A 72089-nucleotide genomic window follows, 5' to 3' on the forward strand; every position below is an offset into this window, starting at 1 on the left:
GATAAAACACCAAAAATCCTCCCATCATGTTTCCTTGACGCAGTCTGCATGTGCAATCCAGACGTCAGTCGACTTTAGTGCTAGTTGTTTTCTCTTCAGTCCTTCATTTAAAACATTCTGTAATTAGTCTGTTAATAAGTGGCCTCCTATAAATCTCAATAAGGTCCCCGAGAGAAGGCGAGGTTTTTCAGAAGAAGATAAGCGTCGGGAATCCTCAACCTGCAGCCAAGCTATTCAAAACGCTGCAGAGACGATCTCTGATCATTCCTGTCAAACCATCTGAATCCATGATGATTAACAACATTTGTATGTTTCTGTGCAGATATTCATTCTGTATCATAGGGTGTTGTTGAAAATGTTTAATTAAAACAGAATGGTAACATTGTCACATGACTGATTGTGTGTTCTTATTTGCCAGTCTGAGAAGTGTGTGGAAAGAAGCCACTGCAGTCTTCTGAGGAGTCATTATGAGAAATAGAATGTTTAATTTATTGATTATTCAACAAACAAATCTGTTGTCTAGTATTCAACTGGTGTGTAGAAAATATGGACAAATTCAGACTTAAGTCAATAAATGCTATTCTAGACTTAAATAAAGACAGAAAAGGATCCAGTAAAATGGTTCTGGAAGATTCTCCAACCATCAGATTGGTATAAAGGCATTAAAGGTCTCATCTTTCCAACAAGGGTGGGTTGTGTCTCATCACTCTGGGACAAACTCCAGCAAATAATCACCAATTAATTCAACAAATATTTTTGCAGATTGTAAAAAACTTTGGTCTCTCAGCTTCTACAGATCTGAATGTTGAGAAAAGATTCTGGACGAGCACAGAAACCATGTTGAATGGTCATGACACCCCAATCCTCATCCTCAATACAGACATATGGACTCGGGAGGTCCAGAAGAAACATTTTTAGCCAACACAGTCCAACCCTGACCCAGAACCAGTCCCTGAACCTGGATATATCTGACCCAGAACCAGTCCCTGAACCTGGATATATCTGACCCAGAACCAGTCCCTGAACCTGGATATGTCTGACCCAGAACCAGTCCCTGAACCTGGATATATCTGACCCAGAACCAGTCCCTGAACCTGGATATATAAGACCCAGAACCAGTCCCTAAACCTGGATATATCAGAACCAGTCCCTGAACCTGGATATATAAGACCCAGAACCAGTCCCTGAACCTGGATATATAAGACCCAGAACCAGTCCCTAAACCTGGATATATCAGAACCAGTCCCTGAGCCTGGATATATCTGACCCAGAACCAGTCCCTGAACCTGGATATATCAGACCCAGAACCAGTCCCTGAACCTGGATATATCTGACCCAGAACCAGTCCCTGAACCTGGATATGTCTGACCCAGAACCAGTCCCTGAACCTGGATATATAAGACCCAGAACCAGTCCCTAAACCTGGATATATCAGAACCAGTCCCTGAACCTGGATATATAAGACCCAGAACCAGTCCCTGAACCTGGATATATAAGACCCAGAACCAGTCCCTAAACCTGGATATATCAGAACCAGTCCCTGAACCTGGATATATAAGACCCAGAACCAGTCCCTGAACCTGGATATATAAGACCCAGAACCAGTCCCTGAACCTGGATATATAAGACCCAGAACCAGTCCCTGAACCTGGATATATAAGACCCAGAACCAGTCCCTGAACCTGGATATATCAGGATTTAAGATGAGAAAGATCATCCAGGTGTTATCAGAGAAAGTTGTAATTGCATGGAAGACATGAATGTCCCTGGAGGACATTAGTATCCATGGAAGACTTTATCTGTGTTCATGGTGGACATCATCAGCATGAAGGTTGTTGTCAGACCCGCTGATGTAGGAGCCTTGAGTTCCCCCATGATGAGATGGTGAATGTGGCTGGGGAGAAGACTGGGTGTCCCCGCTTTGGCAACCCAAACCCCGATACGGAGCAGAAAATGGATGGATGGATGGATGGATGGATGGATGGATGGATGGATGGATGGGTGGGTGGATGGATGGATGGATGGGTGGGTGGATGGATGGATGCAATTTTGTGTGAAATCTGCTCATCTAACTGTATTTACAGTCCTTGTTTCGGCGTTGTTCATAAAGTGTTTCCTTTGTATATATTTTTGTGCCAATTTTATCCATACAACACATGATTAGACTACCCCTCCCATATAATAAATTAGGCTGTGTCATTGTGTCCTTAATCAATCAACAACTGCACTCCCAATACTATTCCACCAGACAAACAGACACTTAAAAAACTAATGTGTTTTCCTTGTTGTAATCAAAAGGAGAAAAAAATTAATAGATATTTCATATTTCATTATTTAACCAAAAAATATTTTAAAATGGTTCATGATCCATATCGCCCAGTTTTAATATCAACCCACCAGGGGTATGTCTCAGCAGTCTAACTTTGTTCTTACATTTTACTTATCACCTCTCATTCATTCATTCATTCATTCATTCACTATCCGAAGCGCTTAGTCAGATTAAGGGTCAAGAAGAGCTGGAGTCTACCCCAGCAGTCTTTGGGTAAGAGGCGAGGTACACCCTGGACAGGTCATCAGTCTATCGCAGGGCATCACCTGCCATATAGACCTAAAGTACACGTCTACCTGCAACAAGCACAGAACAGCTAGCAGGAAATGATTAACTTGCAGAGGTAGGGCTGTTGTAAATGCTGACACATCCACACCTGATGCGGCAGTCAGCTGACCTGCTGGAGGGACAAAGAGACTTCGAAAACATTTAAGAAAATCTCCAAAATCTTCTGATAAATCCCGTATTTGCATCCAATTTAGTTGTACGTATCAAACCAAAGTTTATGAATCTGAATGTGAGCACCATTTCTCCCCATCTCATTGTGTTAACATCAAACGCTGTAAGGTTTTTCACACACTAACCTCTGCTGCTCGTCCCACAAAAGCATTTATTTACAAACGTGGCTCCATTTACAAGGGATAAAACCAGAGCTTCCAGTAGCTAAGCAGGAAGCAGCGTAACAATAAAGAAGCTACCCACCAAACAAACGACGACTTGTGCTGACTTTGCCAATGGAAATTCAATATTAATATAAAATAATATCATATAAATAAATAAGCAATAAATAAATAAATAAATAATATAAAATAAAATAAAACAGCTGGTTTTGGCAGTGGAAATTTTCAACCCTCTGCACTCTCCTGATATGTGTGTGGGTGGGCTCCGTGGAACCAGGGGCCACGGCACGTCGCCGAGCCCCCGTTCTGGCCCCTCCCCGTCCGCGCTGCGCCTGCCATTCAGCTGCGCCGTGTGGATGTCGTTCATCCCATTCTCCGCCCGATAAAACAAATTCCAAACAACTTTATTTCCGTGAAAGCGCTTCCAGCATGGCTTACACGGCTGCAGGTGGAACCAAGAAGAAGGTCTGCTACTACTACGACGGTACGTGACGGATTCATGTGAAGGAGGAGCTGCATCTGGATAAACGGCTAATGCTAGCCGCTATGCTAGTGTTAGCCGCGTTGCTAAGGTTTAGCCGAACAGCTAATGTTAGCCGCGTTGCTAAGGTTTAGCTGCACGGCTAATGTTAGCGGCGTTTGCTAATGTTGCTGATTGAAGTGATGAATGAAAGCAAGCTAACTAGCTAGCTCGCCGCTACCTTTATTAATTCATGTCTTAATGGGCTTAACCGTGCTACTTGTTTTTAACCGAATTATTAGCATTTAAAAACCGTGAAGTTATTAAAAAAAAAGTTTACATAGAGCGATGATGTTTATGTGAAAGAGAAAAACTCATAAATATTGAGGACAATTAGCTAGCTGTATTATATTTATTATCATCCGTGTGGGAGCCATAATTGCTCTCATGCATCTGGGTCTTTGCTTTCACATATGCACACACACACACACACACACACACACACACACACACACATACATATATATATATATATATATATATATATATATATATATATATATATATATATATATATATAATAATTTTTTTTAAAAAACCAATGCACAAAACAGACAAAAGAAGAATGCATGTTTATACTGCAGGTGTATATTTGAGAATCTGTGCAGAGGGAGACATTAGTATTTAATTGACAATGTGCTCAGGCCTGCTTGTTCTCTGGAAAATGACCACAAAATGCATCCATGTCCACATCTCAACTGCTGCTTCATAAGAATGTTTTAACATCTGCGGAAGCAATTGCTTTCCTTCCTTCACTTCTACCTTTTCACATTTCCAACAACTCCTGAAAATTTCATGAAAATCTATTCAGAACTTTTTGAGTTATCTTGAACAAATGGATAAACGCCGGTAAAACCATAAGCCAGGGCTACTCAGTTAGATATTCAGGTGGGCCAGATTCAGAGCCAGTAAATAAAGGTAAAATAAATCAGTCAAAATGAATAAATAAAAAAGACACATTTACATTTTGAAAAGTAAGTAGTTTTTAATTTTTATCTAAGTCCCACATGACAAGGGCAAAATCACAAAATAAAAATAATGAAAATTCCAGTCAGAGCCTGTTTTTCTCCTAACTTTTAACATAAAAAGGTCCAATATACAATATAATCTTTAAACACCGCCACACACTCATTGCATATTAAACACATCGGTTTGGTGCTCCAATGTGATGGCAAAATAAACAAATACTTATCAGTCCAGGCAGGGTTAAATCTGCTGTTTTTGTTGACTATTTAGCATTTTGGGACAGAAAGCGACATGCTTGCTAGCGCTACTCTTACAACTTCAAAACACAACAACATGCTGGGGTTAATGTTGCTAGGCAACCAAGTGTTGTATTCATGATCTGCACAACTGTAGGATTGTAGGCTACTTAATCAGCGTAGGAATGACTGAAGGTTCTTGAATAATATCTTTATTCTTTTACATAAGCTGGGCCGCATACAAGTTGGTTCTGGGCCGCATTTGGCCCGCGGGCCGCCATTTGAAGAGGCCTGCCATAAGCTCCTTGGCAGAGGTAACAACAGCACATCGCTACTCGCTAATGCTAACTTTGCCATCTGGAACGCTGGAAACCATGACTTCAGGGTGCTTTCCTTCCAGACGCTCCACATTTCACCTGTTTGACACTTTGTTTAGCGTGAAACATCCCCAAACTTTGGAAACAAGTTTTGCCGCCGTCAGTTTCTTCTTCGTTGTTTAAACAAAGACAAAATGACAATACTGCCCACAGCACTTCATGTGGTGCTTTGCGTCGTTTGCTTGGTGTTTAGAGTTCTTATACTGTCTGAAAAGCCGTAGTTGGTAAATGGTGTTAAGTTGCCTGGCACAGCGTTTTATTAGCAAAGCCGTTATGGCGTTATAACGCGACGCGTCGACAATAAAAGTTTGCGTTTATGAATTTTCATAGACGACTTTGTCGACGAATTGTTTCACCCTTATTACAAAGTAAATTCTCAATTGTAATACATGCATTTCTTCCATTAATTCCACTCAAATAACTTAAATTAAGTTGAAACAAAACAAATAACAAATAATAAATTATATGTTGTTAAATTCTGCTTATGTCTCTTTTCATATTTCCGGTGGTGTAATGATTTCTCGGGCAAGAGCAGGTCCTCATTTGCATTTGCTGTTTCTATAGTATTGTACATTATTTTTTCATCTTTAACAAAGTACTTTGAATAATCTGGCTTTTTAATTCTGTTTTTAAGTACGCTATTTAAAACTTTCCATGTGCCTTGAATGTTATCACTGTTCTTCTAACAATTTATTGTCAAATTCTTTTTCCCTTAATTAGGGCTGGGCGATTAATCGATTAATTTGAATTTGCTGTTTACGACTATTTATTTTTATAAAAATTGGGATTTTTTTTTTTTTTTTTGCCCCGCCAGCACCTTGTGGGCATCCGTACCTTACAGTGACGTCGGTGCGCTCCCGCTGGTTTCCCACAGAAACGCATAAACAGCAAGAATGTGATAATATATGTATGTTAGAAATATAGCTTTAATAATATTCAGGGATTTTTTAAAAATGGTATTTTGTTTCAAAGAGGTTCATTTTCTTGAAACACATGTTAAGTGTAAAGAAACATTCATTTTTATTACCTTATTGCCAATGTGGGAAATTGTTTTGGTTATTTAATGTCAAAATACTCTAAAAGGAATCACTATTTTTCTTCCAAGAGGAGGTACTTTTATTCATTTATTTATCAGTTTTTTATTTTAGAATAAAATTACACAAGTGAAGTGAGGCCTATTCCTAAATGTATGATCAAAACTTAAAAACTATCTCACAGTGGAAATGCACTAAGTACAAACATGTTGTTATTTATAATGTTTACAGCGGCAGCGCCTGCATCTCTTTTTACAATCTTGTTTAACAGCTTGTTTAGTTGCACTTTAAATTTAGGTAAACTTTTAGGCTTATCGCAATAAAAGCATTTTTGAAAAATAATTTTTGACATCTGTAATTTTTTTTCTTTTTCTTTACAGTAAAGGGAAAAAATCGCTTAAAATCGGATTTAGTTTAAAAAAAATCAGAGATTTTATTTTTTGGCCATATCGCCCAGCCCTACCCTTGATCTTATTATATTAACTTATTTATTAAGTTTTGTATCTTAGTTCTGCTTCTTCGGATTGTGATTGTAGAAATAAGTTGTAGAGGTTTTTTCTTTTCACGTCTTAGCTATACCTTTAGTAATCCAAGGTTTCTGTTGGTGTTTAAGTTCTTTATTAACACCTTTTTATGGTGGGAAATGTTACAAAACTAGATTTGCTGGTTTGCATTGAAGTGTAAATCAGGAACAACATCTGCATCATGTTGCCCATCATAAGGCCTGTAAGCGTGACGCTGTTGGGCTTCAGCAGCATCTTAACAAACAGATGGAGCTGGGATTAAACCAGTACAGGCAGTGGTGGTCTGACAGTTGCATCTGAACACATTTTACATCAACATGAAACCAAGATTTAATCTAATAACCTGATTAATGTGCAGTCTGATGCTTATGTGATCATTGTGACTGATTCAATTCACATGGTTGGAAATTATTCAACAGTTATCATTAATTTTAATAGATTTATTTAAAAATCTTGTTTTGTTCTTGTATCATCAGCTGTGATTAGATATTTGTTAACTCGTCCCACTTTACTTTTCAGGAGACGTTGGAAATTATTATTATGGACAAGGACATCCCATGAAACCTCATCGTATCCGGATGACTCACAACCTGCTCCTGAACTACGGACTTTACAGAAAAATGGAGATTTATGTAAGTCTCAAATCTCATTAAAACCATTTCTGTCAGCAGCAAAAACACAGTGAAGAAAAGCAACGAAAAGATCTGGAAGACATGAAAAATAATCATTTAAACTAATAATTCCCAATGAAAGTGACTGAAAATTCTGATTTAAACTTAATGAAGTAAGTAACTGGTTTATTCTTATATTAAATCCAAACTGATTAATTCGCCGTCATGTAAACATTCATTCAATGTAAAGTTAATTCAGGTCGTTCTGCACATACTCGCTACTGTCCCATCCCGATGACCAATATGCGTCTTCTACCTGCCCTTTCTGGTATATCTTCCTTCTCCTCCTCCGCTGCTTGTGTTGAACTGGTGCTTCAGAAATATAATCAAGATCAAAACGAAAATTATCCGTATTATGTTGGTTTCCATGTTCTGGCCGAACAGAAGGGAAGCCGGAAGTGGAGTTTATTTATTTTCTGTAGATGTAAATACACCATGTCCAACCAAACCCCCATCCCAACCCACCGATCTGAAGCACAGTCAAGTAAAAGTGGATAAACGTGTTTTAGATTTAAACCTGAATTTGGAATGACTATATCCATGTAAACCCGAAGAAGAAAACTATCATTTGGAAATTTTTAATTCCAAATTAAAAAGCTTCTTGTAACCACAGCCATTGTGTGCAGCTCTGCTCGCTACATCCACCCGGCTTGCTTCTACCCGGCTTGCTTCCACCCGGCTTGCTTCTACCCGGCTTGCTTCCACCCGGCTTGCTTCTATCTGGCTTGCTTCCACTTCCACCCGGCTTGCTTCCACCCGGCTTGCTTCCACCCGGCTTGCTTCCACCCGGCTTGCTTCCACTTCCACTCGGCTTGCTTCCACTCGGCTTGCTTCCACCCGGCTTGCTTCCACTCGGCTTGCTTCTATCTGGCTTGCTTCCACTTCCACTCGGCTTGCTTCCACTCGGCTTGCTTCCACCCGGCTTGCTTCCACCCGGCTTGCTTCCACCCGGCTTGCTTCTATCTGGCTTGCTTCCACTTCCACCCGGCTTGCTTCCACCCGGCTTGCTTCCACCCGGCTTGCTTCTATCTGGCTTGCTTCCACTTCCACCCGGCTTGCTTCCACCCGGCTTGCTTCCACCCGGCTTGCTTCCACCCGGCTTGCTTCTATCTGGCTTGCTTCCACTTCCACCCGGCTTGCTTCCACCCGGCTTGCTTCCACCCGGCTTGCTTCCACTCGGCTTGCTTCTATCTGGCTTGCTTCTATCTGGCTTGCTTCCACTTCCACTCGGCTTGCTTCCACCCGGCTTGCTTCCACTCGGCTTGCTTCCACCCGGCTTGCTTCCACCCGGCTTGCTTCGAATTTTGACTATTCCACACATGGCTTTGTGATCTTTGTTTCTTGGACACATCTGGCTCCTCATTCTCTTCTGTTGAGCCTGTTTGCTTCTCTGCTGCACCCGTGTTGCAGCTTTTGTCACTCCACACCTCCCTCATGCTCCAGTGACGTACGTGTGTTGGAAAAACCTCCTTTTAATCTGAGGAGTGACGAGGTGCTTTGAGAGCTCTGTGAGCTGTTCCGTGCATCGGTGTCAAATTTATGGTACTTACACTCCTTGGTGGACAATAGTCTGGGTCCTCTACATCTGAGATGTTAGATCCAGAGTCAATCCTCTTCATTCCATCCATCCAGGACCATTCATTTTGCAAGGTCCACAGGGATCCTTTCTGGGTTTCTAGCTGCCATGATACTTGAGATGAGAAAACAAAGAAGAGATTAAACTCCTTTTTATCACTCCTACAATTGTGTAAAACCTCAATATTGCAAAAATAAGAGCTGGTAATAGAAACAACTACATTTCCAAGAGCGTCTCGATTGTCACTAAAAAGTTTTTATGCTTTAATGATGGTATTTTTCAGATGTTTTGATATAAAAATACTTTACAAAAGTGTAATGGAAACACATTTTTCCCCCAGGTGTGAAGTAGGGGGTCCTGTGACCAGTTTGTTTCATGTAAAGATGGCGCTGTATGGAGGCAATGGAAATCTTTTTGGACTTGATTAAAGGGAAAAATATAACCTCCATCCTTGATAACAAACAACAGTAAAATGCAGAGTTTTATAAGGAATTAGAAAGATATGTCAGCGCATTTATGAGTTAGGTAGCCATTAATGGCTACCTAACGAGTTAGCTTTTATTACAAGCGGATGTTTTAGATAATTAGAGCATCACACCACACAACAAATCAGTAATACCAGCTAACATTCGAGTACTACATTACTTGTTGCACTCCTTGGCATCAATAAAAGGAGAAGAGAGCTTCTGGTGGGTTCAGCATTTTCTTGTTCACATCTGTGAATGTAAGAATGTTCTGGACACCACCAGCATCATATCACAAATAGTGGAAACTATCAAATAAAACGAAGGAAACACATTTGTTTACTGTTTGCAAAATAAAATTGTAAGCAGAGTTGAGGTAAGAAGTTACACTCCCAGCGCATCAACAGTAAAATGTATAAACTTCTCTTTAGCAATGCAAGTTTTCCAGACATAAACCAGTTCTTCACTGACTTCATGTGCAACATCCAAAACTTACACCAACATATTTTAAGAGATTATATGAACAAGCTTAATGCTTCAATACACAATTTTATAATTACATACGCATTTACAGCATACCTCAGTCCGCTTGCCAACGGGCGCAAGTTGAGACTTAACTTACCTCCCCTTGGTACGAGGCACTGCTTGCTTGTTTGGCACATGTCAGCTACACTAACAGAGAGGAAACGGCATGAGACGAACTGAAACACAGGCAGGTTAGAAAACTTCTCGATTCAACCTTACAGTCTCAACATGCGTGTTCAGAAAGAAGAAGAAGAAGTCGTCTTCTTTCTGCCGCCGAGACACACAGGTGGATGGTTATGCCCGTATACCAGTTCAGGGGCTCGCAATGTCAATGGCGTCAGCAGCACACAAATCAGTAAACAGGCGGTCATTTATATAACTAGTCCCAACTGGTTAGTTAACACTAACGTTACACTCTATCACAGAAAAGTCATGGATGTGGAAGGTAAGGTGTGAAATGAAGGTAATCTTCACACATATGTTATTTGTAGGAATGCTGATGTCAGATGTGTTTGTGGGACAGGAAATGTAACTTTAAAGAGTTGATATGAGCCAACGGTTTCTAGGGATTAACTTTGACATGCTTGACCCCGCTAAGGGTTAAGAGAAGCTGTTAGCGCTGAGGTGAGTGGAAGGAAGCGCCTGCTTGAGACCTGGGGGTTGAGGTAGTTCCAAAAACAGCTTTATGATGTTTTTATTGTCCCACTTTCAGTCCAACTCGATGTTTTGTATTTTAGAGACCACATAAAGCCACAGCGGAGGAGATGACCAAATACCACAGCGACGACTACATCAAGTTCCTGAGATCCATCCGGCCAGACAACATGTCGGAGTTCAGCAAGCAGATGCAGCGATGTGAGTGTCTCTTTGAGACATCACGTAGCACTTCTACGTTTTCTGTGTTTGTGCATAAATATTACCGTAAACATGAAAACCAAAGTACGAGTCAGGTAAATATTGAAACACTCATCTAGAAACAGACAAATATTGCACCCGTCTATACATTGTCTGCATTTGGGAACAAACTGCAGAATAACCTCAATCTGGAGTCTTGTAGTTTGTGAAAACTAACTGGTCCTAAAAAGGACTTAAATGTTTTGCAGTCAGAAGGTGCATTCCCATCAGGACAGTCCGCTAGAGTGGGTCCAATTGTGGACTCGGTCCAGCTGTAGGGGGGTGTATCCATGCAGACTGTGATCGTGTTCACGCTACACTTTGGTCAAACCAGCCTAACCATTAGAATAATATATCCCCATTCCCACCAGAGGCGGCGCTGCACTGGTATTTAGTAAAAGAGGACAAGACCTGCATGAAGAAGAAAACCAGTTAAACATGGAGACCAAACTATGGCTGTTTTGGGTTTTTATTGTGTCTTATGTAAGTATACTGCAGAAATCCACTGCAACAATGGACGCAGTATGAACACCAGACGAGGCAGAGGATCCTTAACGCCATCTCTATGGATTTACCCACAATGCAACGCCACGCCACATGCAGGAAGTGGCTTGTTTTGTAGTCCGCTTCCTGTATTTGGTCCGCTGGGAACGGGCCGAGACCTGCGTTTGTGGGTGGGCCGAGTTCACTTCTTTGGTCCGAACCAGGGTTCATTTGGTGCGTTCACATTTCCCCAAACGAAGCGACTTTCTGAGCAAACGGACTCAGATCAAAAAGACTGATGTGAACGTTCCCTTAAAAGCTTCAGTTCATGGTCCAGTCAAAGGAACTAAAATAAATAAATACTTGTTTGTTTGTTTTTTACTTGACAGTTAATGTTGGGGAGGACTGTCCTGTGTTCGACGGTCTGTTTGAGTTCTGCCAGCTGTCTGCTGGAGGCTCGGCCGGTAAGTAAAACACACACAACGCTCAGAGACTTTTAACCAGAAACCTGAATGCAGAATGAACTCAAACATTATTCAGTTTTTAGACAAATACTTCTTAGTTGTTTCCCTCCACTTCTCACCATGCAGAACTAAACATACTCAGAGACAAACCAGCTCCATGTTTGAACGGACAGAAGACACGTGGATCATGCTGGCTTTGTCTGTTTGTTTGTTTAGAACCCCATTATCTCCTGACGTAGCAGCTGTTAGTTGGGTGCTACGTTATCAGGATAGAAGTGCATAACACTTCTAAACAAACAGAAGTAAATAAAACATTCAGCCTGATGATAAAATACAAGGAAGAAATAATAATCAGCTAAATCAAATCATGTGAGACAAAAACAACAGAAATACACATTTACAGGTAAAAAATAAATTTAAATACACAAAAAAGGTAAAGTTAACCTAATCCCAGATGTAAAAATAGTTCCAGTATGGATGCATTTCACATTAGTCCTCGTTCCGTTTGTGTTTCTGCTCAGCTGGAGCCGTGAAACTGAACCGGCAGCAGACGGACATCGCTGTCAACTGGGCCGGAGGACTCCACCATGCCAAGAAGTCTGAAGCCTCGGGCTTCTGCTATGTCAACGACATCGTGCTGGCCATCCTGGAGCTGCTCAAGTGAGAGGCGTTGTCATGACGACAAAACCTGAATCCTGAAATGTTTCACATGTACTGATCCCAGTTCTGTCCGTGTCCAGGTACCACCAGAGGGTCCTGTACATCGACATAGACATCCACCATGGAGACGGCGTGGAGGAGGCTTTTTACACCACAGACAGGGTCATGACCGTGTCCTTTCATAAATATGGAGAGTATTTCCCCGGAACTGGAGACCTCAGGGTGAGAATTATTCACAACCAAACATCCAGACATGCAGTTGCAGTGGAGTTGTAATTTTACTTTTCCCTTTTTTTTTTTTTTTTTTTTTTTTTTTCATATGTATATTTTTTGTTTTAATTTAATTTTTTATTTTATTATGTTTTATATTTATTTTACTTGATGGTTGTTTTATTTTTTATTTTATTATTATTTTTTTTTAAATTTTTTAGTTTATTATGTTTTTATTTTACTTGATGATTGTTTTATTTTTATTTTATTATATTTAAATTTTTTATTATGTTTTTATTTTACTTGATGGTTGTTTTATCTTTTTTATTTTATTAAAAGGATTTTTTTTTTTTTTTTTAAATTTATTTTCCCGCTTTAGCGCTGATTAACTAGTCACATGTCTGTGTTGTACGTTAGGATATCGGAGCTGGTAAAGGCAAATATTACGCTGTTAACTTCCCACTGAGGGACGGAATTGATGACGAGTCCTACGAGCAAATCTTCAAACCTGTAAGTTGGACCCAGAACCGTCTTTTCACAGAAGAGTCTAGTTTTAACTAAATGATGCTGACTGTGTGTTTAATTAAGGGTTAAATGTTCATACAGGTTATTTATTGGGTTTAATGCATGAGTGATGTAACATATATTATTTTACTTATTTGGATTTTTTTTTTTTATAAAATATTTCTGTTGAACCAGGATTTGAAAATAATGTAGATTTTCATAAAATTTGTATTTATTTTTACTTTTGTTAATTTCAGCTAATTTTAAAGACAACTGGTTTTCTCCTTCTTTAATGGGGTGGGGGGGGTATGAAAGCATTTGAGGACAGCTGTACGTGTTCCTTCAGACTTCAACACAATAAGTCATGTATGACGGAACAATACAAAGTAAACAGTGATGGCAGATTTAAAAAAAAAAACATTAAACTTTATAAAGAACAAAACTTATTTGACATATTTTTGAGTTTCTATAGTTTTTATGTTTCTCCCAACTTCTGCTTTCATCTGTAATTAAACACCAAGAAATTTTATTTCAGACGTTCTTTCAAATTCTGTTTAGTTTATCACAAGTTTCTTTCTGACACGAGTGACAGGATCAACATTAAAATGATGAATATCTGGACAGAAAAGCAGCATAAACATTGTGGTGCCGTCAGTCTAATCCATCGTATTGCTGGTTTTATGTGGTCTCAACACTTTGGGTGAAGATGGCGGCAGCGCTGCAGGTCACTTCGTTTTGTTCCTGTTACAGCGGTTTAACAACATGACACCATCACGTCGTTGTAAGGGTTAAAACCAACATGAGACTGTTCTTCCTGTCGCGGTGCTACAGATGGACCTCTGAGGAAACGGCAATAAGAAGGTGAAAACATGTTCTGCTTGGTCCTGCAGGTGATGGCCAAGGTGATGGAGATGTACCAGCCCAGTGCAGTGGTCCTGCAGTGTGGCTCAGACTCTCTCTCAGGAGACCGCCTCGGCTGCTTTAACCTGACCATCCGCGGTACAGATACCGGCCCAGAGAACCATGAGAACCGTGTCTCATTAGCCGTGCAGGAAGTTCTTCACCATGCTTCTCTTTGTACCAGGACACGCCAAGTGTGTGGAGTACATAAAGTCGTTCAACCTGCCGCTGCTGATGCTGGGTGGAGGAGGATACACCATCCGGAACGTGGCCCGCTGCTGGACCTACGAGACCGCCGTGGCGCTGGACACAGAAATCCCAGACGGTTTGTCTCCTGTTTGTTTTGAGCAGAACGCTAAACTCTGCAGCAAGTCGGCTGCAGGTTCTGCCTCCTCTTCATTACAAACCTTCTCCAGCCGTCTTCATCTTCTCTGTGGGACGTTTGTGTTGCAGAGCTGCCGTACAACGACTACTTTGAATACTTTGGGCCTGACTTCAAGTTGCACATGAGCCCGTCCAACATGACCAACCAGAACACGCAGGAGTACATGGACAAGATCAAGTACGTAGCGGAACCTCCTGTTTCACCAGAGCAGTAATCAGGAGTTCTAGCCACCCTGCACGAAGACGGGACCTCAGTCTGAATCTAGGAGAAAACTCACATCCTGCAGGTCTTTGTGTCCCACAAAGCGGTTATTTTCACCAGGCTTCATGGAGAAGAATATCTGAGTATCATCTGCATAGAAATAAACATTTATAGCATCATGTCTGATAATATCACCTGAAAGCAGCAGGAACACTGACGAGTTGGCCAATCAGTAAAAATATAATCAATACAGGAATTAATCAATAAATTAGAGGATAATCGTCATAGTTAATCAATAAAATAAACAATGAAATAAAGGATTTTAAAGTAAAAAAAATAAAAATACAAACTTTTTTTTTTACCTTTGAATAATAATTAATTTTACATGAAGTTTGTAAATTTTCATCTTCAGTTTATCTGAAGGGTCTAATTCCAGCTTTTAGGTGGGGGAGGAGGTGCTCAGGAGGAGGTCCAGACAGGTGGGAGGAGGTGCTCAGGAGGAGGTCCAGACAGGTGGGAGGAGGTGTTCAGGAGGAGGTCCAGACAGGTGGGAGGAGGTGTCTCAGGAGGAGGTCCAGACAGGTGGGAGGAGGTGTTCAGGTGGAGGTCCAGACAGGTGGGAGGAGGTGCTCAGGAGGAGGTCCAGACAGGTGGGAGGAGGTGTCTCAGGAGGAGGTCCAGACAGGTGGGAGGAGGTGTCTCAGGAGGAGGTCCAGACAGGTGGGAGGAGGTGCTCAGGAGGAGGTCCAGACAGGTGGGAGGAGGTGCTCAGGAGGAGGTCCAGACAGGTGGGAGGAGGTGCTCAGGAGGAGGTCCAGACAGGTGAGAGGAGGTGTTCAGGAGGAGGTCCAGACAGGTGGGAGGAGGTGCTCAGGAGGAGGTCCAGACAGGTGAGAGGAGGTGTTCAGGAGGAGGTCCAGACAGGTGGGAGGAGGTGCTCAGGAGGAGGTCTAGACAGGTGGGAGGAGGTGTTCAGGAGGAGGTCCAGACAGGTGGGAGGAGGTGCTCAGGAGGAGGTCCAGACAGGTGGGAGGAGGTGCTCAGGAGGAGGTCCAGACAGGTGGGAGGAGGTGCTCAGGAGGAGGTCCAGACAGGTGGGAGGAGGTGTTCAGGAGGAGGTCTAGACAGGTGGGAGGAGGTGTTCAGGTGGAGGTCCAGACAGGTGGGAGGAGGTGCTCAGGAGGAGGTCCAGACAGGTGGGAGGAGGTGCTCAGGAGGAGGTCCAGACAGGTGGGAGGAGGTGTTCAGGAGGAGGTCCAGACAGGTGGGAGGAGGTGTCTCAGGAGGAGGTCCAGACAGGTGGGAGGAGGTGTTCAGGTGGAGGTCCAGACAGGTGGGAGGAGGTGCTCAGGAGGAGGTCCAGACAGGTGGGAGGAGGTGTCTCAGGAGGAGGTCCAGACAGGTGGGAGGAGGTGTCTCAGGAGGAGGTCCAGACAGGTGGGAGGAGGTGCTCAGGAGGAGGTCCAGACAGGTGGGAGGAGGTGCTCAGGAGGAGGTCCAGACAGGTGGGAGGAGGTGCTCAGGAGGAGGTCCAGACAGGTGAGAGGAGGTGTTCAGGAGGAGGTCCAGACAGGTGAGAGGAGGTGTTCAGGAGGAGGTCCAGACAGGTGGGAGGAGGTGCTCAGGAGGAGGTCCAGACAGGTGAGAGGAGGTGTTCAGGAGGAGGTCCAGACAGGTGGGAGGAGGTGCTCAGGAGGAGGTCTAGACAGGTGGGAGGAGGTGTTCAGGAGGAGGTCCAGACAGGTGGGAGGAGGTGCTCAGGAGGAGGTCCAGACAGGTGGGAGGAGGTGCTCAGGAGGAGGTCCAGACAGGTGGGAGGAGGTGCTCAGGAGGAGGTCCAGACAGGTGGGAGGAGGTGTTCAGGAGGAGGTCTAGACAGGTGGGAGGAGGTGTTCAGGTGGAGGTCCAGACAGGTGGGAGGAGGTGTTCAGGAGGAGGTCCAGACAGGTGGGAGGAGGTGTCTCAGGAGGAGGTCCAGACAGGTGGGAGGAGGTGCTCAGGAGGAGGTCCAGACAGGTGGGAGGAGGTGTTCAGGTGGAGGTCCAGACAGGTGGGAGGAGGTGTTCAGGTGGAGGTCCAGACAGGTGGGAGGAGGTGTTCAGGTGGAGGTCCAGACAGGTGGGAGGAGGTGCTCAGGAGGAGGTCCAGACAGGTGGGAGGAGGTGTCTCAGGAGGAGGTCCAGACAGGTGAGAGGAGGTGTTCAGGAGGAGGTCCAGATAGGTGGGAGGAGGTGCTCAGGAGGAGGTCCAGACAGGTGGGAGGAGGTGTTCAGGAGGAGGTCCAGACAGGCGGGAGGAGGTGTTCAGGAGGAGGTCCAGACAGGCGGGAGGAGGTGCTCAGGAGGAGGTCCAGACAGGTGGGAGGAGGTGTTCAGGTGGAGGTCCAGACAGGTGGGAGGAGGTGCTCAGGAGGAGGTCCAGACAGGTGGGAGGAGGTGTTCAGGTGGAGGTCCAGACAGGCGGGAGGAGGTGCTGATGAGGAGGTCCCACCGTGTCGTCTCTCCTCCAGGCAGCGGCTGTTTGAGAACCTGCGGATGCTTCCTCACGCTCCGGGTGTCCAGATGCAGGCGATCCCTGAAGACGCCGTCCGCGACGACACGGTGGACGAGGACACGGAGGATCCTGACAAACGCTTGTCCAGTAAGTCCGTCCCGTCTGGCCGGTCTGGACCCGTCTGGCCGGTCTGGACCGAGGCTGCGGGCGTTGCCGATGCTGATGGAGACGTGTTGTTGTTGTTTCCAGTTCGCGCTACAGACAAGAGAATCGCCTGCGATGAAGAGTTCTCAGACTCTGAGGATGAAGGTGAGGGAGGCAGGAGGAACGTGGCCAGTCACAAGAAGGGAACCAAAAGGCCCAGAGTGGACGAAGACAAGAAGGAAGGGGAGGAGAAGAAAGCTGGTGGGTAACGCTGAACTGGAAACCAGTTGACTGGCTACTGGATCTAGTTTAACTGGTTCTGTTGGTTCCAGATGTAAAAGAAGAAGAAAAGACGAAGGACAGCAGCTCCGAGAAGACGGACTCAAAGAGGTGAGTTCTGGTTTTCTCCTCAAGCTGCATCTCTTTGCTAGTTTTACTGGTGTGTGACGTTGTGTAAACCAGTGGTGTGGTGGTCTCATGAAGTGGGTATGCTCTTCATTTTTCCCCTTTTTTTAAAAACAGAAAAAGTCGCCCAGGAAAACGACATTTCAGAAAGTGACATGTAAAAGTCCTGTTTAGTTTACCCCAAAAATCCATCAGTATATCTGTCCACAGTCACATCATTTCTGCTCTTTGGTTTCAGGGAAGAAGGGTTGTGAAATGACTAAACCAGTAGCCTACTGGCACACAGACTGGTTAGAGACTGGCTCATAGACATACTACATATATCTGTATGTCTAGAGCTAACGCAGCTGATGGCTAACTGCACCCGTGTAGCATAGCTAACCTTAGCTGAGCTGCAGGACCACGTAAGTACAGTATCTGTACTGGGATGTTAGCATCACAGGGGGTTTAGAGGTGGGTATACTCACAACTGACTGGAAAAGAAGTGGGAATACTAGGTATACCCTGGACTACACCACTGCGCACACGCACACACAGACACACACACACACACAACAGCTTTGTACCGCTCATGCTGCACTTCCTGTGTCCTCTGGTGTACCTCAAGGCTCACTGCTTGGACCCTTCTTGTTTATATCCCCCCCCCCCCCCCCCCCCCCCCCCCTCCTTGGCAATATTTCCCATAAAACAAAGCTCTAACTGTCTGCCAAGCCCACCCCTCCCTCTTAGGCTGCTTACAGGAATAAAACATCATCATCGACAGTCTCATATTAACAGTGTGACTTGTCCTACGTCACATCTCCCATTTACATCCAGGTGACCTTGAGTGTTCTGACCTCTACCCGGACCTTTACATGGTCCTTTACCTGGACCTCAACCTGGTCCTCTACCTTGTCCTCTAAATGGACCTCTACATTGTCCTCTACCTGAACCTTTAACTGGTCCTCTACCTAGAATTCTAGTTTGTCCTTTATGCGGACCTCGACATGTACCTAAACATGGTCCTCTATCTGGACCTTTACCTGGACCGTTACATGATCCTGTACATGGTCCTCTACCTGGACATCTTCCTAGTCTTCTACTTGGAGCTCCTATCTGGACCTTAACATGGTCCTCTACCTTGTCCTCTAACTGGACCTCTACATTGTCCTCTACCTGAATCTTTAACTGGTCCTCGACATGGACCTTAACATGGTCCTCTATCTGGACCTCTACTTTGTCCTTTACCTGGACCCTGACATGGTCCTCTACCTAGAATTCTACTTTTGTCCTTTATGTGGACCTCGACATGGACCTTAACATGGTCCTCTATCTGGATATCTACCTAGTCCTCTACTTGAACCTCCTGTATGGACCTCAACCTTGTCCTCTATCTGGACATCTATTTGGTCCTCTACTTGGACCTCTACCCGGTCCTTTACCTGGACCTCTACCCGGACTTCTATCTGGTCCTCTACGCCGTCCTCTACCTGGTCCTCTACGCCGTCCTCTACTCGGTCCTCTACTTGGACCTCTACCCGGTCCTTTACCTGGTCCACTACCCGGTCCTCTACGCTGACCTCTACGCGGTCCTCTACCTGGTCCTCTACCCGGTCCTCTACCTGGTCCTCTACCCGGTCCTCTACGCTGACCTCTACCCGGTCCTCTACGCTGACCTCTACGCGGTCCTCTACCTGGTCCTCTACCTGGTCCTCTACCCGGTCCTCTACGCTGACCTCTACCCGGTCCTCTACGCTGACCTCTACGCGGTCCTCTACGCTGACCTCTACGCCGTCCTCTACCTGGTCCTCTACGCCGTCCTCTACTCGGTCCTCTACTTGGACCTCTACCCGGTCCTTTACCTGGTCCACTACCCGGTCCTCTACACTGACCTCTACGCGGTCCTCTACCTGGTCCTCTACCCGGTCCTCTACCCGGTCCTCTACGCTGACCTCTACGCGGTCCTCTACGCTGACCTCTACGCGGTCCTCTACCTGGTCCTCTACCCGGTCCTCTACGCTGACCTCTACGCGGTCCTCTACCTGGTCCTCTACCCGGTCCTCTACGCTGACCTCTACGCGGTCCTCTACCTGGTCCTCTACCCGGTCCTCTACGCTGACCTCTACCCGGTCCACTACCCGTTCCTCTACGCTGACCTCTACGCGGTCCTCTACCTGGTCCTCTACCTGGTCCTCTACCCGGTCCTCTACACTGACCTCTACCTGGTCCTCTACCCGGTCCTCTACACTGACCTCTACCTGGTCCTCTACCCGGTCCTCTACGCTGACCTCTACCCGGTCCTCTACGCTGACCTCTACGCGGTCCTCTACCTGGTCCTCTACCTGGTCCTCTACCCGGTCCTCTACGCTGACCTCTACGCGGTCCTCTACCTGGTCCTCTACCCGGTCCTCTACGCTGACCTCTACGCGGTCCTCTACCTGGTCCTCTACCTGGTCCTCTACCTGGTCCTCTACGCTGACCTCTACCCGGTCCTCTACCCAGTCCTCTACCCGGTCCTCTACGCGGTCCTCTACCTGGTCCTCTACCCGGTCCTCTACACTGACCTCTACCTGGTCCTCTACCCGGTCCTCTACGCTGACCTCTACCCGGTCCTCTACGCTGACCTCTACCCGGTCCTCTACGCTGACCTCTACGCGGTCCTCTACCTGGTCCTCTACCTGGTCCTCTACCCGGTCCTCTACGCTGACCTCTACCCGGTCCTCTACCCGGTCCTCTACCTGGTCCTCTACCTGGTCCTCTACCCGGTCCTCTACCCGGTCCTCTACCTGGTCCTCTACCCGGTCCTCTACACTGACCTCTACGCGGTCCTCTACCTGGTCCTCTACCCGGTCCTCTACGCTGACCTCTACCCGGTCCTCTACCTGGTCCTCTACCTGGTCCTCTACCTGGTCCTCTACCCGGTCCTCTACACTGACCTCTACCTGGTCCTCTACCCGGTCCTCTACGCTGACCTCTACCCGGTCCTCTACGCTGACCTCTACCCGGTCCTCTACACTGACCTCTACCTGGTCCTCTACCCGGTCCTCTACGCTGACCTCTACCCGGTCCTCTACGCTGACCTCTACGCTGACCTCTACCCGGTCCTCTACCCGGTCCTCTACCTGGTCCTCTACCCGGTCCTCTACCTGGTCCTCTACCCGGTCCTCTACCTGGTCCTCTACCCGGTCCTCTACACTGACCTCTACGCGGTCCTCTACCTGGTCCTCTACCCGGTCCTCTACGCTGACCTCTACCCGGTCCTCTACGCTGACCTCTACGCGGTCCTCTACCTGGTCCTCTACCCGGTCCTCTACGCTGACCTCTACCCGGTCCTCTACGCTGACCTCTACCCGGTCCTCTACGCTGACCTCTACGCGGTCCTCTACCTGGTCCTCTACCCGGTCCTCTACGCTGACCTCTACCCGGTCCTCTACGCTGACCTCTACCCGGTCCTCTACGCTGACCTCTACGCGGTCCTCTACCTGGTCCTCTACCCGGTCCTCTACACTGACCTCTACGCGGTCCTCTACCTGGTCCTCTACGCTGACCTCTACCCGGTCCTCTACGCTGACCTCTACCCGGTCCTCTACGCTGACCTCTACGCGGTCCTCTACCTGGTCCTCTACCTGGTCCTCTACACTGACCTCTACGCGGTCCTCTACCTGGTCCTCTACCCGGTCCTCTACCCGGTCCTCTACGCTGACCTCTACGCGGTCCTCTACCTGGTCCTCTACCCGGTCCTCTACACTGACCTCTACGCTGTCCTCTACCTGGTCCTCTACGCGGTCCTCTACCTGGTCCTCTACCTGGTCCTCTACCCGGTCCTCTACGCTGACCTCTACCCGGTCCTCTACGCTGACCTCTACCCGGTCCTCTACGCTGACCTCTACCCGGTCCTCTACGCTGACCTCTACCCGGTCCTCTACGCTGACCTCTACCCGGTCCTCTACCCGGTCCTCTACGCTGACCTCTACCCGGTCCTCTACGCTGACCTCTACCCGGTCCTCTACGCTGACCTCTACGCGGTCCTCTACCTGGTCCTCTACCCGGTCCTCTACGCTGACCTCTACCCGGTCCTCTACGCTGACCTCTACCCGGTCCTCTACGCTGACCTCTACCCGGTCCTCTACCCGGTCCTCTACGCTGACCTCTACGCGGTCCTCTACCTGGTCCTCTACCCGGTCCTCTACGCTGACCTCTACCCGGTCCACTACGCGGACCTCTACCCGGTCCTCTATCTGGTCCACTACCTGGCTTTTGAACATTTCCTCAAAACATGTGGATGCTTCGACTTCCAGCTGCCGTTTGACACATAAATGATCCTGGAACAGTGGAAATAAAGAAAGAACATATATGTGGAATCAAACACGCTTGCTGCTTCAGACCATCAGACGCTGAGCAGTGAAAGTCTTCGACCTCTCGCCCAGCCGCTTTAATTGTTAAGCTTTGCTGCTACAAAGTGCAGAATTAACCATTTGAAACGTTTTCTTGTCCCTCGGCAGTGTGAAGACGGAGCAGACCAGCAGTGCCTGAAGTCTTCTGAACCACATACACGACTTGAACCGATCCAGCCTCCCCCGTGTCCCCAGCGTTGTATTTATTGTGATTGTCTATTTTCTACCTGTAAATCTCGTGTCTGTGTAGTTTGTCGGCGCCTGCCGTGTGTTTTCACTTTGAGCCATGTGTCTCCAAAGTGCTCGTTCTTCTGAGAGAAACGTGAGATGATTTGCTTTAGGAAGCTGTGGTCGAATCCGTCGATGATCCTGCAGCATTAATTGATTTCATTTTTTTTTTATATCCTGTATTTGTCAATAAAACTTTTTATACCATTTCCATGAGATGTGTTCTTCATGCTGTAATGCAGCAGTTTGACCACATGAGGGCGCACCAGCCTAAGATATACTGTCCAAGGTGAATTAAAGACATTTTAACACACTTGCAGCCTCCATCAGTGGTTGGCTGTCCAACACAGATTAGTTTATTTCTTTAACAGGATAAGTAAACCAACCTGTTCTTAAGCCGTTATTACTGAAGTCGTGTTTGGCAGCATGTGTCCGGCAGTATATTAAACTTTGGGCTCAGTGGTGCGTTCAGGGGCCGCTTTGTCACTTTATCCCCCCATCTGTAGTCAGTAAAGACAAATGTCCACTTCCACATGTCCATGAACCAAACAACTTTCGTCCTGCTCAAAATGTCCAAATATTGAAAGATTTCGAGGATTTTAACCCTTAAAGTGAAGTTTGATGCCTTCACTGTTTTTTTTTCATTGTAAATGTCATTAGGGTGGTATTTAAAGAATTAGTCCCATTAATTTATATTTGTTTTGATCAGAACTGAAGTTGATCAAAATATTTGACCCAAAAAAGCAGAAAAATGTGAACCTGATGAGCTTTTATAAGTCTTTTTTTGTTCTGACTTAAATTTTATGCAAAATGTTGGAAGCATCAGTCAATATTCTGACCGAAACTTTACATATCTGAGACCTTTAAAAAAAACAGTTCACCAGCTACATGAAGTCAGTTAATGGAATTTCTTGTGAGAAACATTGGCATCAGGTAAACATGAGGGTTGAAATCCTCAACATGTTTGCAGATCTTAAGCAGAGCGTACGCTGAAGACATTTATGAAAATGTCTTCAATGTTTGAGAAATGTAGTTTTTATGTAGTAAATTTTATGTTTTGATGCTTCAAAGTTTATATTCTGGCTGAATCTGGACTGATATCTGGACAAATATTAGACAGCAATTCACCAAACTGGCCTTTAAAGTGTAAAAATCCCCAAAATTGAAATAACTCTGCTTTGAGCAGCAGCAGACTGTGAGCAGATTAAAGAGAAATGTTTGCAGCGATGCGCCAGGAGCGTCGCTTCCTGTTTGCTGTGACGATTCAGCAACGTGAAACTCCCGCCAACAACCGTCTGATCTGATCTCTGAAGTCCAGCTGGCGTCAGAACAGCGTGGTTTCAACTTCTGCTTCACACCTTCTGGTCTCCTTCCTCTCGTGTCTGCGTGAAAACGGCACATCCTGCAGCCGCCTCCACGCTGAAATAAACACCAACACACGCAGCTCAGATTTTATTCACATTTATTTTTGCTTTAGTGTGTTGACAGAAAGGCCGAACACCCCGAAGCAGAGTTTCATAGCAAAGTCCCGTCTCCAGTCCATCAAAGCTTCTCCAGTATTTACAAAAGAAAGAAACGAGATGCTGCAGAACATCTGCATCTGAGTCCAGTCTGGGCATGGAGAGAGAACACGCACCGCAGGACAAACCGTGTTACAGAACCACCAAGCTGCAGGTTTTATGTGCTTTTTCAGATCCAGGTTTCCTTTTTTTGTACAATAATCACAGTTAAAAACACCCCGCCTATACATACTTACACTTTATTAACCAACAATAAACAATAAAGCCTATACAACGCTCTCCTACGGACAGCCAGCGAGAAGCCGAGTCCCTAAACGTCTATCTGGGTCGTAGTGTTGCAAACCGCCAGGATTCCTTTCCTCTCTACGCTCTTCTGGTCGTCATGGCGGCACTCCCCCGCCTCCTCGCCGCGGACACCTCCATCCTGTTCTGTTTACATTTTGTATAAAAACCAACTAATAAAAAGGATAATACTGATGTAAAAATATATGGCAGAGTGGCTGTTTGGGGGTGCTGGTACACGTGGAAGCCACCCGCCTCCCGAGCCCGTGGGAACGCCGGGGCCGAGGCGGGTTTTGTGGAAAAAGGGGATTTGACCAAAAGAAAAAAGAAAGAAAAGCTTTAAAATGTTCCCGTTGTGGACAAGTTCACTCCGACGTACAGACAGGAAAAGTTTGGATTATCTTCCAACGCCGGCTTTAGTCAGCAGCTGGGGGGGCCGCGGCCGGGGCCTCCGCCGCGGCCGGGGCCTCCGCCGCTGCGGCTCCCTGCGAAGCCTCCTCTGTTTTGGGCGCCTCCTCGGCCGGTTTCTCCTCCACCTTTGGCTCCTCGGCGGCTGCGACGTCCTCAGCCGGCTTCTCCTCCTCCTTGGCCTGGTCTGCAGCAGGCGCCGCCTCCTCCTGCTTTACCTCCTCTGGCTTCGCCTCCTCTGGCTTCGCCTCCTCTGGCTTCGCCTCCTCCTGTTTCGCCTCCTCTGGCTTCGCCTCCTCTGGCTTCGCCTCCTCCTGTTTCGCCTCCTCTGGCTTCGCCTCCTCCTGCTTTACCTCCTGCTTGGTCTGGTCTGCAGCAGGCGCCGCCTCCCCCTCGGTGGGCTTGGTCTCCTCCCCGGCGGCTGCAGCCTCCTCTTTGGCCTCAGCCTTGGCCTCCTCTGCAGGAGCCGCCGCTGCCGCCGGCTCCTCCTTCTCAGCTCCATCACCCGTCTCCTTTTTGGCCTTCCTGAAAGAAAAGCCGCTGAGCTTGAAGGACTTCTTGAAGGAGAACTTCTTCTTCTTCTTCTTGGGGGTCTCGTTGCTGGTAGAAGGAGTAGCTCCCTCCTCCTTGGCTGCAGCCTCTCCTTCAGCAGGAGCAGGAGACGCTTCTACATTCTCCCCACCTGCAGCCTCCTTCTCAGCAGACTCAGCTGCCACCGCCTCCTCTGCTGGCGCCTCCTCTTTGGGGGTCTCCTCGGCGGTGGCGCTGCCGTTGGCCTGCACCTCCTCTTTGCCGTTCTCAGCAGGAGAGGCGTCTCCGTTGGCCTTCACGTGTCCGTTTTCCTGAAACAAAAGAAGACAAACAGGCGCTCAGTCAGAGCTGGAGGCGGACAGTCCCACCGGTGGACACCGGGGGCAGCAGACACCATCAGGGCAGCAGCAGGACCCCCCCCCCCCCGGTCTGAGCCTGCATGGAAATCTTCCCATAAAAACACTTAAACCAAACTAAAAACACGTTTTCTCCTTTTTCTGCAGAAACAAACCGGTTCATCTGGACTTCACAGTTTTCCAACTTAAACATGAACAAAGTTCCGAAATGTTTTCAACAAGAGAACAGGGTCCAGAAAGGACACCCCCCCCCCCCCCCCCCCCACCGGGACAACCAGCTGAAACCTCCACTTTCTAGTCAGGCATGTGGAGCAAAACGCGCTCCTCCACCTCCTCCTGAAGCTCCTCCAGAAAAACACCAATCTTTTATTTCACTTCAGCAGCAGAAGATCCAACAAACCGGCAGAAAAGTCCGCGTGAAGCTCCAACAGCAAACCCGCAGCTGCTGCGCGTCCCCGTGCGGGAAAAGGAGAAAACCCGCAACTTTCCAGCATCCTCCCAGTGTCCACGCAAAGCCACGCCGTGGAAGCGGTAGTTACCTGTCCGTTGGTCTTGGCGGGGGAAGCAGCGGCTTCTCCGGGCTTCTCGGACACCGTGTCCGTCTTGGACAACTGCGCTCCCATGCTGCTGCGTCCCGGAGCGCGGAGGAGGAGAAAGGGGGAAAGAAACGAGAAAGAAGGAGAACAAAGACCCGCGAGGCTCTCCAGCTGCTGCTCCTCTTCCTCCCCGCACTCCGCTGCTGCTCCTCTTCCTCCCCGCACAAAGAAAAGTTGCAGGAGAACACGCGGAGTCCACGCGGAGGCTTTAGTGGCGCGCGGAGGGAAGCTGGACTCTGGAGAGGTGCGAAAATCCCGGGCTGGTGGCCGCGTCGCTGCAGACAGCCTGCAAAATGGAGAAATCCGCCTTGCTGGTGATGAGATGCGGAGTCCAACGCCCAGCTGGCGACGTGAATGGACGCTCCGAGCGATGACGGCACCGCACGCACATCCAGCCAATCACAGCGGCCGCTGCGGGCAGGGGGCGGGGCTTGAATAATCACGCTGAGTGGAAAACAACGTGGAAAATATTTTGAAATAAAGTTTCCAGATTTCAGTGTTGAAAATCGTGGATATGGGTTATTATCTTTTATTTCTTACTCTGATCTTTCAGAACATTAAATATATATTTCATTCATCTAATTATGCTAATCGATATATGCTTTAATAAAAGCCCAAAAAATATGATTTAATTCTAAAAACTCACAATTTCCAAGATTTTAAACTGGAAACTAGGATTTTTAAAAAATATTTTCTGATCATAGCAAAACATATTTATGTATAAATATAAAACCAATAAAAAAAACAAACTTATTTTCTGCTTCCTGCATGATGTCAGAATGAAGCTAAAATCCACTAAAACTGTCAGGAGATTTTATTTTAACTTTTTCTGAACGAACGTAAACAGTCGTTCAGTGTGTATTTATTGTTTACCATGTTGCTCTCTAACAAGATGATTAACCACAAAAAAAGAGAAGCATCTGAACCATGTAACGAACATCTATATGTAAACATATTTATGTTTCTAAAGCTTGTTTCTGAGTCAGAGGTGACAGAGTCCGTCCTGGAGATCTACTACTCCACAACGTTTCGATGTGTCCCTTCTGTCCCGTTTGAGGCTTCTACACGGCTGAATGACATGCAGAATCCTGGTAATGGCACATCCATTTGATTCAGATACCAATAGCAATACATTAGACACTGTGGTGTAACTATCTAGCTTTTAATGTACATTTTGTTTCATGTCAAAACTGCTGGTGTTTGCCCCACATGGGCCCCAGGGCCTGTGCCCAAAATGCCCATTGGACAATCCAGCCTTACATGGATCCATCCATCTTCTTGTCCAACTCTGGTTCTCTTAGTACCAACATGACCTGGTTTAACCTCCACAGCCTGCCTGAGTCCTGCTGCTGACCATGTCCATCCCTTTCTGAGCACAGTGTAGCATCTTCTGATGGAAACTTCCAGCAGGATGATGCACCATGTCACAAAGCTCACATCATCTCCACCATGACGATGAGTTCACTGTCCTCCAACGGCCTCCACAGTCACCAGATCTCAGTCCAGCAGAGCAGCTTTGGGACGTGGTGGAACGGGAGATTCTCATGGTGATGAGGTGGAACGGGAGATTCTCATGGTGATGAGGTGGAACGGGAGATTCTCATGGTGATGAGGTGGAACGGGAGATTCTCATGGTGATGAGGTGGAACGGGAGATTCTCATGGTGATGAGGTGGAACGGGAGATTCTCATGGTGATGAGGTGGAACGGGAGATTCTCATGCTGATGAGGTGGAACGGGAGATTCTCATGGTGATGAGGTGGAACGGGAGATTCTCATGGTGATGAGGTGGAACGGGAGATTCTCATGGTGATGAGGTGGAACGGGAGATTCTCATGCTGATGAGGTGGAACGGGAGATTCTCATGCTGATGAGGTGGAACGGGAGATTCTCATGGTGATGAGGTGGAACGGGAGATTATCATCATGATGAGGTGGAACGGGAGATTCTCATGGTGATGTGGTGGAACGGGAGATTCTCATGGTGATGAGGTGGAACGGGAGATTATCATCATGATGAGGTGGAACGGGAGATTCTCATGGTGATGTGGTGGAACGGGAGATTCTCATGGTGATGAGGTGGAACGGGAGATTCTCATCATGATGTGGTGGAACAGGAGATTCTCATCATGATGTGGTGGAACAGGAGATTTTCATGGTGATGAGGTGGAACGGGAGATTCTCATGGTGATGAGGTGAAACGGGAGGTTGTCATGGTGATGAGGTGGAACGGGAGATTCTCATGGTGATGAGGTGAAACGGGAGGTTGTCATGGTGATGAGGTGGAACGGGAGATTCTCATGGTGATGAGGTGGAACGGGAGATTCTCATGGTGATGTGGTGGAACGGGAGATTCTCATGGTGATGTGGTGGAACGGGAGATTCTCATGGTGATGAGGTGGAACGGGAGATTCTCATGGTGATGAGGTGGAACGGGAGATTCTCATGGTGATGTGGTGGAACGGGAGATTCTCATGGTGATGAGGTGGAACGGGAGATTCTCATCATGATGAGGTGGAACGGGAGATTCTCATCATGATGAGGTGGAACGGGAGATTCTCATCATGATGAGGTGGAACGGGAGATTCTCATGGTGATGAGGTGGAACGGGAGATTCTCATGGTGATGAGGTGGAACGGGAGATTCTCATGGTGATGAGGTGGAACGGGAGATTCTCATGGTGATGAGGTGGAACGGGAGATTCTCATGGTGATGAGGTGGAACGGGAGATTCTCATGGTGATGAGGTGGAATGGGAGATTCTCATCATGATGAGGTGGAACGGGAGATTCTCATGGTGATGAGGTGGAACGGGAGATTCTCATGGTGATGAGGTGGAACGGGAGATTCTCATGGTGATGAGGTGAAACGGGAGGTTGTCATGGTGATGAGGTGGAACGGGAGATTCTCATGGTGATGAGGTGAAACGGGAGGTTGTCATGGTGATGAGGTGGAACGGGAGATTCTCATGGTGATGAGGTGGAACGGGAGATTCTCATGGTGATGAGGTGGAACGGGAGATTCTCATGGTGATGAGGTGGAACGGGAGATTCTCATCATGATGAGGTGGAACGGGAGATTCTCATGGTGATGAGGTGGAACGGGAGGTTCTCATCATGACGAGATGGAACGGGAGATTCTCATGGTGATGAGGTGGAACGGGAGATTCTCATGATGATGAGGTGGAACGGGAGATTCTCATCATGATGAGGTGGAACGGGAGATTCTCACGGTGATGAGGTGGAACGGGAGATTCTCATGGTGATGTGGTGGAACGGGAGATTCTCATGGTGATGAGGTGGAACGGGAGATTCTCATCATGATGTGGTGGAACAGGAGATTCTCATCATGATGTGGTGGAACAGGAGATTCTCATGGTGATGAGGTGGAACGGGAGATTCTCATCATTATGAGGTGGAACAGGAGATTTTCATGGTGATGAGGTGGAACGGGAGATTCTCATGGTGATGAGGTGAAACGGGAGGTTGTCATGGTGATGAGGTGGAACGGGAGATTCTCATGGTGATGAGGTGAAACGGGAGGTTGTCATGGTGATGAGGTGGAACGGGAGATTCTCATGGTGATGAGGTGGAACGGGAGATTCTCATGGTGATGTGGTGGAACGGGAGATTCTCATGGTGATGTGGTGGAACGGGAGATTCTCATGGTGATGAGGTGGAACGGGAGATTCTCATGGTGATGAGGTGGAACGGGAGATTCTCATGGTGATGAGGTGGAACGGGAGATTCTCATCATGATGAGGTGGAACAGGAGATTCTCATCATGATGAGGTGGAACTGGACATTCTCATGGTGATGAGGTGGAACGGGAGATTCTCATGGTGATGAGGTGGAACGGGAGATTCTCATGGTGATGAGGTGGAACGGGAGATTCTCATGGTGATGAGGTGGAACGGGAGATTCTCATGGTGATGAGGTGGAACGGGAGATTCTCATGGTGATGAGGTGGAACGGGAGATTCTCATGGTGATGAGGTGGAACGGGAGATTCTCATGGTGATGAGGTGGAACGGGAGATTCTCATCATGATGAGGTGGAACGGGAGATTCTCATGGTGATGAGGTGGAACGGGAGATTCTCATGGTGATGAGGTGGAACGGGAGATTCTCATGGTGATGAGGTGAAACGGGAGGTTGTCATGGTGATGAGGTGGAACGGGAGATTCTCATGGTGATGAGGTGAAACGGGAGGTTGTCATGGTGATGAGGTGGAACGGGAGATTCTCATGGTGATGAGGTGGAACGGGAGATTCTCATGGTGATGAGGTGGAACGGGAGATTCTCATGGTGATGAGGTGGAACGGGAGATTCTCATCATGATGAGGTGGAACGGGAGATTCTCATGGTGATGAGGTGGAACGGGAGGTTCTCATCATGACGAGATGGAACGGGAGATTCTCATGGTGATGAGGTGGAACGGGAGATTCTCATCATGATGAGATGGAACGGGAGATTCTCATGGTGATGAGGTGGAACGGGAGATTCTCATCATGATGAGATGGAACGGGAGATTCTCATGGTGATGAGGTGGAACGGGAGATTCTCATGGTGATGAGGTGGAACGGGAGGTTCTCATCATGACGAGATGGAACGGGAGATTCTCATGGTGATGAGGTGGAACGGGAGATTCTCATGGTGATGAGGTGGAACGGGAGATTCTCATCATGATGAGATGGAACGGGAGATTCTCATGGTGATGAGGTGGAACGGGAGATTCTCATGGTGATGAGGTGGAACGGGAGATTCTCATGGTGATGAGGTGGAACGGGAGATTCTCATGGTGATGAGGTGGAACGGGAGATTCTCATCATGATGAGATGGAACGGGAGATTCTCATGGTGATGAGGTGGAACGGGAGGTTCTCATCATGACGAGATGGAACGGGAGATTCTCATGGTGATTTGCAACAACTGTGTGATGCTTCATGTCGGTATGGAGCAATAAATCAGAGACATGCTCTCAACACCTCTTGAAATTACATGAAGAATGACTGTAGTTCTGGTGGAAAAAAGGGCCATATGTGGTACTAGACTAGTTAAAGTGTACGGTGAGTGAATGGTACATAATAACAGTTCATACAGTTGCTTTTATGTCGGATAAGCAGAAGTGTAAACATGGTGTTTACATGTGACAAACAAAGCTGATGTGATAAAACTTGACCTGGACATATTTTCCATGACGTGACCTGAGTAAAATCAGTTTACCGGTTTGTCTCTACTTTGCTAAACATTATTTGTGTTCATGTTTGAACTCTAAGGAGAGACTGAGGCGTGAGATGAGTCAGAGCAGAAGGAGATGTTTATCAGCTCTGGGTGGTTCCAGTTGCTTTCCCAACAAAACCACCACTGTTGGATTCTGGGTGTGTAACGGTTGAAGGGACAGGGGAGGTGGGGGGGCTCGGGTTTAGTTTTGTTGATGACCATGAGATGTGCCCCAGAGGGAGGTTGCTAGCGTTCAGACAGGTTCCACATTTACAATGCAAATCTCTGCAGGGCAGGGTCAGCTGTCCTCATCTGCCTTCAGACTGCAGCAGAAACAGCTCCGCTCAGCACAGGTGGGCTTCCCGGAGACGTTTCACATCGCCTCTCTTCAATGTTATCAGGAGCCATGCAAAGCAGCGAGGCCTATCTCACCTGGATGCAAAGCGCAGCATTCAGTGAGCCCCGCCGAGGCCTGGCGGTTGCCATGACGGCTGCTTGACTGTCATCTTTTTACTGTCAAAGTGGAAAATTTACATGAAGCTTTAATAACAGTCTTTATCTAAAGACTCAATCATTTATCATTGTTTGCTATTTAAAGATGACTAAACAGAAACAGAAACTCCCCAACACACACACACACACACACACACACACCTACACACACCTACGCACACTTTTATTCCGATTTACATCAACATAAAATGCTGCTCCACATCCTGGAAACTTGATGCTCTGCATCTTTTCTTCTTTTTAAGATCAAGATATTATAATTTAATTCAAATCAACTTTATCAACACATCACCAAAATCACAATGAAGTCACAAACCAAGTCCAATTCAGTCCAACGCGTTATAATCCAATTAATCCATCAAATGACCCATATCCGTCCGGTAACTAGGCTCATATTACCCAGTTTATAAACTAACCTGGCTAAGGAAAACCTCCATCAGAACCAGAACCAGGAAAGAAAACCTCCATCAGGACCAGAACCATGAAGGAAAACCTCCATCAGGACCAGAACCAGGATGAAATTGTATCGGCATGCTTTTTTATTGGTTATCGGCTGCCATATCTGAAACTTAAAAGAAAGATATACATACATACATACGTACATACATACGTACATATATATATATATATATATATATATATATATATATATATATATATATATATATATATATATATGTATATATATGTATATATATATATATATATATATATATATATATATATATATATATATATATATATATATATATATATATATGTATATATATATTTCTTTAATCTGCTGATGTACGCCCAACATGGGCCCAACATGAGGCCCAGGAGGGCGTGGTCTCTTGGACCCTTGCCCATAATGTCCATTGGATAATCCAGCCTTGCTAAGAGCCGGGGAGATCTGCTGGAGTTTAAGGGTTAAATTAAATAGAATTAATCATCCAACCATGTATTTATTATTATTATTATAATAACTTTTTTTCTTTTCTCACTCATGATATCTTGACATGGGGTTCCCTTGGGGGGCGTCCGTCCAGAACTGTTGCCGGCAGCTCGACATGTTGGTGTGAAGAGCTCATGTTGAGTCGTTGTGGTTACATGAACAAAGGAACTCCAGTAAGCTGGAGATACAGGAACTGGTTCCAGTAACTTTCTCCCAGACAGTTTCAGTCTCGTCCAAACTCAGCTGATCGTTGTGGAGCTTCGCAGCAATGAAAAGACCAACGAGGCGGAGTAGTTTCAGAGGGGCTGTGTGGATGATGATGACAGGATCCGGTTTCAGCTGCTGAGGAACATCCCAACCCAAATATTCAGAAAACTTGTTTCGTTTACCACATGTTTATTTAGCTTCATCTCATTTAGTTACACACTGGAGCTTTTTTAACCTTTAACCTTTTTTCTTTGTGTGATTTGGTGAAAATCTGGAAACAATCCTGGAAACTTATAAAACCCTCATCAGAGCAGTTTTATCTAATGACACTAATCTGATAAATACAGTTTTTTTTTCCCAGTCAAGACGTTTTAGTGACTCTGCGAGGCGCTCAGGCCAGTTCATACGGGTTCACCATGTGGAGTCCTGCATGTGAAGCTGCAGTTTTCCACCTGCTGGTGCTGGAAATGTCAGTCCAAACAAGATTTCCAGATCATAAAGTGAGTTTTCCTCGTTGATTGGAAGGACAGGTTGATTTGAGAGAAGTGGAACCAGACAATTTCCCTCATGCATGCAGGGAGATGTCCGTCTCTGCAGCAGCACAGGACATAAAGACTCCACAGCAACGTCGTTCCAATGAAGGACAAAACAAGGCGAATAAGACTACATTTCTAAATTTGCTTTGTGCTGGAAAACTGATGGAACCCCCCCTCCCTCCAATATGAGCTGCACTGGAGGGAAACATGAGACCAAACTGCAGCCAGATGACATAAATTTACATATATTTAACTTTGTATCCTGGTGCCAGACTTGTGTTTAATATCCTGCTCTTACGTGATGCTTTTCATCTTCATCAGGGCTGCACAGAGATCTGCATCATGTGTTCCTGCAGAAAATATTTTTAAAAAATATAAGAAAAACTTTTATTTTCTTTCCAGGAGGTTGACTCTACAATGAAACCATTGAATCTGAGAAACCACAAGAATTAAAGCGGCTCTATGATCCTATTTCTAGTTTTCTGAGCTTTCTACAGTGTTATGGTGTTGAATGCTCATCAGGCATATGAGTGGCGCCGTTTTTCATCACCTAAACTCATGTTTGAGTTTTCTGGCATACTCTACGTTTGGTTTCCAGGGCGACGGAAAGGCGTGGTTTTAGAGAATTTTTTCTACTTCAAAATTTTAGTGACATCCTGAGGGAGGGACTCAGTGCTTGGTCATCTTCTCCAGGTTGTATATATTCATGAGAAGAAAGCCACGCCCACTTTCACTGCTTAATATAACTAGTCCTAGCAGTTGCCCAATCAGACGCAGCCTGCAGGACAGGGGGCGGAGCTTTGTTTCAGGCTGATCTGAGAGGGTCAATACAAAATAAATGATGGGGCTTGTGTAAAATGCTTGATTATTTCTTGCCCTTGTGAACTTACATATTAAAATAGATTAGACTGAAATGTGCATCATCACTTTTCAACTTGGTCTCATTTCCTTGCGTTCACCCATTTCATCCCCATTTTCACCCATTTTTTATCAGTTCAATTTATTTAGCAGATTGTATGAAAGATTGTAACCAAACAGCACATCAGATAATCCTTGGACCAAATGTTGGAGACCAGTCCTCATTGGGTCTACCTTGTTCTGCTGGGGGGCTTCAGTACTCATGTGGGCGATGACTGAGAAGAAACTTCATTATAGTCGATGTTTGTCAGATAGTGTTGTTAACAAATTTAAGAAGTCTATTTCAGCAGTATTTCCTCCAATACCATGTGTTAACTTGACAGGAAACACCCATCCGAGCTTTACTCCAACACAGGTCGATGAATGTGTTGCTAGAATGACAGCTTTAATGTGTATAACACTAGATAATGTTGCTCCTCTAAAGAAGAAGAGAACCAGTCAGAAGAAGCAGGTCCCATGGTTTAATTCCCAGCTTCAAGCTTTAAAACAGACATCAAGGCGTTTGGAAAGAAAATGTCGTTCATCTGGCTTGAAGAGTGTTGCATAGTCTGGAAAGAAAGTTTAATAGTGTATAAAAAAGCCTTGCATGTGGCTAGAACAGCTTATTATTCATCATTGATAGAAGAGAACAAGAACAACCCCAGGTTTCTCTTCAGCACTGGAACCAGACTGACTAAGAGCCATAGTGCCGTTGAGCCATCTATTCCTTTCAACCTCAGCTGTGACGACTTTATGAGTTTCTTTGTGAACAAAATAGTTTCTATCAGGAAGGAAATCAGTAATAACCTTAACACTACTAATGTTATTTCATCTGCAGCAGCCTTAGAAACGTCTTTAGAAGCTGATTTTCATTTGGACCGTTTCTTGCCTGTACAGCTCTCCGAGTTAACCAACATAATAGCTTCATCTAAACCTTCAACCTGTGTTTTAGACCCCATCCCAACCAGATTATTCAAGGAAATATGTTTCTTAATCAATACATTTATACTGAACCTGATCAATTCATCTCTATTAATAGGATATGTACCTCAATATTTTAAGACAGCTGTAATTAAACCGTTGCTTAAAGAAACAACTCTGGATCCAGAAGTTTTAGCTAAATATAGACCAATATCTAATCTCCCCTTCTGGTCTAAAGTTCTTGAGAAAACAGTTTCAACCCAACTATGTTCCTATCTGAGCAGAAACAATCTGAAGAGTTTCAGTCAGGATTTAGAGCTCATCATAGCACAGAGACAGCACTGGTGAAAGTCACTAATGATCTTCTCATGGCCTCAGATAAAGGACTTCTGTCTGGACTCATTCTTTTAGATCTCAGTTCTGCATTCGACACTATTGATCACAATATTCTGCTACAGAGGCTGGAACATGTTATTGGGGTTAAAGGGACTGTATTAAACTGGTTCCAGTCATATTTATCTGATAGATTTCAGTTTGTAAATGTAAATGATGAGTCTTCCTCACACACCAGGGTAAGTCATGGAGTTCCTCATGGTTCTGTACTTGGACCAATACTTTTCACATTATGCATGCTTCCCTTAGGAAATATCATCAGGCAGCATGGTATAAATTTTCATTGCTATGCAGATGACACTCAGATCTACCTTTCCATGAAACCAGATGAAACCAATCAGTTTCTTAGATTACAAAGATGTCTTACAGACATCAAGACCTGGATGAGTCTGAATTTTCTCCTTTTAAACTCAGACAAGACAGAGGTCATTATCTTCAAGCCTGAAAAACTTAGAACAAAATTATCCAGTTATGTAATTAATCTGGATGGCATTAATCTGGCCTCCAGTACCACTGTGAGAAATCTTGGAGTCATTATTGACCAGGACTTGGTTTCTAGAACTGCCTTCTTCCACCTGCGTAATATTGCAAAAATTAGGGGCATCTTGTCTCAGAAAGATGCAGAAAAATGAGTCCATGCCTTTATTACTTCCAGACTGGATTACTGCAATTCCTTATTTATGGGTTGTCCCAAATATGCCCTGAAAAGTCTCCAGCTGATCCAAAATGCTGCAGCGAGGGTTCTGATGAGGACTAGCAGGAGAGATCATATTTCACCAGTTTTAGCCTCTCTACACTGGCTCCCTGTTAAATCCAGGATAAAATTTAAAATTCTTCTCCTCACATATAAAGCTCTCCATGACCAAGCTCCAATGTACATAAAAGATCTTATAGTTCCATATATTCCAAATAGAGCACTTCGCTCTCAGACTGCAGGTTTACTGGTGGTTCCCAGAGTCTCAAAGAGTACTATGGGAGGAAGGGCCTTTAGCTATCAGGCTCCTCTCTTATGGAACCAGCTCCCACCGTGGGTTCGGGAGGCAGACTCCCTCCAGACCTTTAAGATCGAGCTGAAAACCTTCCTTTTCCATGATTCTTATGGTTAGGATATGAGCATCTCCTGAGTTGGAGTCTGCATGTACGGGACCCAACTGTCCAGGTTCTGCTCATTGCTCTTATAGTTATGGGTAGTCTAGCCATCCATTACTTATGTAGCAATGGGGATGTTACCTGATGCACTGAGAAGTACCTCGCTCTATTTCTCTAATATATTAATGTATAAATATATGACAATATTGCCGTCTCTAACTTATTTCTCCTTTTTTTCCGCAGGTCTTCCTGAATAAGTGCAGTTGTACATGTTGATCTGTCTTTCCTGTCCTCTCCACCCCAACCAGTCGAGGCAGATGGCTGCCCTCCCTGAGTCGGGTTCTGCCGGAGGGTTTCTTCCTGTTAAAGGGGAGTTTTTTCCTTCCCACTGTCGCCGCGTGCAGCTCAGGATGGGGGATTGGATCGAAGTCATGACTCGATGCAATCAGTTGGTTTCTATTATAGGATATGTATGAATTGGCTCGAAATGATGTGGATGTTGATTCGTGTATGTGAAGTGCCCTGTGAAAACATTGTTGTGAAGTGGCGCTATACAAATAAAGTTGAATTGAATTGAATTGACAGTGAGACCTGGAGGGGGGGTGACTGGGAGGAACAGCCTCTCTGATCTGAATCGAAGTATTTGTGCTTGTCACAGATTGTCCGTAACAAACACCCTGTTCAGGCATCCGAGTGTCTTTGTAGTCATATCATCAGACTTATGGACACTTATGGAGACCTCCAGGATCACCTCCTGGAAGTGACTTGGCCCAGATGGGGGTGAGGATGCTGGTCAGGCCTGGCAGGACCAAACCCCTCCCTGTCAGACAGATCTTCAGCGAGTAAGGTGGGAACACCGAGTCTGAGTGGGCTATGTTCCACACCTCTATCGTTGAGGTAGCCAACTGGAGCTGTGGCCGTTGGGTGGTTGTGCCTGTAATCCTGGAGCAGTTGGCGACATTGGCAGTGAAGGATGCTGTCAAATGAGAAAGGAGTCCTACCGCGCCTTTTGTGCATGTGGCACTCTGGAGGCAGCTGATCGGTAGGCGAAGCAGAAAGAAGCGTTGGGGGTCGCAGAGGTAGAAAGTCGGGCATGGGAGAACTTTGGCCACAGAGAGATCAATTTTGAGGAGATTCCGGTCCATCATCTGGCAGGTCAGATCAACACTGCATATAGCAGTGATGACTCGACTCGAGATGTTGTGGATTGGAGAAGGAATACTTCAAAGATCTCCTGAATCCCACCGACATGTATCCTGACGAGGATGTGGCACTGGAGGACTCGGAGGCAGGGCTCCGGGGTGGATGAGCTCCGCCTGGAGAGGCATCAGATCCTCTGGACTGGAAGACTAAGGTGGTGGTCCATTCCTCGAGAAAGGAGAGCTGTGGGTGTGCTCCAACAACAGGCAGACTCTTCAGCTGCCTGGGAAGGTCTATTCAGGGGTCCTGTCAAGGAGGGAAGTCTGGACTTCCCTGATAAGGCAGCTGCTCCTGAAGCCGGACCCAAATAAGCAGAAGAGAATGGATGGACATAAAACGGTACTTAAGAAATGCAATAACAAAATAACATAATAACAATATAGTTAATGTAAAGGTAAAGGTTAGGTAACTGCAAGATCTTGGCACATGCCTCGGCTACGTAATGGCACGATGCTAGCGCAGCATGACGCCTTTGTCACACTGGAACAGATGTGTCCAGCTCCGGTCCTTGAGGGCCACGGTCCTGAAGGTTTTCCATGTATTCCTGCTCCAACACACACTGACTCAAACTGATCATTCATTGTGCAGAACGTCATTGGTTGTTGGATCCATTTGATTGAAACCAGTTTTGTTGGGACAGGTATGCATCGAAAACCTGGAGGACCAACTTTGGACACCCCTCCAGTAGAACTAAAACTTGGCCCAGAAACAAAGGCCGTCATCCAACAGTTTGAGCTCTTTCTACTTGTTGTTCTGTTTATCACTAGAAGAAGTCGGACCTTGTTAAAAAGGAGACTCCCAGGTGCCAGGTCGCGCAGGAAGTCCTTTGATCAGAACGACTGCAGTTTTTCCACCCTTTGGATTGGATTTATCAGACTGGTGCCATATTTTTGTAGCTAATTTCATGATGTTAATTTTTCCGTTACATTTCATCCAATCCCTTATTAGTGTTTCTGTTTATCACTCAACTGCATCTGAATCAGAGAAGAAGAGTCTGCTCGTTGCATTTCTGATGTTATGTTGACGGGGGCAACTTCAGCTCGTTTGACCTGTTGCATTGTCTGAGCCTGAACTTGACCCTGAAGCTGAGGAATGCTGAGTGCCTTTGTCTGGCCTCGGCGCTGCCCGGCTCAGCGAGCAGAGGACGGGGATGGAGGTTGCGATCGGCTGTGGGCTGATGGAGCAGGATGAAAAGCTGAACATAAAACCTCAGGGAGGAGCCCAGAGACCGGCACCGGGCAGAAAAGAGGCTCCTTAAAACTCAATCCTTCCAAACAGAGATGTTTGTCCACAGCTTTTCTGCTGTCGTCAGAGGAATGCCATTAGCTTGATCCATTGTGCCTTGTGGGAATGGTCTGACTCAACCTGGCTGCTAAGACTGGAGATTTGTCTACATGCCCCCTATACAAAAGCTATGGGAACAGAATACGTCGGTCTGCACAAAAGCTGCGGAAATCTGATCGTCTTTTCATGAGGATGAGTTTTTGTAAGTGGGGAGAGGAAGCAGCTTCTGCTGGCTTGTGTAATTGCAGGTCTCCACTCCCCACTGTGGACCTGGCCCCTGTTCCCGCTCCCGCCGCTTTGTTTCTTCCTTAGCTCAGGTCCCCCGCCCTGGCTGGGAGCATTCAGGGAATATCTCCTTCTGTTTTGGGTGTGCCTCTGTACCCACACAGATGGCCACTCCAGCACCCTGCATGCCTCTCCAGCCTCACGGTGACTTCATGTTCAGCATTGTTTGTTGTCTTTTTTTGTTTTTTTTAAAAATTTATTTGCATATACTTCATGTTTGAACAAAGGAGGGATTGTTTTACCAGAGGGGTTGGGGGGGGGGGGGGGGGGGGGGGGGATGTGATAGGAAACCAGAGAGTTTATCTCCTGATCTTCCCCCCTTGGCTGAAAGCAGGTTCGTCAAACCTGTTCTGAGCAGATCTGGCTGTAAGTAGCAGAAAATATCCCTTTTATTATCAGGTGTCTGTTGGTTCTTATAAGAAGTATTATTGGTCTGGTATACGGTGACCAGCATCACACCTGCAGCACTGGTCTGCTTCTGTACTTCCGTGTCCTGGATCGTCATATTTTACTTCGTCCTGATCAGATCAATGTTTCATTTCCACATTAAATTGAATTATTTATTATGGATGTGGAATTATTTCAGCATGATCAATAAAATATTCCTGTTTTTAAAGAGAAAAACTCTGATGATGAAGAATAGAACTACGAGAACAATGGGCTTAATGGCAATGTCCCAGTCTGGGTCAGCTAGTCCCAGTCTGGGTCAACTAGTCCCAGTCTGGATCAGCTAGTCCCAGTCTGGGTCAACTAGTCCCAGTATGGATCAGGTGTTCCCAGTCTGGATCAGCTAGTCCCAGTCTGGGTCAGCTAGTCCCAGTCTGGGTCAACTAGTCCCAGTATGGATCAGGTGTTCCCAGTATGGATCAGCTAGTCCCAGTCTGGGTCAGCTAGTCCCAGTCTGGGTCAGCTAGTCCCAGTCTGGATCAGCTAGTCCCAGTCTGGATCAACTAGACCCAGTATGGATCAGGTGTTCCCAGTATGGATCAGCTAGTCCCAGTCTGGGTCAGCTAGTCCCAGTATGGATCAGCTAGTCCCAGTCTGGGTCAACTAGTCCCAGTATGGATCAGGTGTTCCCAGTATGGATCAGCTAGTCCCAGTCTGGGTCAACTAGTCCCAGTATGGATCAGCTAGTCCCAGTCTGGGTCAGCTAGTCCCAGTCTGGATCAGCTAGTCCCAGTATGGATCAGCTAGTCCCAGTCTGCGTCAGCTAGTCCCAGTATGGATCAGCTAGTCCCAGTCTGGGTCAGCTAGTCCCAGTCTGGATCAGCTAGTCCCAGTCTGGGTCAACTAGTCCCAGTCTGCGTCAGATAGTCCCAGTCTGGATCTGCTAGTCCCAGTCTGCATCAGCTAGTCCCAGTCTGCGTCAGATAGTCCCAGTCTGGATCCGCTAGTCCCAGTCTGGGTCAGCTAGTCCCAGTATGGATCAGGTGTTCCCAGTATGGATCAGCTAGTCCCAGTCTGGGTCAGCTAGTCCCAGTCTGGATCAGCTAGTCCCAGTCTGGGTCAGCTAGTCCCAGTCTGGGTCAACTAGTCCCAGTATGGATCAGGTGTTCCCAGTATGGATCAGCTAGTCCCAGTCTGGGTCAGCTAGTCCCAGTATGGATCAGCTAGTCCCAGTCTGGGTCAACTAGACCCAGTATGGATCAGGTAGTCCCAGTATGGATCAGCTAGTCCCAGTCTGGGTCAGCTAGTCCCAGTCTGGGTCAACTAGTCCCAGTATGGATCAGGTGTTCCCAGTATGGATCAGCTAGTCCCAGTCTGGGTCAGCTAGTCCCAGTATGGATCAGCTAGTCCCAGTCTGGGTCAACTAGACCCAGTATGGATCAGGTAGTCCCAGTCTGGGTCAGCTAGTCCCAGTATGGATCAGCTAGTCCCAGTCTGGGTCAGCTAGTCCCAGTATGGATCAGCTAGTCCCAGTCTGGGTCAACTAGTCCCAGTATGGATCAGGTGTTCCCAGTATGGATCAGCTAGTCCCAGTCTGGGTCAGCTAGTCCCAGTCTGGATCACCTAGTCCCAGTCTGCGTCAGATAGTCCCAGTCTGGATCAGCTAGTCCCAGTCTGGGTCAACTAGTCCCAGTATGGATCAGGTGTTCCCAGTATGGATCAGCTAGTCCCAGTCTGGGTCAACTAGTCCCAGTATGGATCAGCTAGTCCCAGTCTGGGTCAGCTAGTCCCAGTCTGGATCAGCTAGTCCCAGTCTGGATCAGCTAGTCCCAGTCTGCGTCAGCTAGTCCCAGTCTGGATCAGCTAGTCCCAGTCTGGGTCAGCTAGTCCCAGTCTGGATCAGCTAGTCCCAGTCTGGGTCAACTAGTCCCAGTCTGCGTCAGATAGTCCCAGTCTGGATCAGCTAGTCCCAGTCTGCATCAGCTAGTCCCAGTCTGCGTCAGATAGTCCCAGTCTGGATCCGCTAGTCCCAGTCTGGGTCAGCTAGTCCCAGTATGGATCAGGTGTTCCCAGTATGGATCAGCTAGTCCCAGTCTGGGTCAGCTAGTCCCAGTCTGGATCAGCTAGTCCCAGTCTGGATCAGGTGTTCCCAGTATGGATCAGCTAGTCCCAGTCTGGGTCAGCTAGTCCCAGTCTGGATCAGCTAGTCCCAGTATGGATCAGGTGTTCCCAGTATGGATCAGCTAGTCCCAGTCTGGGTCAGCTAGTCCCAGTCTGGATCAGCTAGTCCCAGTCTGCGTCAGATAGTCCCAGTCTGGATCAGCTAGTCCCAGTCTGGGTCAGCTAGTCCCAGTCTGCGTCAGATAGTCCCAGTATGGATCAGCTAGTCCCAGTCTGGATCAGCTAGTCCCAGTATGGATCAGCTAGTCCCAGTCTGGGTCAGCTAGTCCCAGTATGGATCAGCTAGTCCCAGTCTGGGTCAGCTAGTCCCAGTCTGCGTCAGATAGTCCCAGTCTGGATCAGCTAGTCCCAGTCTGGATCAGCTAGTCCCAGTCTGGGTCAGCTAGTCCCAGTATGGATCAGGTGTTCCCAGTATGGATCAGTTAGTCCCAGTCTGGGTCAGCTAGTCCCAGTCTGGGTCAGCTAGTCCCAGTCTGGATCAGCTAGTCCCAGTCTGGGTCAGCTAGTCCCAGTCTGGATCAGCTAGTCCCAGTCTGGGTCAGCTAGTCCCAGTATGGATCAGGTGCTCCCAGTATGGGTCAGGTGTTCATGTGTGGATGAGGCGTTGCTATGGAAACCGGAGGCGTCTGAGTGGGTGGAGCAGACAGAACCGGGATGTGTGTTCAGCATTTGCAGCCATAATGAGACGAGCAGTGTACGAACATCAAACAACAGGAAGTTTTCCTGCGTGTGTGTGTGTGTGTGTGTGTGTGTGTGTGTGTGTGTGTGTGTGTGTGGGAGTGACCACATCTGGAGGAAACGCTGCACACGCTGAAGCTCCTGAATCTTCTCCTCCAACGGATCAGCTGGAAGCGATCCCTGCATTCCAGGGGGGGGAGGGGGGGGGGGCATTCCTTCAGCGCCTCCTCAGGCCAAACACCTCCAACACAGCAGGTCGCGGCATGATCCGCGTCGGGCTCTGATGGAACGGCGAGGGGGGAAACTCCTGGCAGGTCTGAGAAATGCCGACATCATCACATACTCTGAAATGTTCGCAACGAAACTCCATCAGTCCAACTTTTTAGGACGGAGCAGGAAGCGGCTGGCATGAGGCAGAATGGAGGCGTCTGTCTGGCCTGTGCTGCTGGTTTTAGGGGGGTTTGGTGGGTCAGACTGTTGTTTGTCTGTGTTGATAAGACTTTTGTTTGGGCAGATTGCTGCCTCAGCTGCCCGCCAGATGCAGCCGGAGCAGCGGGGCTCCAACCCAGACAGAATAAAGCCCCGATCCGTCACACGGCCATGTCCGGGACTGCACACAACGACCTTTCCCAGGACAAGACTCCGTCCTGGAGGACCACAGTCCTGCAGGTTTTCAATGTGTCCCTGCTCCAACACAGCTGGCCCAAAATAAATGGATCTAAAGACCTATTGAACAAAACTACTCATTAATTTGAGTCAGATGTGTTGGAGCAGGGAAACATGGCTTGTTGCCCTCAAGGACCAGAGTATTTCTACTGATACTCCCCACACATGCAGAGTAATCAGAGTATTTCTACGGATACTCCCCTGATACTGATACCTTCAAAGTGCTTCCTGATTGGTCATCTGGACCAATCAGGTGATGACGATCACCAAGCTGTGGCGGAGCCAGATGTTTATTCCTCCGCAGCAGTTGCTCATCAGATGAGCTGAACCAGCGCAGCGACCAGGTGTTCTCTGCAACCTGGTCAAACTGGAGAAACTGTTTAAGTCCTCGGTCCTCGGCGTGTTGCCGTAGGATCCCAGCGTCCCCAGCCTGGACAGAGATTAAACTGGGAAATCTCAGCGTCCCCAGCCTGGACAGGGTTTAAACTGGGAAATCTCAGCTTCCCCAGCCTGGACAGGGTTTAAACTGGGAAATCTCAGCGTCCCCAGCCTGGACAGAGTTTAAACTGGGAAATCTCAGCATCCCCAGCCTGGACAGAGTTTAAACTGGGAAATCTCAGCGTCCCCAGCCTGGACAGAGTTTAAACTGGGAAATCTCAGCATCCCCAGCCTGGACAGAGTTTAAACTGGGAAATCTCAGCGTCCCCAGCCTGGACAGGGTTTAAACTGGGAAATCTCAGCATCCCCAGCCTGGACAGGGTTTAAACTGGGAAATCTCAGCATCCCCAGCCTGGACAGGGTTTAAACTGGGAAATCTCAGCATCCCCAGCCTGGATTGGGTTTAAACTGGGAAATCCCAGCGTCCCCAGCCTGGACAGGGTTTAAACTGGGAAATCTCAGCGTCCCCAGCCTGGACAGGGTTTAAACTGGGAAATCTCAGCATCCCCAGCCTGGATTGGGTTTAAACTGGGAAATCCCAGCGTCCCCAGCCTGGACAGGGTTTAAACTGGGAAATCTCAGCATCCCCAGCCTGGACAGGGTTTAAACTGGGAAATCTCAGCATCCCCAGCCTGGACAGGGTTTAAACTGGGATCCCAGCGTCCCCAGCCTGGACAGGGTTTAAACTGGGAAATCCCAGCGTCCCCAGCCTGGACAGGGTTTAAACTGGGAAATCTCAGCATCCCCAGCCTGGACAGGGTTTAAACTGGGAAATCTCAGCATCCCCAGCCTGGACAGAGTTTAAACTGGGAAATCCCAGCATCCCCAGCCTGGACAGAGTTTAAACTGGGAAATCTCAGCGTCCCCAGCCTGGACAGGGTTTAAACTGGGATCCCAGCGTCCCCAGCCTGGACAGGGTTTAAACTGGGAAATCTCAGCATCCCCAGCCTGGACAGAGTTTAAACTGGGAAATCTCAGCGTCCCCAGTCTGGACAGAGTTTAAACTGGGAAATCTCAGCGTCCCCAGTCTGGACAGAGTTTAAACTGGGAAATCTCAGCGTCCCCAGTCTGGACAGAGTTTAAACTGGGAAATCCCAGCGTCCCCAGCCTGGACAGGGTTTAAACTGGGAAATCTCAGCGTCCCCAGCCTGGACAGGGTTTAAACTGGGAAATCTCAGCGTCCCCAGCCTGGACAGGGTTTAAACTGGGAAATCTCAGCATCCCCAGCCTGGACAGGGTTTAAACTGGGAAATCTCAGCATCCCCAGCCTGGACAGAGTTTAAACTGGGAAATCTCAGCATCCCCAGCCTGGACAGAGTTTAAACTGGGAAATCTCAGCGTCCCCAGCCTGGACAGGGTTTAAACTGGGAAATCTCAGCATCCCCAGCCTGGACAGGGTTTAAACTGGGAAATCTCAGCATCCCCAGCCTGGACAGAGTTTAAACTGGGAAATCTCAGCATCCCCAGCCTGGACAGGGTTTAAACTGGGATCCCAGCGTCCCCAGCCTGGACAGGGTTTAAACTGGGATCCCAGCGTCCCCAGCCTGGACAGGGTTTAAACTGGGATCTCAGCGTCCCCAGCCTGGACAGGGTTTAAACTGGGATCCCAGCATCCCCAGCCTGGACAGGGTTTAAACTGGGATCCCAGTGTCCCCAGCCTGGACAGGGTTTAAACTGGGAAATCTCAGCGTCCCCAGCCTGGACAGGGTTTAAACTGGGAAATCTCAGCGTCCCCAGCCTGGACAGGGTTTAAACTGGGAAATCTCAGCATCCCCAGCCTGGACAGGGTTTAAACTGGGATCCCAGCGTCCCCAGCCTGGACAGGGTTTAAACTGGGAAATCTCAGCATCCCCAGCCTGGACAGGGTTTAAACTGGGATCCCAGCGTCCCCAGCCTGGACAGGGTTTAAACTGGGAAATCTCAGCATCCCCAGCCTGGACTGGGTTTAAACTGGGATCCCAGCGTCCCCAGCCTGGACAGGGTTTAAACTGGGATCCCAGCGTCCCCAGTCTGGACAGGGTTTAAACTGGGAAATCTCAGCATCCCCAGCCTGGACAGGGTTTAAACTGGGAAATCTCAGCATCCCCAGCCTGGACAGGGTTTAAACTGGGATCCCAGCGTCCCCAGCCTGGACAGGGTTTAAACTGGGATCCCAGCGTCCCCAGCCTGGACAGGGTTTAAACTGGGATCCCAGCGTCCCCAGCCTGGACAGGGTTTAAACTGGGAAATCTCAGCATCCCCAGCCTGGATTGGGTTTAAACTGGGAAATCCCAGCGTCCCCAGCCTGGACAGGGTTTAAACTGGGAAATCTCAGCGTCCCCAGCCTGGACAGGGTTTAAACTGGGAAATCTCAGCATCCCCAGCCTGGACAGGGTTTAAACTGGGAAATCTCAGCATCCCCAGCCTGGACAGGGTTTAAACTGGGAAATCTCAGCGTCCCCAGCCTGGACAGGGTTTAAACTGGGAAATCTCAGCATCCCCAGCCTGGACAGGGTTTAAACTGGGAAATCTCAGCATCCCCAGCCTGGACAGGGTTTAAACTGGGAAATCTCAGCATCCCCAGCCTGGACAGAGTTTAAACTGGGAAATCTCAGCATCCCCAGCCTGGACAGGGTTTAAACTGGGAAATCTCAGCATCCCCAGCCTGGACAGGGTTTAAACTGGGAAATCCCAGCGTCCCCAGCCTGGACAGGGTTTAAACTGGGATCCCAGCGTCCCCAGCCTGGACAGGGTTTAAACTGGGAAATCTCAGCATCCCCAGCCTGGACAGGGTTTAAACTGGGATCCCAGCGTCCCCAGCCTGGACAGGGTTTAAACTGGGAAATCTCAGCATCCCCAGCCTGGACTGGGTTTAAACTGGGATCCCAGCGTCCCCAGCCTGGACAGGGTTTAAACTGGGATCCCAGCGTCCCCAGTCTGGACAGGGTTTAAACTGGGAAATCTCAGCATCCCCAGCCTGGACAGGGTTTAAACTGGGAAATCTCAGCATCCCCAGCCTGGACAGGGTTTAAACTGGGATCCCAGCGTCCCCAGCCTGGACAGGGTTTAAACTGGGATCCCAGCGTCCCCAGCCTGGACAGGGTTTAAACTGGGATCCCAGCGTCCCCAGCCTGGACAGGGTTTAAACTGGGAAATCTCAGCATCCCCAGCCTGGATTGGGTTTAAACTGGGAAATCCCAGCGTCCCCAGCCTGGACAGGGTTTAAACTGGGAAATCTCAGCGTCCCCAGCCTGGATTGGGTTTAAACTGGGAAATCTCAGCATCCCCAGCCTGGACAGGGTTTAAACTGGGAAATCTCAGCATCCCCAGCCTGGACAGGGTTTAAACTGGGAAATCTCAGCGTCCCCAGCCTGGACAGGGTTTAAACTGGGAAATCTCAGCATCCCCAGCCTGGACAGGGTTTAAACTGGGAAATCTCAGCATCCCCAGCCTGGACAGGGTTTAAACTGGGAAATCTCAGCATCCCCAGCCTGGACAGAGTTTAAACTGGGAAATCTCAGCGTCCCCAGCCTGGACAGGGTTTAAACTGGGATCCCAGCGTCCCCAGCCTGGACAGGGTTTAAACTGGGAAATCTCAGCGTCCCCAGCCTGGACAGGGTTTAAACTGGGAAATCTCAGCATCCCCAGCCTGGACAGGGTTTAAACTGGGATCCCAGCGTCCCCAGCATGGACAGAGTTTAAACTGGAAAATCTCAGCGTCCCCAGTCTGGACAGAGTTTAAACTGGGAAATCTCAGCGTCCCCAGTCTGGACAGAGTTTAAACTGGGAAATCTCAGCGTCCCCAGTCTGGACAGAGTTTAAACTGGGAAATCCCAGCGTCCCCAGCCTGGACAGGGTTTAAACTGGGAAATCTCAGCATCCCCAGCCTGGACAGGGTTTAAACTGGGAAATCTCAGCATCCCCTGCCTGGACAGGGTTTAAACTGGGAAATCTCAGCGTCCCCAGCCTGGACAGGGTTTAAACTGGGAAATCTCAGCATCCCCAGCCTGGACAGGGTTTAAACTGGGAAATCTCAGCATCCCCAGCCTGGACAGAGTTTAAACTGGGAAATCTCAGCGTCCCCAGCCTGGACAGGGTTTAAACTGGGAAATCTCAGCATCCCCAGCCTGGACAGGGTTTAAACTGGGATCCCAGCGTCCCCAGCCTGGACAGGGTTTAAACTGGGATCCCAGCGTCCCCAGCCTGGACAGGGTTTAAACTGGGAAATCTCAGCGTCCCCAGCCTGGACAGGGTTTAAACTGGGAAATCTCAGCATCCCCAGCCTGGACAGGGTTTAAACTGGGAAATCTCAGCGTCCCCAGCCTGGACAGGGTTTAAACTGGGAAATCTCAGCATCCCCAGCCTGGATTGGGTTTAAACTGGGAAATCCCAGCGTCCCCAGCCTGGACAGGGTTTAAACTGGGAAATCTCAGCGTCCCCAGCCTGGACAGGGTTTAAACTGGGAAATCTCAGCATCCCCAGCCTGGATTGGGCTTAAACTGGGAAATCCCAGCGTCCCCAGCCTGGACAGGGTTTAAACTGGGAAATCTCAGCGTCCCCAGCCTGGACAGGGTTTAAACTGGGAAATCTCAGCATCCCCAGCCTGGACAGGGTTTAAACTGGGAAATCTCAGCATCCCCAGCCTGGACAGGGTTTAAACTGGGAAATCTCAGCATCCCCAGCCTGGACAGGGTTTAAACTGGGAAATCTCAGCGTCCCCAGCCTGGACAGGGTTTAAACTGGGATCCCAGCGTCCCCAGCCTGGACAGGGTTTAAACTGGGAAATCTCAGCATCCCCAGTCTGGACAGGGTTTAAACTGGGAAATCTCAGCATCCCCAGCCTGGACAGGGTTTAAACTGGGATCCCAGCGTCCCCAGCATGGACAGAGTTTAAACTGGGAAATCTCAGCGTCCCCAGTCTGGACAGAGTTTAAACTGGGAAATCTCAGCGTCCCCAGTCTGGACAGAGTTTAAACTGGGAAATCTCAGCGTCCCCAGTCTGGACAGAGTTTAAACTGGGAAATCCCAGCGTCCCCAGCCTGGACAGGGTTTAAACTGGGAAATCTCAGCATCCCCAGCCTGGACAGGGTTTAAACTGGGAAATCTCAGCATCCCCAGCCTGGACAGGGTTTAAACTGGGAAATCTCAGCGTCCCCAGCCTGGACAGGGTTTAAACTGGGAAATCTCAGCATCCCCAGCCTGGACAGGGTTTAAACTGGGAAATCTCAGCATCCCCAGCCTGGACAGAGTTTAAACTGGGAAATCTCAGCATCCCCAGCCTGGACAGAGTTTAAACTGGGAAATCTCAGCATCCCCAGCCTGGACAGGGTTTAAACTGGGAAATCTCAGCGTCCCCAGCCTGGACAGGGTTTAAACTGGGATCCCAGCGTCCCCAGCCTGGACAGGGTTTAAACTGGGATCCCAGCGTCCCCAGCCTGGACTGGGTTTAAACTGGGAAATCTCAGCATCCCCAGCCTGGACTGGGTTTAAACTGGGATCCCAGCGTCCCCAGCCTGGACTGGGTTTAAACTGGGATCCCAGCGTCCCCAGCCTGGACAGGGTTTAAACTGGGAAATCTCAGCATCCCCAGCCTGGACTGGGTTTAAACTGGGATCCCAGCGTCCCCAGCCTGGACTGGGTTTAAACTAGGATCCCAGCGTCCCCAGCCTGGACTGGGTTTAAACTGGGATCCCAGCGTCCCCAGCCTGGACAGGGTTTAAACTGGGATCCCAGCGTCCCCAGTCTGGACAGGGTTTAAACTGGGAAATCTCAGCATCCCCAGCCTGGACAGGGTTTAAACTGGGATCCCAGCGTCCCCAGCCTGGACAGGGTTTAAACTGGGATCCCAGCGTCCCCAGCCTGGACAGGGTTTAAACTGGGAAATCTCAGCATCCCCAGCCTGGACAGGGTTTAAACTGGGAAATCTCAGCATCCCCAGCCTGGACAGGGTTTAAACTGGGAAATCTCAGCATCCCCAGCCTGGACAGGGTTTAAACTGGGATCCCAGCGTCCCCAGCCTGGACAGGGTTTAAACTGGGAAATCTCAGCATCCCCAGCCTGGACAGAGTTTAAACTGGGAAATCTCAGCATCCCCAGCCTGGACAGAGTTTAAACTGGGAAATCTCAGCATCCCCAGCCTGGACAGGGTTTAAACTGGGAAATCTCAGCATCCCCAGCCTGGACAGGGTTTAAACTGGGAAATCTCAGCATCCCCAGCCTGGACAGAGTTTAAACTGGGAAATCTCAGCATCCCCAGCCTGGACAGAGTTTAAACTGGGAAATCTCAGCATCCCCAGCCTGGACAGGGTTTAAACTGGGAAATCTCAGCGTCCCCAGCCTGGACAGGGTTTAAACTGGGATCCCAGCGTCCCCAGCCTGGACAGGGTTTAAACTGGGATCCCAGCGTCCCCAGCCTGGACTGGGTTTAAACTGGGAAATCTCAGCATCCCCAGCCTGGACTGGGTTTAAACTGGGATCCCAGCGTCCCCAGCCTGGACAGGGTTTAAACTGGGAAATCTCAGCATCCCCAGCCTGGACTGGGTTTAAACTGGGATCCCAGCGTCCCCAGCCTGGACTGGGTTTAAACTAGGATCCCAGCGTCCCCAGCCTGGACTGGGTTTAAACTGGGATCCCAGCGTCCCCAGCCTGGACAGGGTTTAAACTGGGATCCCAGCGTCCCCAGTCTGGACAGGGTTTAAACTGGGAAATCTCAGCATCCCCAGCCTGGACAGGGTTTAAACTGGGAAATCTCAGCATCCCCAGCCTGGACAGGGTTTAAACTGGGATCCCAGCGTCCCCAGCCTGGACAGGGTTTAAACTGGGATCCCAGCGTCCCCAGCCTGGACAGGGTTTAAACTGGGAAATCTCAGCATCCCCAGCCTGGACAGGGTTTAAACTGGGAAATCTCAGCATCCCCAGCCTGGACAGGGTTTAAACTGGGAAATCTCAGCATCCCCAGCCTGGACAGGGTTTAAACTGGGATCCCAGCGTCCCCAGCCTGGACAGGGTTTAAACTGGGAAATCTCAGCATCCCCAGCCTGGACAGGGTTTAAACTGGGAAATCTCAGCATCCCCAGCCTGGACAGGGTTTAAACTGGGAAATCTCAGCATCCCCAGCCTGGACAGGGTTTAAACTGGGATCCCAGCGTCCCCAGCCATGACAGGGTTTGAACTGGGATCCCAGCGTCCCCAGCCTGGACAGGGTTTAAACTGGGATCCCAGCGTCAGTTGCTCCCAACTAAAGGTGAGAGAACGGTGAGAGTTTTTGACCTCTGGCTCCAGTGAAGCGGACTGCTGCTGTGTGAGCAGCGTCAGATCTCCTGAGTTTAAAGCAGAACTTAAATTCCCCAGAGGAGCTGGAGCAACATCACACACACGCCTGCAGCACCTCGGTTTATTTCAGCTGTAAGATATCCTCCTAACATCAGTCCGTCACTGTGGATCACGGCAAGCAAACGAGTTCCACGGAGGTTCAGTCATGGAAAGGTTGTTTCTACCTGCTTCCAGAAGTACTGACTTTCTGCTCCAAGTTTTATTGTAAGTTTTTAACTTTTAACTGGAGAAAGGCAGTAAAAGCACAACAAATGCACATGATGAATTTAAAATAAAGGCAGAAAGCCAGAACAGCACACACGTGTAGCTTACCTTCTCCTTTCCATGGTCGTCTTACATTGTAAATTGAATAGGCTTTTTTCCAGTCATTTTGACCACTATAAGAGCCCGATCCACTAAGATCCCAGTTTGGGAGTCCTAATTTGCATGTGCAATCTAGAAATTTGTGTTTGGGCAACCCCCAAACCCCCTCCCATATTTCAGAATTGCTTCTGAATTTAGAATTAAGATAAAATATATAAGTTAGATCACAATAACAGTTTGTGTCTGTGTTTAAGAGCGAGCTGAAGACTCTTCAAGGAGCTTTTAGTTAAAGTATATTTGGAGTTGGAGAACTTAGTCCAGTTCTTTGCAACAAATATTGTGGTATTTATTCTTTGTATTTTAACATATGAAATATCGTGGGGTGGAGAATAAAAGAAGGGTGGATGTCACCTTAACAAAATAAACATGAATGATGATGAGACAATTCCAGTCAATCCAGCTTTATTTGTGTAGCGTCACTTCCCATAATTTCAGATTTCATAAATGGATCCACCTACAAGCCAGCCGTCAGAAGACTGTTTTTCAAAATAAAAGCATCATGCACTGACCTGAGATGTTTTGCACATGGGCACTATCATTTGCTCCTGTTACTCTAAGAAAGTCAGATACTTAACTCTTAAAACTTTTATATCTCTTCTGCTCCGCCTGCTTTTTTTCTTCTCTGTGCGAAAACACTTGTAGAACCCGAGCTCTCATAATCCTAGTCAACATCCAGATGTCAAAACAGGTGAAAATAAAAGAAATGAAGTGAGAATAAATGTGTTTACAAAGCCGTCATGGTCATGAATAAAAATCTGGTTTTGAATGTATTTTCACATGAAAGCATCCTGATCTAAGAAACAATGACACATGAATCATCTGGTTTGGAACAAAAAGATAAACTGATCTCCATCATACAAGTCAGCTGGGCCGGTCTGAGCCTCTAAGGACCCCAAACAACCTGAAACACTCGGCAACATGCCAAATTCAAAGTCCTTAAATCCCTTTTCTTCATTCTGATGCTCAGTTTAAACCTTAGCAAGTCGTCTTTATCCTGTCTGCATGACTAGGTGCTGGCATGTGATTGGTTAGATATTTCCAGTAACAGGAAGCTTTGGACATTTCTTATACTGACATTATTTTGTTAGCATGTGGTAAGAAGCCACCAGAGTTAATGTGCACCAGCAGATCATGCTCCACCTCCCGTCAGGCTGGAGGAGGACTGGGTTGATCCAGGTACATCAGAGAGATGCTTTAGTGCAGGTTTGTGTGTTCTGTGTTACTATTGGCTGCTGATGATGGAGGGGAGGCCAGCTGGGAGGGCTGAGGGCCAGCTGGCAGTCTGCTGACCTTGGAGTGGTTGTTCTGGCTCTTGGAGGCTGCAGCTCTTGGATATCCACTCCAGGCTTCAGCAATGCTCTGCTACGCAGGATTACACCAGTAATTCCACACATTACAGCCACAAAACACAACACACTACGGATTAGATGTGTCAGAAGGAAACACTGTAGGAACAACGGGTGTCGTACACCTTGTTTCGCTATTTAAATGTAGGATAGAGAAAAAGATGGTGGTCAGATATGCTCATCTCATTTACTGCCAATACTTCTGTTTTCATATGAACCAATAGGAACAGGTTAGCTCTGCAGAAAAGCTCTGATCCAATCAGATCAGTCTATGGTGGCTTGTTAAATGCTTTGTGTTTCAGTCAGATCCAATGAATGAGACTGGATATGCAGAGTCACCTTCAGCTGCATTCATTCAGTTACAGCAGACTGATGGCTGTCTGACAGGAACGTTCAGGATTTCTTCAGCTTCTTTTTACTGACAGTGTCTGAAAAGAATTTAAAACAAGGAACCGCTAAAATCCTGCGCAGCGCAAACACACAACACACAGCCCAGTTAGTTGCAGTGTTCATAGAATAAATACCAAACAGAGGAAAACCTCCATCAGATCCAGAAAGAGGTCCATCTTGGTGGACCAGTTGGGGAAGGAGAGGCCAGGAAAGAGGGTCAACAAGCAGAGGGACTCTAATGCCGGATCCTTCTGAGAAAGAAGAAGAGAAACACACATTAAAAACAACACAATATGTTTCTACATGGAGCGTAAAGAGAGCAGAGAGGAGCATCATGGGACGTCTCCCAGTGCATCATGGTCGGTCTTCCAGTGCATCATAAGATGTCTCCCAGTGCATCATAAGATGTCTCCCAGTGCATCATGGGACTGAAACCAGAAGATCCAGGAAATCTGGAGGTGTTTAGGATCCTGGTGAGAATGTGATTTTGGTTTAGAAACATCATTGTGTGTATTATTGTGTGTATGATGTTTGTTTATGAGTATTTGAAATAATCAGTTGAAGCAGATTTTTTATTTAATCTTTGGTGTCTGAATAAAAGAATTTGTCATTTTGGCTTTATTGTCTCATTTGTTTGTTTCAAACAAACCAGAAATCGGAACTGTGTCTTAGATGACCTGAAACAAACTTATCATGAAATGTCGCCTGTTGTTTCCTCCTTGTTCCACACACGGACTGTTTTTATGATCTGTTTTTATAATTTCTCTGTGTTTACTCAGACCTGCAAACTGGGATCCTCCTTCACCCATGACCCTGGTGTTCACTGGAGCAGTTATACTTGTTTTTGGCTGATTTTGTTGAATGTTGGGTCATACTTCTAAGCTCAGATGCACCAAATGTTACGGCAGCCTGTAGCATCTTGTAGAAATCAATGTGGAGAGTTTCTATTTGAATGAAAATGTTATGTTATTACACATTAATAATGAAATATTAGTCATTACACAACACAAACTTTAGTTCTCTTTAATTCAAACAACAAGCGACATGGTCTTTCCCATTTGCAGAAGTTTGGAGGTGATGTTGCAGAGTTCAGCGTAATTCTCCATGATGGATGGAAGGAAATTCTTCCTTATGTGACACACATGCACTGCTGTCCCAGCCTGGAAGTAATCCCACGTCTGGAGCTACTCCATCCTTGTCAAGTTTATGGGAAAGAGGCAGAGCATGTGCCCCCTGCCCCACACATCAGCAGAACTCATTCAGCAGCCCAGAATTAAACAGTAAATCTCATTTGGGCTTTTTCAAACTCGACAGGACCTCTTAGGCCTCTTTCTGTTGTACTCCATAAGTGGCTAATTGTTGAGCCACTGTGAATGTGAGCTCTTCTACTTACTGCTCTGGGGCATATGTACATATTTTCTGTGGAAGAAAAGCATTGTTGTGTCTTTGACAGTTTCTAGGAGGTCGGTGAATGTTATGTTCCCAAGTCCTCCAGACACGGCTGCTAATTGCTATAGCTGTAGAGTTGGAAGAAAAAGGCATTTCAAGGATGTGGTCAGAGCTGCTTGCTGGCTGGAGGCATGAAGGCATCAGTAGGCATGCAAAAAACTTCAGAAACAAGTAACAAGTTCTTTCTCTGCTTTTAGCATTTTACAGATTTCTAACTCGCTCAAAAATTTGCCAGAAATAATGTAATTTGCTAATTAGCTATTTAGCTAGCTAGCTAAATAGCTAGCTAGGTTCTTGCTTCTATGGAATGAGCAACACACTAGCTGTGGGTGATACCAAAATATATCCTGCCGATACTACTCTATTAATTGATGATACATTTTCAGAAGGGCAGATACTGATACTGTTTGCTCTGTAGAAGATAAGAACATAGTTACACACTTTGCATTAATATCTTTATTGCACAGGAAGTATGATATGTTTGTAAACTACTGGATATAAATACTTGACAGAAAACTCTACAAAGTGAAAACAGAATATAAAATCTTGCACAAATTGATTTGTCTGCAAAGTGTTCTGAGATGACTTTGTTGTTAACTGGGGCTGTAGAAATAAAGCTTAAAAACTGGACGTGAATAATCAACAGCTGGGTTCCCATTTGTCTTTCATTTATTATAAATGCTCTAATGCTGTAAATGTTCTCAGAGACAGAGCGGCTGTCCTACCTCATCTGTTGTATTAAAACCATTTAGGATATGGAGGAGATACTGTTTGAACCTCTGCAGTAATATCCGATGATGCATCATATTATTGGTTATAAATCTGTCTCATTCAGTGTAAGAATATTGAAACAAAGCATTTCATGAACTGTGAAATGAATCAGTTAGCAGCTATCCAGTGTTAGCTGCTTGAAAGGAATATGAGTTTATAAATATTTCTCTCATTCAATCTGTAAAACATCCTTAATCAGAACTGTACAACATTGGTATATCCACTGATGATCTTACAAAGAAGAGTCCAAACAAGCAGCAACCTCCGTTGGACAAAAGATGCCGAAACTCACTTCCATGCAGAAGTGCCAAACCTGCAGTTCCCCCTTCATCCACTAGGGGCTCCAAAACAGAGCGAATTCCCATAGACTCCCATGTTAAAAATGTCAACTTCACAGCAGAAATAAACATGTTTACAGCCTGGTACAAAAAAACATTTAGGTTTAATGGGTCAGGACAACTGGGGAGGGGGGGTATACCTTCTCGGTTTAAAAGTAATTTAATCTTGAAATTCTGCATGAATGGGGGTATTTCCTTTCGATTGACAGGTCAACTGGAAGAAAGCAGAGTGTAGCACAACTACAGAATTTTAGCTATCTAGCAGCATGACTTAGCATTATCCTGTCCACCTCAATTAGCTGGTTAACTCCTGTTAGCTCCAGGTTAGTTTAATTAGCTCTTAGCTAACTCATCCACCACTATGTTCACAGCCCCCCTCTCAGCGCCACATCTTTGCCCATTTTTGCATTTTGCCGGCGCAACAGTATGTCTGACTCTAACAAACTGGCAATGGTGGGAATGAAGCTTCACTTCAGCTTCTCTGGGTGACGTCCAGAGGCTCGGTCCATCTTTTATACAGTCTGATTCAGACACAGTAAGCTGTGTTAGTGGAAGTTTTTTCTACTTCTTATTTTACTGCAAAGATGGGGAGGATCAGGTGTTAGAACTGCTTGTCTTGTGACCTGATGGTCGGTGGTTTGAGTCCTGCTCCCCTACGCTGCTGTGGCCCTTAGGGGAAATGTTCTGTGAGGGCCGGTCCCAAGCTCGGATAAATGCAGAGGGTTGTGGCAGGAAAATGATGTACAATAATGTCCCAATTCACCCAATTCACTGTGGCGTCTCCTTCAGAGGGACAAGCAGAAAGAGTAACAACAACATTTTACCGCTAAGATACTTGAATGTAGGAACTGCTTCTTACAAACCCAGATGGCCGACTTGGATGTGGTTGGAGATGGATGGTCCAGCTCCACCTTCCTTCCATCAGAGTTAAAAAGCTAAAGAATGTAAAGAAGAAATGCTGCCTGTTTATGGTTTTGTGTTTTTACATTTCTAAGTATTGTCAACATATTTTCTCTGTGAGGGGATCCAGCAGCGATGACTGGCATAATTCCAGACGATGCACTACCTCCTATCAAAAATTCAGAGACACCACAGGAAAACTGGTGGCACAATAACATCAGTTTCCACATAAAGTAAATATGAATTCTTCATTCTAAGAAAATAAAAGTATGCCAATTATTTTAGTAAAATGAGTATATACCTGCATAATTATGGATTTTACTACATTTTTCCTCATTGACCTCTGATTCTGTCTCGCACACTTTTAATGCTTGAACTGAAACACACGTTCCACTCTAAATGTTCTGCATGAATGTTCTGCATGTGTCACAGTCACTGAGTCATCCAGCAAGTTTATTCATTAACAGCAGGTAGCTCTCTTTCTGTCTTTTTAATTTAACTTGCTAGTTTCTGGTCCTCCTGATTGTCAATGGTTTTGTTCTCCACAGGGACCATGAATCTAGAGTTGGCTTGTGTGGGTGTATATATTTATGTGTGTGGGTGGGTATGTGTGTGTACATATGTATGTATGTATATGTCTGTATGTATGTGCATGGATATGTATGTGTATATGTATGTATGTGTATGTATGTTTGTGTGTATATGTATATGTATGTATGTATGTATATCTATCTATATATATGTATGTATGTGTGTATGTATGTATATATGTATATGTATATACTGTATGTGCGAGTGTATATACATATATATGTAGGTGGGTATGTATGTGCATATACGTGTATGCATTGATCTCTTTTTGTTTTTTATGTTCTCTTTTCTGTTCTCTTTCTGCCCCTTTCCTGTCCTTTCCGGTCGGGTCCAGCAGCATAAACTCTGTAACTAACTATTAACTATTTAATAGTTAGTTAATAATAATAGTTAACTATTATCCAAAGCAAATAGAAAAATAAAATAAGAATCAAGAAATACAAGGGGATCATTACATCTATAAAAGTTCCCCTTGGCAAAATAAATTTGCTCAGCAGAACACAGCATCCAGAACATCAGTCTGCTTGCTTAAATGCTGGACAAGACAAAAAAAAAAAAAAAAAAAGTAAAAATGCGGAAATTTTCTGTTAAAGTATTTTTGCATGAAACGATCCCAGATGGAAATCTGATCTGACGAAGAGTCCTTGTCTGATGTTAATCTCTTAGAATTAAAATGAAAAGTATCCTAATTATATATAGTTTGTGTGATGAAATGAGAAATGACCTGTTGGATGAATGAATTTAGTTGCGATGCTCTTCTCCAACAGGGTAAAAAGTTGTGGACAGAACCATCTCTGGTTACACTTTCATCAGGTGTAAGTGGATATTTGGGTTTTAAGTGACAACACTGTTGGCTGGGAGTTACTTGCTTCTGCCTCAGCTCTGCTTTAGGAGGAAGAAAAACTATTTAAAACCAGCAGCGAAGCCACCACACCCTCTCGTTCATCCTAATTTGAATAAATAACACTCACCATCTTCTCATTTTGTTCTGTTTTGCATCAACCATGTCACTGCAAGCATGCGATGCTGCAGTTCAGACACATTTATCAGTACTTTTTGTGCCTGTTGAAACCATGAATGAATGAATGAATGAATGAATGAATGAATTTATTTCGAGACAGATAAGAAAGCATGAACATACACATATCCATATACATACACATACAGACATATATACTCCCATACATATACATACATACACCCACATATACATACATATGCACACACACATATATACATATACATATATATACATACATACATACATATACACACACCTGCATATATATATACATACATACATACACCCACGCACATGTACATATACATACATAAACATATACCCATATATAAATACACACATATGTAGATACAATAAGAATAGTATATGTATCTGTGTATGTATTTCATACAGTATACCCATTTTGGGCAACAAAATAAATAAAAACTGTACCTCGAAAAGGAGTGGGAAGAAGAAAACTTATTAATTCCCACCCCTCGTCATCATATGCATATTTAGGTTGCAATAATTAAGTTTTTTAGTTGAAGTAAGTGCATAACATATGTATATTCACATGCTATGATATCAATTAGTCTTGAATTACATATACAATATTAGACAATATGCATACATAAGATATAATTTAATACATTTAGTTGTACTATCAGAATTACTGCCATTACCATATCACCGCCATATATCAACACAATTAGTATTTACTCTATCAACAGTATTAATACTGAATGGTACTGATGGCTAATCTTTGAATTGAATACCCTTTTTTTAATTATTATTTATTTATTTATTAATTTTTTAAAGTACTTTAGCGTGATGTCCCTTCAAAGGGCCAGGTGTTCAGTGGACCTGCTGCCAGGGGGGGTCAGTCCCCTGGCAACAGTACCACCATTGGCTGAGTGTCCTGTACTATGCATTAAAAGAGACAAGATTTGGGGTCTACTACTAAAAGGTGATAACCTCTCAGCAGCAGAACCCCCCTTGCCTGCCCTTCACTAAGAATTATGCTATGTGTGTGTAATTCATTAAGATAGCACCATTCTCATTTACTTATATATATATATATATATATATATATATATATATATATATATATATATATATATATATATATATATATATATATATATATATATATATAATTTTGTTCATATATATATATTAGAAATTTAGATATAGAATATTATATAGATAGAATATTGATACTACATTTACATTATATTAATATTATATTTATTATACATTTATAATATTATAACAATATCAAGGTATTATATAATTTTGAAGATATCATAATAATACTTGTACGTTAATTAATTGAAGGTATTGTATATGTTGATGATATAGCAAAAAAATTATAACAGCAATAATAACAATACATGTATACAATTATATCACTGAGTTATCATTGATCAATATTCTAGTAATAAAGATATAATACATTATTATGATACAGTAAAACACCTGACTACTTGCAATATAGGTTATGACACTTTTGAAATAACTATACATACTTCACAGTATTTTCTACTACTAACCATTCAATAGACAAGAACACCATTTAATGAGTAAACATACAAACTCAGTTCTCATTCATGTACCGTGACAATATCATGTTTTTGAATTTTGATTTGAACAGATGAATATTTGGGCATTGCTTGAGTTCTGATCCCAGTTGGTTCCAAAGCTTAACCCCACATATAGACACACACAAGCTTTTTCTAGTGGTTCTTACTGCTTTAACTTTGAAATTACCACAACCCCTCAGATTATACTCCCCTTCCCTCTGCCTAAAAAGTTTTTGAAGATTCACCGGAAGAACATTTTTATTAGCTTTAAGTAGAAGCTGGGCTGTATAATAGTCAACTAAATCAAAAAATTTTAACAATTTCGATTGAAAAAATAAAGTATTAGTGTGGTCATAATATCCCACCTTGTGTACAACTCGTACAGCACGTTTCTGGAGTATTATGAGGGGATTCAGTGAACTTCTATAGTTGTTTCCCCACACTTCTACACAATAAGTTAAATACGGCAAGACCAATGAACAATATAACAACAGTAAGGCATTATAATCTACATAGTATTTGGCTTTGTTAATGATTGAAATACTTTTAGAAAGTTTACCTTGTATGTGCCTTATATGCGATTTCCAATTTAATGTGCTGTCAATAGTTAAGCCCAAGAATTTAATTTCCGACACAGCATCTAAATCAACACCATCAATCTTTATCACTGAATCTACATTTACATTGTGGCTTCCGAAGAACATTGCTTTAGTTTTATTTAAGTTTAAAGATAATTTGTTCAAATCCATCCATGTTTTCACTTTCTTTAATTCACAATTAATGATATGAATCAAATCATTGTAATTGTCATTAGAATAGAATATGTTCGTATCATCTGCAAATAAGATTAATTTTAGTAATTTAGACACCTGAAATATATCATTAATATATAAATTAAACAGCCTTGGGCCCAAAACAGATCCTTGTGGGACCCCACACCCAATGCCCAAATACCCTGATGAAAATTCTCCCATTTTCACATACTGTTGTCTTTCAGTTAAATAGCTTTTGATCCAGCTTAGAGCTACTCCCCTAATGCCATATTTTTCCAATTTTTGTAGTAAAATGCTATGATTTAAAGTATCAAAAGCTTTTTTCAAATCAATGAATATACCAACTGCATATTTCTTCTTATCCAAGCAATTTGTTATCTCTTCCACTGCATCAATAATGGCCATTGATGTTGACCTCGCTGTTCTAAAACCATACTGACTTTCATGAATTAAATTGTGTTTATTTATAAAATTCTCTAATCTACTGTTAAACAGTTTCTCTAATATTTTAGAAAATTGCGGGAGCAGGGAGACAGGTCTATAATTAGTGAAAATGTGTTTATTTCCATTTTTATATAGTGGCAATACTTTTGCAATTTTCATTTTGTTGGGAAATGTTCCAGTTTGAAAAGATAGATTACAAATGTACGTTAATGGTTTAACAATACTATTTATAATTCGTTTAATCAATGACATATCAATGTCAAAACAATCAGTAGAAAATTTATTTTTGCATTTGTTCACCATGTCTATAATTTCTTCATCTGTTACTCCCAAAAGAAACATTGTCTTTGGGTTTATTTCTATTAAGGAACCTGTTTTGTTGCTACTACAATGAGGAATATTTGCTGCCAGGTCTGGACCAACATTTACAAAAAAGCTATTAAAACTTTGAACCACTTCCTTCATATTATAATTATCATTATTGTTATCAATAAAATAGTTTGGATATGAATTATTTTTTGTATCTCCTTTAATTATTTTATTAAGTATCCCCCAGACCTCTTTAATATTGTTTTTATTTTTATTTAATAAATCGGTATAATATAATTTTTTGCTAGTTCTTAATATATCAGTCAATTTATTTTTATATGTTTTATATCGATGTTCAGACTCTTCACTTCTTAATCTAATGAATTGCTTATATAAAGTATTTTTTTTCTTACAAGCATTTTGCAAACCTTTAGTTAACCATGGACATTTCACAGATGTACTGTTTATACAAAACTGGCGAACTGGACAACTTTTATCATATGCTGAAGAGAAGATTTCCAAAAAAGTGTCAAACGCACCATTCACATCTTTCTTCCTGGAAACAGCACTCCAATCATGTTCGACCAAGTCATTATAGAGTAAATTGATTGACTCTTCAGTTTGTACTCGTTTGTACCTGTATTTTTTAGGCGATTTGTGTTTATTATCATTATTATTATCGTTATACACTAAAAAGACAGGGAGATGATCAGTTATATCACAGATCAGCAGACCACTGACGTTAGTAGACTCCATATTATTTGTAAAAATATTGTCAATAAGTGTAGCACTGTGCATTGTAATTCTGCTTGGTCTTGTAATAACTGGAAATAAGCTCATAGTATACATTCTACTTATGTAATCATCAGTTGTTTTGTGATTATTTGGATTTATTAGATCAATATTGTAGTCCCCGCAAATGAATATTTTTTTATTGCTTATTGCAGAAAATGTTTGTTCAATCCAATTAGTAAACTTTTCCACACATGAACCTGGAGACCTATATATACAACTAACTATAATATTTTTATTTTTTTCATTGATGATTTCTATAGATAAACATTCAAGTATGTCATTAATTGTTACGGTCATATTTTTTAAAATTTTGTATTTGTATTTTTTATTTACATATATTGCAACTCCACCTCCTGCTTTGTTTGTTCTAATGTTTGTTCCATGGAGATAGTAGTCAGCTGTTTTAAATGAGCTTCACATTCAAATACTGAGCCTCACCCTGCAGCGTAATGCAAATGACTGTGCTGAATCAAATGTACTTTGCATATTGAGTCCTTTTAGTACAAATCACATGAAGTTACTTCATAGATAAACATGCTTTAAAACTATAACGTTAAGCCAGGCTATGCTAATGGATTAATAATGTTTAGTTTATTTCTCCTGTCAAGGCTTTGAATCAGCATCATGATTCTGGTTCTGCAGCGTCCATGTTCACTCATTAGCATCTTTCTTTGAGGGGTGATAAGTGCTGATGTTCTTTGGGGAGTTTTCATGCTGGGGAGAGATTTCCTCCAGTTTGAATGAAGTTCGGCAGATGCAGAAACTCTGTGGTCTGGACCCTCAGTCCTCACTGCATGCTTACAGCACAATTATGCGGACAAAGGGACAGGTTTTCACCTGCACATTGATCTCCTGGAGGTCCTCTTTCCACTGGCGCCATACTCAAAGGAGCCGGCTCTGGAAGCCGATGTTTAATCAGAAGAACCGACTCTCAGTTTTTTTAAGTTCTCAGTGCTCAGCTCCAGCTCTACCCAAGGCAGTGCTTTGGTTGGTTTGGCCATAAAGCCAATCACATGTGAGGATATGGGATCATACCATTAAGTGTAAATGGAGAGGGGGGTAGAAGCTGCAGCGTGAGTAAAACTTGTTCCATCCTTCATGAGAAGCGAGAACTTTGTTCCTGCTCTCGAGGCCCAAGAACAAGTAAAAAATTCTCTTTTGTCTGGTCCATTCATCCTCCACAAGAAGCTTCATCTGCAGCGGGGAGGTCAGCTTTATTTACTATATACCCGGTTTTTCATATTTAACAAAAAACTTTGTCTGTGGCAGGGCAGGTTGCGTACGTGCCTGCGTCCATGTCTTTTAATACCACGTTGTATATGTACTTTGTCACCATCTCTATCAGCTGTTTTATCAAAACAATCTGTTTTACTTGCAACAGCAAAAATGCGGAAGCTGCAACTTTCCGCCTCATATTTTACTGTGTTAACCACGCCCACCTCAAATGTCCAACCAATAGCACAATGTTTCTCTGAGCCCAACAAGACAAAACTCCTGCAAGCCTGATGTGTAAAGAACTGTCTTCAAACACATCTGCAAGAAAAAAATGACGTCCTTTTCTTCTCGGGGCCTCGAGAACAAGAAAAAAGTTCTCCCATCGCATGGAGGTTGGAACAAGCTTAAGACAGCATACAGCCGTGAGGACTAAAGTTTAAAAGTGGCCGCAGTTTTAAACATTAATGAGAGCATTAGTGCTGTTTCCTTCAGTTTGGTTCTTGTTCTGTAATGTCGTGTTCTTTGCCGTTTTATGTTAATCTGTGTTAGAACAGACTTATGTGTGCCCATCCTCTGAGCCAGCCACCATATCCTAACTCTACTTTCTGTAAGCATCATGCAAAACAGTGACGTAAGGAATTCCTGGGTCATATTTCAGTGGCAAACATTCCATAGACCTGGGCATAGCAGAAATTGGATTAATTCAGTCTCCTTCAACACAACTAGAGTGGTCACTTTGTGAGTTTGGTGTCAGGTGGGAAGGCTTGGGGTCATGTGATCCACAATTACAGATGTCTTTGTAACCTGACAGCAAAGTGAGTTGATGACTGGCCTTCTGTTGGACTATATCTGGCTTTTGTTATCTGCAACCACCAGGGAATTAGCTCAAATGGTAGAATGCTTGCTTTGCATGCAAGAGTTAATGGGATCAATGCCCGTATTCTCCCAATCGCTGGGCGACCGTGCAGTTGAAACAATATCTGGCAGGTCTAAAGTTTCTCAAGTGAAATAATACATATGTGACAATTTCATAGCTGTTTTTTGCACATAAACAGTTTTTGTTTTTATCTTGTTGCAGGCTTACAAGGCAATTATCTCAGATGGAGGCACACTTTTTGACATGTGAGTTTGGCATCAGGTGGGAAGGCTTGAGGTCGTGTGGGAAGGTCATGTGATCCACAATTTTGGCTGTCTGCGTTACGTGAGTGCATGACTAGCTCACCATTAAACTATATCTGGCTTTTGTTGTTTGTTGTTACTGGGGAATTAGCTCAAATGGTAGAGTGCTTGCTTTGCATGCAAGAGGTAATGGGATCGATGCCCATATTCTCCAGATCCCTGTATGACCATGAGGGTGAAAGAGTATTTGACAAGCCTGCAGTGGCTTAGGTGGAATAATTTCAATTGGCAACTTTGTTGTTTTGTTTTGCACATAAACAGTGTTTGTTTTTGTGTTGTTTCAGTTATTATCCTAACTGCTTAGTCCAATTAAGGGTCGCAGGGAAGCTGGAGCCCATCCCAGTGGTCTTTGGGCGAAAGGCAGGGTACACCCTGGAGAGCTCGCCAGTCCATCGCAGGGTCATGTGATCCACAATTACAGACATCTTCGTAACCTGACAGCAGTCAGTTGATGACTGGCGTAGTGTTGGGCTATATCTGGCTTTTATTGTCTGTAGCCAGTGGGGAATTAGCTCAAATGGTAGAGTGCTTGCTTCGCATGCAAGAGGTAATGGGATCAATACCTGTATTCTCCAGATGCCTATGTGACCATGCATTTAAAAAGATCTTTGGCAGGTCTGAGGTTGCTCAAGTGAAATAATGATTTCACAGCTCTTTTCTGCACATAAACAGTTTTTGTCTTGTTGCAGCTTACAAGGCAATTAGCTCAGATGGCGGCACACTTTTTGACACAAAACCGGTAATGGGATTGACACATTTATTCTGACATGGAAAGCAGGTATGCACGGGGTTCAGGGAGGAATCGGGACCTAAGAGGTCAACAAGGTGGGCAAAACAGATAAGATCTGAGATTAGTGTAAGTGAGGAGTTAAAATTTAACAAGAACAGGAAGCTGAAGGAGCTGTGACAGATGTGATGAGACAACTCAGATGGTGTTTGGAGTAATGGTGTTATTTTTTCATCAACAGACTATGTTGCGCTTCACTATGAATAGATTCAAAATGCACCTGAACCATAGACTGTATATGGGCAGAGCCAGCGTGGCATTACCTGTCAGTTTCTGAAGAGCTGAATGGAAGATCATTGCGCGGTTCCCACCGTCTCATCATGTTGGTAGCATCACTCCTGGAAAAATACAAAAACGGGCAAAGAGTTGAAGCTAAGAGGTGGTGGCTATGAGCGTGGGGCTGGATGATTCACATTTATTAAGCTAAGAGCTAACCATGCTAACCCGGTGCTAGCAGAAGCTAACCAGCTATTGGAGGTAAGCAGGCTAAAGCTAAGTCACACTGTTAACCGGCTAAAAATTGACGTTGTGCTACATTAATCCTTCTTGCAGCAGTAAATCCGGTACTTGTCAATCAAAAAGACCCCCCCCAATTAGGCCAAATTTTGACATGAAATTGGTGATAATTTGATGATTTACAAAAAAAATGACCCTCCACACATGAAGGTTAACCTGAGCTAATAACAGAGATGCCAGGAGTACCCAGATTTTTTACTTGAGTAAAATATCTTCTGAGCCAGCTGCCATGTTCTAGTGACTTCTACTTTCTGTAGGTATCATGCAAAACAGTGACGTGAGGAATTCCTGGATCATATTTCAGTGACATCCCATAGACTTGGACACAGCAGAATCTGGATGAACTCAGTCTCCTTCAACACAACTAGAGTGGTCATTATGTGAGTTTGACATCAGGTGGGAAGGCTTGAGGTCATGTGATCCACAATTACAGATGTCTTCGTAACCTGACAGCAACGTGAGTTGATGACTGGCGTACTGCTGGAGTATATCTGGCTTTTATTGGTTGATCAATGCCCATATTCTCCAGATGCTGGTGTGATCCTGCAGTTAAAAACATTTATTTTCATTGGAATATTATCAAGATCTTCCTCATCTCACAGGTATAATCTGATATAATTTACAAATTAATTATTTTTTAAGCCCCGTCTTCTCAATATTTATTTTATGAAAAAAATAAATCAATCGGTTCCTTAAAAATTAAAATGATTAATAAGACTTTGAAATACCTAAAAGTATTTTGGACTTTAGGATGTTCGATGACTGTAGGACCTTTGGATGTCTGTGGGACAGTTGGAGGATCGAGACGGTCTTGGCTGCAGACTGGAGAGTGAGGCGGGGCTGGATGTCCAACCGCACCCCCTCAACATTTTGATTGGTGGCTGTTGCTAACCCTAATCACTAACACCCGTTGCCCGTCTAACCACGCCCATTTGACATCGAACTCAGCCCAATATCCAGCCCCGCCCCATTCTCCAGGCTGCAGCCGGGGGTAGTTAGGGGGATCCGCTTTAGCAGCTTGCTGCTTGCTTTAAGATGCTCCGCCATGACGAATCAATGTATGACAATATATATGCAAATATTAGAGAAAAAAAATCAACCTCAGTTTTACAAAAAGTAAAAACTTCCAAAATTGCTGGACAGAATTTTGTGATTAATGTGAATGTTCACATTGATAACATTGACTCACCTTAAAATATCACCTTGCATGGTGAGTAGGTGTGTGAAGATTAAAAGTTCTGTTGCCCTGGTATCTACTGTGTTAAAACACACTTGGATTATCTTCTCACGTTATTTTATCAATTAATATCAGTGACTGACATCTACTTAATTTTGAAGGTGATATTGGGCCAATATTGCACAAACTGCACAACACACGACTTACATATTCGTTAATCGACTTTGTTTAATAAATCATGATGAAATATTCAGTAATTTTCTCAGCATGTGAAAGTTGTTAGCTCAGGTGGTAGAGCGCTTGCGTTGTATGTGATAGATGTCTGTAATCCCCAGAAAGCCTCCTGATGCCTACAACAATGTTGTTTAATGGTTTCTATGCTTCACAGATGATCCATCTCTGCTAATCTGAAATAAAATAAAGAAAAGTCTTGTCTCCCATCAATAAATACATAAGCTGCTTACACTGATCATATTTTATTTGGAATAACTGAACATGCAGCTTGCAGCAAGTGTTCAGCACTCACATGGTTTTAGTTTTTTGATGCACACAGTTTGTATTCTTTCCACTTTGTAGTTTTTAAAGTTTTAATTCTGTATGTGTGATTCATGTCTCCGAAATGTTGGATGTTTAGTCCAGGAAGAATTCGGAGTCTCAGCTGATTATAAAGTAAAATAAAGTTTGCAGATTTTCAGAATAACTTAATGTGGGAGGAAGCAGTGACTGAGTCTGATAATGATCTTCTGACTGAGCTGTAACAGTCGCTCTGTGAAGTTACATGAAGGTGGTTTTAATAGTCAGTCTGGACAGAGATATCTGTCACCCAATGATTTAATCCACAAGTAAAATAGCATTTTCATCATAAACAGATCATCATCACTATTATGTTGCTAAGAGACCTCTATTTTCACCTGGAAATGATGATGATGACACTTCCTGTCAAACTTTCCACCAATCAGAGAGCTTAAACTGACGGTAACGTCCAATCAGGAGCAGAAATAAAGTTGTACTTTAAGCTGCTGCATCTATTGATACGTTCCTTTTACATCATTTTCACCTCGTAATCTGCCAGCTGAGGCTGAAGACATCATGTCTGCATGCTGACTGGGGTTAAAAGGATTCAGCTTCTACAGGCTGGTTCACACACACACCTATATACTGTGTGTGTGTGTGTCTATAAGAAGCAGGGGAATCTGAAAAGCAGAAGATGGCCTGGAGCTGTAAGAGTTAATGTTCCAGCTGATTGAAACCTGTTTCACGTCAACGGTTGGAAAAGTTTCATGCTTGTTTTCTTGCGACTCAGGCAGCGTGTTTTAGAGTTCTGCAGAAGTCCAAGTGGGCTGAGTCTCATAAACAAACATGACAGCTACTTCTTCAGAATTTCTGTGGTTTGATGTGCTAATTTGTGCTTTAAACACACAGAACCTTTTTTGGACACATGAAGTGATGGTTGACTTCCTGATTGCAGTGTTTGGGATTTCCCCAGCCCCCACCCTTCCACTCGTCCTGCAGAAACTCCGGCCTGCCGCTGCTCTGGAGAATCCCTCTGACCTACATTCAGCTGGAGTTTACTGTCAGCTCCAGTCTGGACTGGAAGCGCTCCTCCGCCGTGGCAAAATCCATGCTGCGCTCCCACATCAGCACTCTGACCCACATCTCCATGGCAACAACTCCATAATACCCCGCCGATGCAGTTGGGGTGGCTGGTAAAAGGAAGCCCCAACATGAATGTTGCTGATGGAGATGTTAGACAACACAGATAAACAAGGTACAGCTTATAACTCACCAGGTTTCCTGAAATCTTACATGTAAACATGATAGTTTCTTATTCTAAGGCAAAAATCAACCAGTTTGCTGCAACATTCTTTATTTTACTTCAGATTAGCAGAGATGTACAGAAACCATTAAACAACATGGTTGAAGGCTTTCTGGTGATTATGGACATCTATCACAGGGCCGCTCACATACAACGCAAGCGCTCTACCACCTGAGCTAACAACTTTCACATGCTGAGAAAATGATTGAATATTACATTATGATTTATTAAACTGTTATTCACAAACTTGAGTAATGAGTATGAAAGTCGTGTATTGTGCAGTTTTATTTTATAAGAACTGCAGATTTAGTATATCAGTACAATGCTGCCACAAGATCGCCCTCAAAATGAAGTAAATGTCAGTCACTGATATTAACTGATACAATAAAGTGAGAAGATAATCCACTTATCCACACAGTAGTTGCCAGGGCAACAGAACTTTTAATCTTCACACACCTACTCAAATGCAAATGATTTTGTCCAAATAATTTGCATGGTCATTTTTAATCAATTCAATCTTATCAATGTGAACATTCACATCGATGACAAAATTCTGTCCAGAGATTTAGCGAGTTTTTATTTCTAAAAGTGAAGTTGATTGTTTAAAATATTTGCATTTCACAGATTTATAAGCAACCAATCAGAAAAGGCGTGTTGACTGATTGATCACCAGTTATGAGCTACGTATGCGTCACTTTGTGTCATTTAAACTTCGTATCATCATGGCGGAGGGCCTTGAAGCAAGCAGGGAGCTGCTAAAGCAGATCCTCCAGAAGTCCGACTGTCATTGAACATCCGAAAGTCCAAAATACTTTTGGGTATTTAAGTCAGTTTACTCATTTTAATTATTACAGAACTAATTAATTTCCTTTTTCAAGAAATAAATATCAAGAGGACGGCACTTAAGAATTCTTTTGTAGATTAAATCTGCTTATTCCTGTGAGATAATGAACATCTCAATAGTTTTCCAATAAAGTTAAGGCTTTTCAAAAGAAGGGTCACACAGCCATCTGGAGAATATGGGCATTGATCCCATTACCTCTTGCATGCAAAGCAAGCACTCCACCATTTGAGCTAATTCCCCACAAACAGCACACAATAAAAGCCAGATATAGTCTAACAGTAAGCCAGTCATCCATTCACTTTGCTGTCAGGTAATGAAGACAACTGTAATTGTGGATCACATGGCCTAAAGCCCTGCGATGGACTGGCGAGTTTTCCAGGGTGTACCCTGCCTTTCGCCCAAAGACTGCTGGGATGGGCTCCAGCTTCCCTGCGACCCTTAATTGGACTAAGCGGTTAGGATAATAAATGAATAACCTACAGCAAGACAAAAACAAAAAATTTTTACGTGCAAAACATAACAATAGGGTGACCACATGTATTATTTCACCTAAGCCACTGCAGACTTGTCAAATATCATTTCACCCTCATGGTCATACAGGTATCTGGAGAATATGGGCATTGATCCCATTACCTCTTGCATGCGAAGCAAGCGCGCTACCGTTTGAGCTAATTCCCCAGTGACAAGCACTAATAAAAGCCAGATATGGTCCAACAGTTAGCCAGTCATGCACTCACGTTACAAAAACAGCTGAAATTGTGGATCACATGACCTTCCCACCTGATGCCAAACTCACACGTCAAAAAGTTTGCCTCCATCTGAGCTAATTGCCTTGTAAGCCTGCAACAAGATAAAAACAAAAACTGTGAAAAAAAACTATGAAATTGTCACATATGTATTATTTTACTTGAGCAACTTCAGACGTGCCAAATAATGATTCAATGGTTTGGTCACACAGCCATCTGGAGAATACGGGCATTGATCCCATTACCTCTTGCATGCGAAGCAAGTGCTCTACCATTTGAGCTAATTCCCCACTGGCAGCTGATAATAAAAGCCAGATATAGTCCATTAGAAGGCCAGTCATCAACTCACTTTGCTGTCAGGTTACAAAGACATCTGTAATTGCAGATCACATGACCTCAAGCCTTCCCACCTGATGCCAAACTCACATAGGGTGTTTCTGAATTCAGGGTCTGCACCCTTCGAAGTGTGGATTCGTCGGCTGCATGCGTCATCGTGGCGCGCCAAGTGCTGTCCCAATTCAAAAGCTCCTTCGAATCCACCCTTCAAATGCGCACTTCGTTTGGCTCCACATTAGCTTAAAACGGAGGATACAAGAGATGTATCCTATGCACCCTCTTCTATCCCAGAATTCATTGCGTTCCTGATAGAAAAGAATGAGCAGCAGAGCGCTGGTGTAGGTACCACACCAGCGAGGCCATTTATTTATTTATTTTTATGTCTAAACACACGCATATTTGTGTCCAATAACCACAAATGAATTTCATTCCATTCGTCCTCAGATGTCTTCGTCAGCTTTCATTCAAGAAAAGGTTGAATTTATTACAGTCACTCAGATAACTGGAGACTGGAATAATGGACAACAGTTAAAAATGTGCTAATTTATAATCCAGTGATATAAGACATTGTTTTGTCATTTAATTGAGTAAAAGAAAAAGACCAAACAAATTGGTCCTGGACAAATTAGAGCATTTTTCTGATGAACAGTGGGACAAAATACCTGTCAACTGGTGCAGAAGTCTGACTGGGGGGGGAACAAAAAACACCTAACTGGAGTGAAAACAAAGGATTTTTTTTAAAGCATATATATGTAACATCTGTTATTTTATTATATTGGTTTGCTTTTTAAAAAATATTTCTACTGAACCAGAACTAGAAAATACTGTAATGGTTTAAATAACACTTTTATTTAATATTACTATTGTCAATTTCATCAAATTTCCCAGGCAGCAGTTTTCTCCTTTAATGGGAGGGAATGAAATATGAGGATGACTGTATATGTGTCTAACAAGGATTATTTTCCACTGAGGTTAACATCAGCTTGACAGGATGAGCTGTCAGCCAGAGAAGAACTCGTCTAAACCGCCTCCTCCTTATGTTGCTCATTTACACACAAACGACAATGACAATAAATCAAAGTTAAATTAGTGGCACCGTTTTCTCTCATTTAAAAAATATTTTTGTGCATTTTTGTGGAAGAATAGGAAAATTAATTAGATAAACTTGGCATATGTGGTTGCCAGGCAACGGAGGACTGGAGCACTATGGGTAATTCTCATATGCTAGAGAGGCCGTCTCATCTCACTGGCAGGAAGCGCACCTCGGTGGGTGTAGACCACGTGAACACTTCGTTGCCTACGGAGTCTGCGCTCTTGGAAGTGTGCAGACCCTGAATTGAGAAACACCCATAGTGACCACTCCAGTTGTGTTGAAGGAGACTGAATTCATCCAATTTCTGGTGGTC

The 72089-nt window shown here is 45.0% G+C and overlaps 2 protein-coding genes across 2 annotated transcripts; one reads left to right on the plus strand and one right to left on the minus strand.

Moving 5' to 3' along the window:
- The first annotated feature begins 3298 nt into the window (after positions 1–3298).
- Positions 3299–22397, plus strand: LOC306767366 (histone deacetylase 2). The gene is made up of 14 exons (XM_079255328.1): positions 3299–3433; positions 7126–7238; positions 10580–10697; positions 11609–11683; positions 12205–12343; positions 12424–12565; positions 12971–13063; positions 13948–14056; positions 14142–14282; positions 14411–14519; positions 17053–17183; positions 17286–17441; positions 17513–17570; positions 22067–22397. Exons 1-14 carry the CDS (start codon positions 3379–3381, stop codon positions 22095–22097), a joined length of 1470 nt encoding a protein of 489 aa, XP_079111454.1. The 5' UTR covers positions 3299–3378; the 3' UTR covers positions 22098–22397.
- A 1241-nt stretch (positions 22398–23638) lies between these two features.
- On the minus strand, positions 23639–26206 carry marcksa (myristoylated alanine-rich protein kinase C substrate a). The gene is made up of 2 exons (XM_079255443.1): positions 25823–26206; positions 23639–25238 (listed from the first exon to the last, which is right to left on the minus strand). Exons 1-2 carry the CDS (start codon positions 25904–25906, stop codon positions 24405–24407), a joined length of 918 nt encoding a protein of 305 aa, XP_079111569.1. The 5' UTR covers positions 25907–26206; the 3' UTR covers positions 23639–24404.
- Between the last annotated feature and the right edge of the window lie 45883 nt (positions 26207–72089).

Source organism: Telmatherina bonti (genome assembly GCF_933228915.1).
Source record: "Telmatherina bonti genome assembly, chromosome: 16".
Taxonomy (NCBI): domain Eukaryota; kingdom Metazoa; phylum Chordata; class Actinopteri; order Atheriniformes; family Telmatherinidae; genus Telmatherina; species Telmatherina bonti.

Excerpts from the sequence above, each read along its gene's own strand:
- marcksa (XM_079255443.1), bottom strand. The coding sequence starts at position 25,906 with ATGGGAGCGCAGTTGTCCAAGACGGACACGGTGTCCGAGAAGCCCGGA. Across the intron at positions 25,239-25,822 it reads CCGCCAAGACCAACGGACAG|GAAAACGGACACGTGAAGGC; the intron begins GTAACTACCGCT and ends CTTTTGTTTCAG.
- LOC306767366 (XM_079255328.1), top strand. The coding sequence starts at position 3,379 with ATGGCTTACACGGCTGCAGGTGGAACCAAGAAGAAGGTCTGCTACTAC. Across the intron at positions 14,057-14,141 it reads CTTTAACCTGACCATCCGCG|GACACGCCAAGTGTGTGGAG; the intron begins GTACAGATACCG and ends TCTTTGTACCAG. Across the intron at positions 17,184-17,285 it reads TCCTGACAAACGCTTGTCCA|TTCGCGCTACAGACAAGAGA; the intron begins GTAAGTCCGTCC and ends TGTTGTTTCCAG.